This window comes from Pituophis catenifer, unplaced genomic scaffold (assembly GCF_029215685.1).
Source record: "Pituophis catenifer annectens isolate HBS135680 unplaced genomic scaffold, rPitCat1.0.hap2 SCAF_1, whole genome shotgun sequence".
In the NCBI taxonomy this organism is placed as follows: Eukaryota; Metazoa; Chordata; class Lepidosauria; order Squamata; family Colubridae; genus Pituophis; species Pituophis catenifer.
This window is the reverse complement of record NW_027256881.1, coordinates 225,370,340-225,442,428: the sequence shown is the minus strand read 5'-3', so window position 1 is coordinate 225,442,428 and position 72,089 is coordinate 225,370,340. Positions and strand designations below refer to the sequence as shown.

At 37.9% G+C, this 72,089-nt stretch overlaps 1 protein-coding gene across 1 annotated transcript; it reads right to left on the bottom strand.

Moving 5' to 3' along the window:
• Positions 1–20,717: 20,717 nt before the first annotated feature.
• Positions 20,718–60,715, bottom strand: TFCP2L1 (transcription factor CP2 like 1). Its single transcript, XM_070957096.1, has 15 exons — positions 60,654–60,715; positions 49,743–49,894; positions 37,293–37,369; positions 35,285–35,390; positions 34,647–34,753; positions 32,240–32,392; positions 30,182–30,292; positions 27,990–28,081; positions 26,831–26,879; positions 26,641–26,734; positions 26,262–26,352; positions 25,775–25,875; positions 23,798–23,940; positions 21,424–21,475; positions 20,718–20,755 (listed from the first exon to the last, which is right to left on the bottom strand). Exons 1-15 carry the CDS (start codon positions 60,713–60,715, stop codon positions 20,718–20,720), a joined length of 1,428 nt encoding a protein of 475 aa, XP_070813197.1.
• Between the last annotated feature and the right edge of the window lie 11,374 nt (positions 60,716–72,089).

The window sequence follows — 72,089 nt, the reverse complement described above, 5'->3', positions numbered from 1 at the left end:
TTTTGCAGTATCCTTCCCCTGGAGTGGGGTGGGAATGGAGATTTTGCAGTATCCTTTTCCTGCCATGCCCACCAAGCCACGCCATGCCCATCAAGCCACGCCCACAGAACCAGTAGTAAAAAAATTTAGATTTCACCACTGCCACAGATTATAGCTTCTTCTCCTTGCCTGATTTACCAAATAGTGTTAAAGTAGTTGGAACAACATACCACAAAAAGTCTAAGGTAAATTCCCATTAATCAGTTAGGGCTTTTCTCTTTTCTGACAGTATAATTTCATCTCGGCAAATATTTGGTGAAAAAAAGTATTTGGCATCTTACATGTTTCTTGTGAAACTTGTTTTGAAATACCATAACAGAAGTTCTACATACAGTCTAGAAAGAAACCCGTACCCTTGGTCATCAACATGCTCATACTTATGAATGAGAAATAACTTATGTGAATGTGACACATCTGTAATTTGTTGCTGGGCTGTAGGCTAACCAGAAAGATCACATCAGTCTTTACTGGTTTAATTCAGGTTATGCCTACTTACAAATGTCACTCGTTAAGAGAATAACAGAATAACAGAGCTGAAAGGGTCCTTTCAGTTCTTCTAGTCCAACCCACTGCTAAGGCAGCAAGCCTTATAGTACCATTTCAGACAAATGGTTGTCCAATCTCTTCTTAAAAACTTCCAGTATTGTGGCACCCACAAGTTCTGGAGGCAATCTATTCCAGAACTTGTTCTCCACAACTTCTGGAGAACAATCTGTTAATTGTTCTAACTATCAGAAAAATTCTCCTTAGTTCTAGGTTGCTTCTCTCCTTGATTAGTTTCCATCTATTGCTTCTTGTCCTGCCTTTGGCTGCTTTGGAATATAGGTTGACTCCCTCTTCTTTACGGCAATCCCTTAGATATTGGAACACTGCTATCTTTGTATATTTCTCCCCTGTCCCTACCTTTCTCCTTGTCTCTTTTCCCTTCCCCCAGCCCAGTTTCTTCCAAGAACATACCATGTTTTCAAATTAGTCATTATATTTGTAAAGGAACAGGTTCCATCCAGCTGAAGCTGGTTAAAGAACAACTTTTCAATCAGAGCCATCAGCCTTCTGCAAGTTAAGTTGGAAGGAAATGATCCTTGAAAAAAATCATTCTAGGTAAGCTATGAAAATTATGTCGTGCTTTCCAGTTCTCTAACGAGTGACAATAAGTAGAAATTACTTCTAAATAACCTTGTTCTCCATCTTCAAATACTCCTACAGAGTGACTTGTTGGCTGTGTCTGGACCATGCCTATCTCCATATGCCCTTCCATAAAATGCCTGCCAATGTGTTAAAATCGAATAATTGCTAAGGTTCATTTACTTTTATGACAAGAGATAAAAATTAATTGCTGAGGCTTCCACAGAAGCTGATATTAAAGAGTGAGTGAAAAGATAGGATTTAACATGAAAAAACCACTGTGCACCATAGCTTGCTGTTCCCACTGATTTCAATTAGAATCTACAGGTGGTTGTAATTTACATGACAGGTAAGTTTTTAAAAAACCAAGATACCGTGAACTTTAATCCTTTCTTAGGCACAATGCCAGCTGGGTGACCTTGGGACAGTCACTTCCTCTCAGCCCCAGAAAAGAGGTAATGGCAAACCACTTCTGAAAAATCTTGCCAAGAAAAGTGCAGGGATTTGCCCAAGCAGTCTCGGAGAATTGGACACGAATGAACAGAAGAAAAAAAAAATCCACATAGAACCACTAGTGTCAGTGGGTTACTAACATTATGCGACTTTCAGATTCAGTTCCAAAATTGTGTTTTTCGTTCACAGAGGTACAAAGCTAACACTTGTCTGCAACTCTTTAAAAGAGACGCCTTTTTCCTGAATTCACACAACTGCTTAAAGAGTTGCAGACTAGTGGCAGCCTCATGCTCCCCAGTGGTGGGATTCAAAATTTTTTACTACCGGTTCTGTGGGTGTGGCTTGGTGAGCATGGCAGGGGAAGGATACTGTAAAATCTCCATTCCCTCCCCATTCCAGGGGAAGGATACTGCAAAATCCCCATTCCCTCCCCACTCCAGGGGCAGGTTACTGCAAAGTCCCCATTTCCTCCCAATCAGGTGGGACTCGGGAGGCAGAGAATAGATGGGGGCAGGACCAGTCAGAGGTGGTATTTACCCATTGTCTGAACTACTCAAAATTTCCACTACCGGTTCTCCAGAACTGGTCAGAACCTGCTGAATACTATCTCTGATGGTAGTATTTAGGGCGATAAAGGCCCTAAATGGCCTTTTTAGAATTATATACAAAGCCTTATGAAGCCCTTATACACAAAGGTAAGAGGGCTAAATATAAAGGAGAAATATCCTGCATCTTCAAATATTGAATAGAGTTATATAATGTTGCTCTATTAGGAATGAAGATAGGCTTTGTTTTTCTTTGAGGATGGTTGTGTCACAAGTCCATATATAAAGTAGTGAAGGAAATGCATCTATTTCGCCCTTGCAACATTACCTTGAGAAGCTGGTTGGTATTTGAGATAGCAACAGGCCAAAGTTGTGCAATGAGTTTCTATGGCTAGGTATCACTTAAGGCTCAGTTGCACTGAAAAAAGAAAAATTAGCAGCTCCAAGTTGTATTTCACATTTTGCCTGCTGACATTCCCTTCTTTAATATCATTTTACAAGGCACACAATTCCTTTGCGTCTGCCCACTGTGTATAAAAAGAAAAGGAATGAACCATTCCCTGCTCAAGTAACCTTTTCAAGAGGTGCATTTAATAATCCCTGTCATGGCTCCCACTTGGGATTTTTTAATTCAGCCCATGTGTGACGAAAAGTAACATGAACAAAATGGATAGATGGAGCACATCTAATTCCCCTGCTCAGTTCTAGCATTTCTTTTTTTATGCCGAGACACAATTTTTTATTTCTGTTTCTAATTGTTTACACACATGTATAAGGTTTTGTTATAAAGTCTGTGTTTGCATTCATTTTATTAAAAAGTATTAACTTTTGAAAATGCTACCAAATAGGTGCGGGAGGATGTGACTCAGGAGTGAAATCCAGCAGGTTCTGACAGGTTCTGGAGAACCAGTAGCAGAAATGTTGATCAGTTTGGAGAACTGGTAGCAGAAATTTTGAGTAAATCGGACAACCGGCAAATACTACCTGTCTGGCCCCAGAGTGGGGTGGGAATGGAGATTTTGCAATATCCTTCCCCTGGAGTGGGATGGGAATGGAGATTTTGCAGCATCCTTCCCCTGCCACGCCCACCAAGCCATGCCCACCAAGCCACACCACGCCCAAGCCACGCCCACAGAACCAGTAGTAAAAAAAAATTGGATTTCACCACTGATGTGACTACACTATAGTAAAAATGCTTCATCATTATCGCTGCCCCGAAATTGTGTCCAGGAATGTATTCTCCAGTCATTGTGGTAACCAGCCATTGTGGCTAAGAGGTTGATGCTAGGCTCCAGTTGGTAGTCTGCTTGTTCTGTCTCCTGAGTCTTCCTAATAGTTGTGCACTGCTCTTCCCAGGTAACTGAGGATTTCCCTGCAAATACTTGCATCATTTCTATTTGTGGAAAAAGGATGTAATGATGGGAGATAGGAGGAAGAGCCTAGATAACAGGATGGCAAACAAAATCTGACTCTGAAAGGGAAGGGGAGAAAGCATGCAATATTGGCAAATATCTGTAGCCCTCTGAGCCTGTGGGCCCTCTGAATGTTTTGCTACCAGGCTAGCTAACATCTTCAGTGGAGTTTAGGGAATGTCGGTGTTCAGAAGAACATTTTTTAAAAAAAATAAAATAAAAATTAAATTGTTAAACATGTTTATATGGGTTTCTTGTGGTCAGTAGATCTTGTGATGGGTATGGCTGTGTCAAGTGAGAAAGCATCTCAGAAGGGACCCTCCCAAGTTTTCAGGAGAGTAAAAGTAAGGGATGGGAGGTGTACTTCCAGACTTGCAAGATTCTTCCACTGCAATCTTACAATAAAGTTGGTACTTGTGGTTGTGCCTCTTATCTGCGGGACCTTGGAGGGCTAATAGTAATACAAACAGAAGAGAATCTACAAACATGCTTCAGATAAGGAGACTTAAATGCAGCAACTATATGGGGAAGTATATAAAAATGTGAATCCCAAGAAGAAGAATTTAAGACTAAGGTAAAAAATATACTAGGAAAATAAGTGTTAGAGAGGGAGCGGTACAAAGGAAAAAATATACCACCAACAGTAGACAGGTACAAAGGGAAACTGTGACGTGCAAAATGTAAAAGTATTACTTTTCTCAAGCATAGCATAGCAAGAACTAAAGTCAACCTTAACAAAAAATCACCCTCTACTAACCAAGGTATGTCAAAGACCTAGGAAACAAGATAGAAAGTAGCAGCAGTGAGATGTTTCAGTGTCATGCTGAAATACTATAAACCCAAGCCTGAATTCCTGGCCAAACATTTCCTTAGCAAGAGTTCTGTAAACCTGTCCCTGACCAAGAAACCACACATTGCCCCCATTCATTCATTTCTCTCACAAAATCTTTGTGGCTCATAATCTGAAGGCTCAGAGCATCCTTCCTACCAAGAATGAAGTCTGGATCTCTGCCTGTCTGTCTATCTGTCTTTATGAAGTTTAGAACTGAGGACCAAATTGCATCCCTAACACATGGAGCTCAACCACTTTAGGATTCATACATGCCTTCTCTTTGACAATAAACAGATGATCACCAGGATTGCAAAGAAATTGAACTACTATATACTTGGCAGTATAGTTTAGGGGGAGGTGGGCAGTTAAGCTTCAGATTTGCCATTTGGGTTTTGGAGAAAAACTGCTCACTTTTTCTAGAGACTGTCAAGTCTCTTTATCTGACCCATAAGCTTGCCTCCATCACATGCCTAACATTGGCATGTAGCTCATAGAAGATTAGTGATGCAAGGAATGCAAGCCTAAAGGCTGAAAAAGGATCCCACCCCTTCCCTCATAACCTTCGCAAGCCAGGAGTTCAAAGGCTTTCTTTACAGTCCCCGTGCCACATTGTTGCTAGAAAAACGTGGCTTCTTGTGCACTTTCCAACAATTGACCAACAATTCACCTCAGGCTCAACCCTCTTGTCTACCCTTCCCAGCTCATAGAGCAAGAGTCATCCTACTAGCACTGCGCTACCATCTTAAGCAATGGTGAAGTCCAATTTTTTTACTACCAATTCTGTGGGCGTGGCTTGGTGGGCGTGGCTTGGTGGGCTTCACAAGGGAAGGATACTGCAAAATCCCCATTCCCACCCCACTCCTGGGGGAAGGATATTGCAAAATTTCCATTCCCTCCCCACTCCGGGGCCAGCCAGAGGTTGTATTTGCCGGTTCTCCGAACTGCTCAAAATTTCCACTACCAGTTCTCCAGAACCTGTCAGAACCTGCTGGATTTCACCCCTGATCTTAAGTATCTACAGCACCTGGACATCTCTCACTGTGTTGTTGAAATAAGAGTCATCTGCCAATCTAAATGGCTTCTGTCTATTACATTGTGGGGAGTCCTTCATCTCAGTTCCCAAAATATGTTGAGTCTCTCCAGCTTATCCTTTTGATGTGTACTATGGCAGCTGCATATCGTGCCCACTAATTCCAGGTAAATTGCTTTTCCATTATCTTGTCCTGGCTTCAGTATCTCAGTATCTGGCTGGCCTTGACTAATTAGAATCCTTGACTACACCAAGCAGGGTAGAATCTGGCTAGTATTTGGGGAGGGGGAGGACTTAGCTGTCAGCCAGAGTGGGAAGTTAAAAAAAAAAAATATCCCAGAAAGTGGCCATGGTAAATCACTTTGTAACTCTGCCAAGAAATTGGCATCAGTAGTCAACAAGACTTGGGCACAACTTGTGGGTCCCTTTTATCTTTTTAGAACTTGTCCTGAAGGAGTACGGCATATTAAGATTCCAATAATAAAGCTATGTAGCAATTCTCCACGTGTTGACCTTCCTAAACGAATGTTCTTGCTAAACCCATTGTCAGTGAGAATGAAGGAAGTCTGGCAATAAATGATTGCTCTGGCCCCAGCTGGCAGCTGGCACTTTCTTGTAGGCGGGCGTGCTTGCTTTTTGGACATTCTTCAGCATCTGATAAATTAACATTGCAAGTTGCCAAAATATAGTAAAGGGAACACACTTGGAGCCTGGCATCTAGACAAACAACTCGTTTCAGAACCAGGAAAATCTTTTAGTTGTCTAAGAAAGATAAAACTCTTCCTTCTGACTAGCTTGCCTTTCTTGGTTTAGCTGGGAGCTGATTTTCTTTATTCAACCAGTGGGAAGATTTATCAGGTGCCAGGGGGGAAAAAACAATTTATCAATGAAACCTTTCAGCCAGGTTAGAATTTTCATATATTAGGAACCCACTTTTGCTTTCTTTTTTTCCCCCAAATGCATTACTTTCTGCATGGAATGAATATAAATATATACTGAAACCAACTATAAAGAAAATCAATTTAGATGAACAACAATAATGCCAGGCTTCCAGGGGTGGGCTCCTGGGGGTTCGCAGGAGTTCGGGGGAACCTCTAGCTAAGATTCTGTGCATTTCAGAGAACCCCCAAATCCCACTCCTGGCTGGCCCCGAACTACCCCGCCCCTCCTAGCAGTCCCCATGCGGCCAGTTTTGGATGCAGGTAAGTGCAGGGCATGTGTGGAGGCTCGGGGAGGGCAAAAAACAGGCCTACCGGAAGTTTGGGCCTACCAAGTTTGGGCCTACCGAGGGTTTTCACCTTGAGGAAAGCCTCCAGAGCCCGAGGAAGACAAAAACATCATGATGCAGCTGGCTGACTAGGCCACGCCCACCATGGCCATGCCCACCCAGCAACTGGGCAGAGAGCCCCTTGCTAAAAAATTTTGAAGCCCACCCCTGCAGGCTTCATATCAGAGATTTAAAAGTATCAATAACTCTTATCTCTCTAAAAAGTTGAATTATAAATATCCACAAACAATTTCCAATCTAATGTAAACATTCTATTAATCAAACTTCCTTCCTCCTTGTCATTATCTTCCTTCCTCCCGCCCTCTCTCCCTCTCTCCCCAGAAATCCCGCTGGCTTCCCCATTTACTTTCCTTCTGGGAAACTTTCAGGGAAAAAGTCAATGGGGAAGCCAACAGGAAGCTGAAAACCAAGGCCAGCAGGCAGGTAAGTAGCTGCTGTTGGATAGGGAAGGAGGGATGTACAGAGGTGGGTGTCAGAAGGGTATGTGGAGATGTGTGAGAGATGCAGCAGAGGTGAGGAAGCAGAGGTGTGTGGGTGTGCAGAAGAGATGCCCTGTTGATCGGGGAGAGCATGTGGGTGGGTGTTATGGGTTGGGAAGGGTACATGAAGTGCGTGAGAGGTGATGTATAGTTTGGGTAGGGCACACAGGGTGTGAGGCAGTGATGAAATCCAATTTTTTTTTACTACCGGTTCTGTGGGCATGGCTTGGTGGACGTGGCTTGGTGACTGTGGCAGGGGAGGGATACTGCAAAATCTCCATTCCCTCCCCATTCCTGGGAGAAGAATACTGCAAAATCTCCATTCCCACCCCACTCTGGGGCCAGCCAGAGGTGGTATTTGCCGGTTCTCTGAACTACTCAAAATTTCTGCTACCGGTTCTCCAGAACCTGTCAGAACCTGCTGGATTTCACCCCTGTTGTGAGGGTCAGTGGGGTCATGAGGTGCCACATAGGGTGTCACATGGGTCAGGGTACCACATGGGCCAGGGAGAATGAGCAGGGAGTGGCATGGGTTGGGACGAGTGCCTGGGTGGGCTTCGGAGTATGTGACAGGCCAGCAATTCCATTCCCTTGAGAGTCATGGATCCTGGATTTTAGATTGCACTCTGTAAATTAGCCCATTTGAGGTACCTTGGTTCAAAATTTGTTGCCCTACGATGCACCAGTTCATCCAATTAAAGGTCATGACAATAAGAGTTTTAGTAATATATAGATTAAGAAGGATTACAAAACATAATATTTTCTAAACCCAAGCATAGTATATCCATGTAGCAGAAAGCCACTCTCCTGGTTACGTATGTCAACCCAAGGTATGCTTTTGGTATTTTGTTGGTTAGTTTGAGGACCAAATAGGGGAGTTCCACGCTGGAAATGGCCGCTGGATTGATCGCAGACTCCACCTCCCTCCCCTCCCTCTTTGTTCTCTGCTCTCCACCCATCCATCTTTTACGTTATCATATTGATGCATTCTCATTGTGTTCTTTTTCTTTTGTTTATTTATTGTTCTATCATTTTATTTCTGTCCTGCGTACTCCCTTTTCATTTCTTGCCTTCTTATAAGCCAACCAGAGTAGCCCCATGACCAGGTAAGTGGCAAATAAATGTAGTAAATAAACACATCTTTTGAGCACACTTTGAGATGTGACTGAAAGGTTTACATATTTAATTCACCAACTGTATCTTTTAACAAGGCTGGCTATTCAAGTGCCCCTATATGCTAAAAAGCAGATTTAGTTTTTACATAACTAGCACCTATAACATGACTGTTAGTTTATTTTCCACACTGACAATATATTCCAATTTTTGATGAAGTTAGTATTTGGCTTAATTCAATAAAAAATTTGAATATGTGTTTTGACGGTTTTATTTTTTGTATCTTTCAACATTTTGATTGGATTTAAAACAATCTAAAGATTAAAAAAGAATTGAATTGAAGATAACAAATCACTTGTGAATACACAGCTCCAAACGTTATATGCAAATATAAGGCTGCTTCCCCTAAAACACAGTGCAAGGAAGAAAACCTTCCACAAAGATTGCTTTTCTACCCTACCCCCCATCTGGCTCTCAAGAAATTTGAATTTCATGTGACTAAGCATATGACTAGCTTGCAACAGAAGCTAGATAATAAAGTTTCCATTAACAGACTTACCTGATCTAATCATGATTTATCATAGACTAACTCTGAAATCAGGTCACTTCCTTTCTCATTTACACAAGACTTGTTCACCTTGCACAATTTACTTTATTTTTTTTAATACTGTGATGATAGGATTTTGCCACCTTCTTCATCTGAGTGGGGGAAGACAATCCAGCTATGTTTTCCAATGTTAGCCATCTCTAAATCTTGACATGCTTAAACAAGAGTCTGAGCCTAAAAAAAGAATTCCAAGAAAAAGCTAGAAGAGTTTGGATATTATTTCATTTATGAATTATATTTATAACTTAGCACGTATGTCACTGTCTCTACCTGTTTTTTTTCCCCAACAAAGACTGAGAGAGTAGCTGGCTCAAAATCACCCAGTGCATTTCCATGGTTGACAATGGACTAGAACCTGGATATCCCTGGTGCCAGTCCAACATCTTAACTTGTATATGTTTTTTTTCTACATAGATAGAGATACACATAGAATCATCTCTGAATCACTATGTACTAACAACATATTGCATTAGTAGTTGCAAAATCCATCATACTTGATATCATTTCCTTCCCATCGTTTTCATTCAGTACTGTAGCTTTTTTTTTTTAATGTCATTTTTAACTTCCATTCAATCGTGTCCAATTCTCAAAGACTTCTGGACAAGTCCCTGTAGTCTTCTTGGCAGGATTTTTCAGAAGTGGTTTGCTATTGCCTTCTTCCTAGAGCTGACCCAAAGTGACTGGCCCAAGTTGACCTAGCTGGTTCCCTGCCCAAGGCAGGACAGGAACCAGGGCCGGATTTAGATGAAAAGATGCCCTAGGCTATTCCACTTATGAGGCCCTTTCACCTATAATGAAAGTGTAATTTTAATTTTGCTAACAATTTGAATGTAGGCCCCTCTTGATCTTGAGGCCCTAGGCTGAAGCCTAGTTAGCCTATAGGAAAATCTGGCCCTGACAGGAACTCTTAATTTTTTAACTCGATGCCTTAACCATGACACCAAACTGGCTCTTCTAGCTGTATTAAATTTAGCTCTTTGCCAGTGCAGCATTATTAAATGGTTCTGAGGCTGGTCAGATTGACAACAGGACATGTATGTTCAAGCCTTAATTCACCAATGGCTAAATTCATCCAACCATAGAGTTTGTTTTGCTCTACCTTCTGGTGTGGGAGGGCTCTATGATGACTTCACCCCAGAGGTCATTTACTCTTTGTAAATGACTCCAGAGGTCATTTACTCTCTGTAAATGACCCCAGAGGTCATTTACTCTCTTCAGTCATTTCAGGTTTCTTTCTTCTCCTTCCCAAAGAATGCCACACTTCCACTCTTGCCTTCCTTCAGATCTGAGAAGTAGAATGGTGTGGAAAACTAAGAATAATGGAAGGAAATGGGAGCCAGTGTTTCTGACCTCCTTTAAAATTCCATGATTGAGCATGACTGCTGTACAAGAAAGCACTTATCTGTTCTTTTTCTTTAATGGCATTTCTGATCGAATAATTAGACAATTACAGTTTTCCTTATGTGGGATAAATAATGGTTAATCCATCACCTTCTGAATTTAGGCAAGTCAAGCTATTATCAAAACTACAATTGTAGAGTCAGTAGAAATGCTGTTCCCTCACTTTATAAAGTCATGGATTAGATTTTTTTTTAAAAAAAAATGTATGTAACATCATATGTTTCTCAACAAAGAGGCTAGCAAGCAAATGGAAATAATTTCATGAACACCAATGATGCTTCCTACAAAGGGCTATGCAAAACTTCCTAAAGTCAGCACAAATTATGTGGTGGGATTGCTAAATTTCAGGACTCCCTAGGGGTTTATGTCACCAAAAAATGTCTTCATTGCCATGTCCAAAAATATCCCTTTTCAAACATGAGCTTGTAAAACTAGTAAACAGGGTATGCCAGGCACTTGCCAGGTCAAGACACGAGGTCAGCTGCGTTTAAGGAAGACAGAGAGACAACTAACATTTTGAGAGCTGTGGGAACGAAATGTACAGGTGAAATAACTCAGTAAGCCAAAAAAAATGTACCTTAGGCAACTTGTGTTCTGTCCTGCTCCACTATCTCAGGTGAGCAGTGAATTAAATCAGGCTTGCTTGCCAAGAAAACAAATGTGTAGTACTGTAATTTCCCACTAAGGATCAGGGCAGAAAGAAGAATGGGAAATTCATTATATTTAAAGTGGAAACAGTTAAACAGGAAACTTGGATAAAGGAAACTCTTTCAGTGGTCTTTCAAATTAAAAGCTACAGATTTGTTTAGAAACTAGTTTTTGGGAAACATCGAGGATATGACTTAGAATAAGGTTATTCGTTATTTTACAATTAAGGCACTATGGCCCCTATGCAGTGATGAGAAGTCTTCCATCTGTCACAATCTGTAATAATTGATACAAATCATTTGTAGAATTTTACTCTTCCCTATCTCTTTCATTCTTTTGGGAATGGAGACAGGATAAAGATATATGTGGATTTGGAAAAAAACCAAAACCACAAGGAAAATGCAAGTGAGGATATATCTCAAAACTGTGATCCCAAGCACATTTAACAAGATAGAAAATTATTGGACTATTTGACCTTAAGAAATGTTATTACACTTTTCAATTACAGCCCATTTGAAACCACTAATTCATATGATTCTGAATGTAGTTTCTAGCAGTAATTCATTTAGGGCAGAGACAAATTGTGGCTTTGTAGATATAAGTAGTCCTCGATTTATGACCACAATTGAGCCCAAAATTTCTCTTGCTAAGTGAGACATTGGTTAAGTGATTTTTGCCCCACTTTATGACCTTTCTTGCCACAGTTGTTAAGAGAATCACTGCAGTTGTTAAGTTAGTAACAGGGTTATTAACTGAATCTGATTCCCCATTGACTTGGCTTGACAAAAGATAATTACATGGCATCAGGACATTGCAACTGTCATAAATACGAACCGGTTGTCAAGTGTCTGAATTTTGATCATGTGACCATGAGGATGTTGCAATGGTCATAAGAGTGAAAATGGTCATAAGTCACTTTTTTCAGTGCCATTGTAACCTTGAATTAAATGGTCACTAAATGAACTGCTATAAGTCGAAGACTATCTGTATTGATGAATTACCATTCCCATCATCCTTGAAGTATGGCCTGTGGTGTGGCAGGCTGAGAATGTAGTCCAGAAACAACGAAGATGTACACATTAGCCTATTTCTGACCTAATGACTACAGATGGCAGAAAAAACAGGCATTCTGTATTCAAGGTAAACCATGTAAGTGAAAAATGCCTTCTCAACAGTCAGATTAGCATTTTTCAACTTTGAAAACTTCCAAATGTGTAGACTGGAACTCCCATAATTCTTAATTATGGCCATACCGAGCATAGAATTCCAGAACTTGAATTTGCCAAGATTGCCAATTGCCAAGTTAGAAAATTTGGACTTAGAAAAATGAATTCACCAAATTCTACAATGGCATTTTTTTCCAATTATTGTTGCAGTATCACTTTCTTGTTAAGCTATAAAAGGTATATTATAAGGGGACTGAAAGTTCACCAATGACATATTTTCTGCAAGATCAAGCGGTTGCAACATATATGCTTTCAGCCCAGATGTTTTATTTTGCTAAACGTTTTGTGCTACTTGGTCAATGGTTTCTTGCAAATAAGGACAGGAACATTTTTCTAGAAGGCCACAATTACTAATAGTAACTTTAAATTTCCTTTCTTTTTCCAATCTAATGCATTTATTGTTCATTACATTCTTCTTTAAAAGTCCACAGAGAATTCATCAAACAAAAGCAAATATTTTTGGTATAATTTCTAAGCATGTTTCCTAGACAGCAACATCTTGAAGATAGTTTACTTCAAAAATATTTATAATTCAAGATCTTGTTTAGTTCATTTTATAGCATCCCAGTTCTTTAAAGACCTTCCAATGGTGTCTTCTTCTTGTCTTTATTGAACTTCATCTTAACTCAGGATGAACCATCACAGCCTCAAGCCACACCGTTCATTGCACTGACATGCAGAAGTTCAGCAGCTGAACTCTATCAAATGTAATTTTGTCAAGAAAAGTTTTGCCAAATTTATGTTTGTCAGGTTGTTTTGAAAGCACAGGGTTTAATAAATTATGAACATGATAGATTGAGACTTCTTTTTGTTCCACTTTTTAGTTTTCTAATCTATAAACATAATCCACAAATCCATGAGATCAAATTTGATGTTTTTAATATCATGTCCCATCAATTTACATGAAAACTGAATGTGGGTACAATGTGTACATCAGAAGAATAAAATCCAACCACCCCAAAGTAGGGCATTCTCATTGTGCTCGTATATATTTGTCCTCAGGCCTCCTGCTTTCTCAGACTCTAGCCATTGCTTAATATTTATCTGGAATTTCTTCAGCCTGACCTGAATTTGACTCTTGTGTGAAACTGAAGAGAGCCAGAAAAAGTGTGCAGTGTTGTGCAAAATCCATCAGACAATCCACTTCAGGATATTTCATCAGCCTTATTTATTTATTTCCAAAGCATAATTTAAGAGGTTCTGCCATCTATACCTTCTTGTTTTGCATCAGAACTTATTTTTAGCTAATTGTTTTTCTTAAATGGAGGTTTATGAACTTTTGCCCTTGGTATTGTGAATTGTCCTGATGTTGTTTGGGTAATACTGATGAGAAGACAATTCCTCACCTCCACCCTTAGTTGTGAAGAGGAAAGTGGAAGGGAGTAGGTTAGAAAACAAATAGAAGGTGAAACTTAAGATCGATATTTATTCATTCATTCATTTATAAAATTTATTGACCACCTCAATCTTGAGGGACCATGTGAGGTAGTCAGGGGAGACAAAAGCTGCTTGCCTGCTGAATTTTAACCTGTTTCGTAATGCCTAAGGAAGGTAATCCTTCTTTTCTTTTTCTTAGCCTTCCTTCTTTCTTTCTTTCCTTCCTTCCTTCCTTTCCGCTTGAAGGAAGAGGGGAAAGGGGAAGGTATGAATTAGTATCTTTTTATAAGAGAGTAGTTTGTGTGAGAAAGCCAGTTTGGTGATTTTAAGGCATCAGACTAGAAACTGTGAGACTATGACTTTTTCTCACTCCTCGGAAAGAGGCATTAACAAACCATTTCTGAAAAACCTGGCCAAGAAAACAACAGGGACTTTTATAGGCAGCCTCCAAGAATTGAACACAATAAAAAAAAAAAGTTTTACATGTGGGAATATGTCTAATAGCAATTTAGAAGTGGAGTCTAATACCATTTACAGTTATTTTAGTGTATGAACTGTGATGGTGGAGTGGTTAGAATGCAGTACTGCAGGCTACTTCTGCTGACTGACTGCTGCCAGCAGTTTGGCAGTTCGATCCTGACCGGCTCAAGGTTGACTCAGCCTCCCATCCTTCCGAGGTCAGTAAAATGAGGACCCAGATTGTTAGGGGACAATATGCTGACTCTAAACCTCTTAGAGGGCAGTAAAGCACTGTGAAGCAGTATAAGTCTAAGTGCTCTTGCTATTAATTAATAATTACTAAATATCATTCAAGATTACTTTTTTTTACTACTACTTTACTACTTTACTACATTTGAATTGAATGGTTGTTGACAAGACCTCAAAAACATGAAATATTTTATTAGCGACAAGGTTAAAAGAGCAGTAGTGGTAGATAAGCTATCTTTGCTATCAAGTTTTTCCCCCATTCCCAAATTTCTGATACAATATTTTCAGAAGCATTTTTATAAACAAAACATGATGTTTTGAGAGGCAGTATAAAAGCATTTAGGTTGTTATGCTGCAAAGGGCAGGAAGAGGACAAGGTATGGAAAGCAGAGTTGTGATTAAACACTTTTCATTGTGGTTCAGCTGGTAATTCTCTCTCCATATTGAACTCCAAAAAATCAGTTACGCATGTCTATAGAAAAACCCAGCTGTGATTTCCCTCTCTTCCCCCAAATAAGCCCCATTGAATTTAACAGGAATTCCTAGGTAAACCAGCAGTAGGTGACTTGGGTAACAGCATGCATATGGGGAGAACAAATGTATTGTAAAATGTCAAAATGGAAATTGCTGGACTTGCCTAGACAGCAGAAGTGGGAAATGGATGATCTTAAATGCAATGAGTTCAGCCACTGATACAAAACAATGACTGCAAACATTAAGTGGTCCACAAGCCAACATAATATAAACCTTCTTGATAAGATACATTGAAATTTTATATGCTAAAATGATGTAGTATTGAAATATCTTTGTTCAAGTGTTGAAAAACAACAAATTCTCCATTTCTTTGGAAAGTTGCTCTTTTGTATCCTCTGATTAGCCCCATTATAGCATGCCAGCAATTACTTTTTGCTTTTTTAAAATGTTGCATTGTTCATTCTATGTTAAAACCTTTGTTGTTTTATGAAGAAGCAGAAAATCAGTTTTCTTTTAAGACATTTTATTTCCTGCAAAGCTTAAAAGCTGATTAACAGAAAATGTTGACCAAATCGTTATAATTAATTGTATAAATATATATATATTTTTAAAGGAGGAAGAGAAGTACTACTACCGTGTTTCCCCCAAAATAAGACATTCCGTGATAATAAGCCCAATCAGGCTTTTGAGCACATGCGCTAAAATAAGCCCCCCCCAAAAAAATAAGCCCTCCCTGAAAATAAGCCCTCCCTGAAAATATTTAAACGCATGCACAGCTGGTCCCCGCCATTTCCTCTGGTTAGGGTTAGGGAGACAGAGCTAGAAATCAGGTAAGACAGCTCCACGCGCCCCAAAATAATAAGACCTCCCCGAAAATAAGGCCAAGTGCTTATTTCGGGGTTCAACAAAATATAAGACAGGGTCTTATTTTCGGGGAAATACGGTATTAGTAGTAATCCCAACAGCTAGTGGTAATTCAGTCCATTTCTGGCTTCTGGTAGTTCAGCAATCTACAAACATGGACATCAAACTTACCTGTTACATCTTACTAAAACTAGAAGGAGGAAAAGTATTAATTTTTCAGCAAAACACTGGGTTTCAGAACCTACAGTGTTTCCCTGAAAATAAGGCCCTGTCTTATATTTTTTTGAACCCCGAAATAAGCACTTGGCCTTACTGCCATGTGCTCAAAAGCCCGATTGGGCTTATTATCAGGGGATGTCTTATTTTGGGGGGAACAGGATATTAGAACTATTTCTACCCAGAACTCAATAAACAGTGAGCCTATTTACAATTAGGGCATAGTCTTTTTTTATTAGAGCAAGAAAATACATTATACATATACTTTTCTTACTGCAATTCTTTGTCTCAAGAGTTGGTTCTCTCCCTTTATTTTTCTTAGAGTGCTCAGATAACAGACCACATCACAGCCCATCCAAACATTGCTCAATATTGGACCTTGACATTCAACAATTAAACTTTCTCATGCATCTTCATATCACATACACACTATTCTTAGCAACTACCCATTTCCCCGAAAATAAGACCGGGTCTTATTTTTTTTTTTGCCACCAAAAAAAGGCACCATCTTATTTTCGGGGGGAGGGATGTCATCCACTGACTCACCTCACTTGCACTCATCACCCCTGCCCTTTTTTCGCTGTCAGAGGCCTTCAGGAACTTCTGCTGCTGCCAACAAGGTCAGCAAGGCTTTCCTGAAGGCCTCTGTAGCCGATAACCAAGCTCTGGATTGATGTGGAGTTCTGTTATCGGCTGCAGAGGCCTTCAGGAAAGCCTTGCAGGCAGAAGAAATGAGCCGGCAAGGCAGGTGTCGGGGTGTGCAAGGCCTGTTCGAAGGTAAGTTGTAAGGCAGCTCCAACCCCCCCCCATCCCCCCCATAGCTTAATTTTTACCCATGCACCCTGGAGTGGCCTGGGTCTTAATTAGGCTTTATTTTGGGGATAGGGCTTATATTGGGTGCATGTGTAAAAAAATCAAGCTAGGACTTACTTTCAGGGTAGGTCGTATTTTCGGGAAAACACTGTAGCTTCATGAGAATCATGTCCAGGGCTACCACTGAAAACAGGTTCCTAATTATAGAAGAAGAATTTCAGAAATGGAGCAATTCACAATTTGTAAATGACAAAACAATTCAAAGGGGGAGACTCAAGGCATCTCAATTCACTGGTAGTTGCTGGATCACAATTTGAAGGGACGTAGGGAAGGAACATGTTCCTAATATCTCATAAAACTTAGAGCATTGCCCTTGCTTCTTGGAAAAATATTAAGGTAGGCATATAATCATTGACAGCCAGTTTGTTGTGTAATGATTAAGATATCAGGCTAGAAACCAGGAGACCGTGAATTTTAGTCCTGCCTTAGGAACGGAGTGAGCTGGGTGACCTTGGGCTAGTTACTTTCTCTCAGCCCTAGGAAAGAGGCAATGGCAAACCACTTCTGAAAACTCTTGCCAAGAAAACTGCATGGTGTCGGAATAATTTCAGATCCACACTCCAATTTCCTCAGTTTAGTTACTCTCCCTGTAAGACTAGGTCAAGTACAATTTGATTGCACTTACACTGGATATCAAAGTCTTCAGTTCACAATAGATTGTATTATCAATTTTACTAATAACCATGAGTGCCATTTAGTTGCTCCACTGTTTTTCAATTCATGATCATATAAAATAATTTCAGTTTGCTTTGTTGTTTTTATATTTTATTTCCATTGTTCCACAGTAGCAGAATCTGGGAAGACAACAAATTAAGCCACCCAGCAGAATTAATCAGTAGAAATCTACTTGTAATTCTTTTCTCTGGAGTCTTGAGTGTGAAAGTAATATTTAAGTGGCAAAAAGTCAATCTCAAGACACTGAATGAAATGAAATTAAGCAGAAGGAATTAAAATGATAAAAAAAACACCTGAAATAGAAAATACATATACTTCAAAACCAGAATTGTTTTTTACAAACAAGTTTATTTATAGTTTCAACAGAGCACAAAGTTGAATGACAGCAAACCTTTTTTTCTGTACAACAGTAGAATGGCCAGTGCAAAATATGTATTTTTTTAAAATCGATAAACAAACGTTCTGACACTTTCACTCAGAAGTCTTATTCTGGGCCTCCATTCTCCCTTCATTTAAATCACAATTAAAATTGTCCTTGTGTTACACAGTAAAAACAAGAAAACTCCCATACCCCTTCTGAAAGACACAAATACCCTCATCCAATCATTTGAGGATATCAAACTTTTAGCGAAATTAAGATCAACCAGGCTTCACAATAAGACAAAAAATAGGGATAAAGCAAAAGGCATAAGCGCAAACATTCAGCATACATTTTTAAAAGTCAGACATTGATTTAAAGCTGCTTTTCCTGAGAGACTAGCACTATTAAAAGGTATTGTGACATCTAATATCCTTTTCGTCACCAAACATTTCATTACCCAAAAATTTTCTCTCAGATGTCAGGGTCAGTACTATGAGACAAGTAAGGTCTCATAGCTGTAGATACAGCAAGATAATACAATTTTCTGGCAGTAATTTCTCAAAATCCTATTCCTTGGTCCCTGCCATCCCAAAATTTGTTTACCGATTTAAATTTTAAATGGAAAGTTGGCATGCTGCTTAACCATTTCCAGAAGTTTCTTTATTTCCACAATAAAGTGCATCCAGACCACACAGAACTGGGCATACTGATCACAAGAGGTATTTATTTATGAATGGGAGCTCCAGCATGTTCATTTGGTGAAGGGCTCTCAGTCTTCCAAATATGTCCTCAGCTCAGAAAGACTCTTAGCCCGTCTTAGTCTAGAGGTATTTTGAAGCAGTCAAGGATCAGCGCTATTTTATAAACCTCGATCAGCTTCCTTATTGGATTACAAGAATTAACATGCAGCACTTAAGGCAGAAAAACATGTTGCTACTGTCTCAAATGGTTTGCACTTTGTAATCTGAAATAACAAGCTTTCTCCATTCTTTTGGGGGGGGGGGAATAGCAATAACCTGCTATGAAGCTTGTTGATTTCAGGAAGTAAAAAAAGACAATTATGAAGAGCTCAGAATTTATACTTCTGTGAAATGCAACACACAGTTAGGAATGTGCTAAAGGCAATTTTGAACCAATATTGTATTGTGCCATGATACGTTTCCATCAGAACTGTTTATTAAGCAAAATATTTTGCTTAATTTCAAGAGCTTGATGAAGGCAAAAAATATATAAATCAAGATTCTAGTCTAAGAAGTTATCTCTACACATATGAGGATTCTGACCATGAGCACTTACTCAATATATGTCAATCAAATGTTGCATGATGCAGCTGCATATAATCTACCACCTCAACCAGTGTTGTCTACCTTTGTGTGCGCAATCCCAATCCAGGGCCTATCATACAATCATATGGGAGATCGATGTACATTAGCTTTCTTTATGTATGTTTCTAATCCAACAGGAAATTTTGCACAGAAGCTACTTCTGCACACCTACCCTATTCAATTGATCAGGGTGCAAGGGAATGTCTTAAATGCATATAAAACATACAATATTAGACATCTGTCTATCCAGTTTAATGTGATTTCTGTGCAACTCTATGCAATATCTAAGAGAAGTGGGGGCAATGTAAGATCTGCTTCTCCCCACTCTAAAGATTAGAGATGTGAAAGTCCATGCTACTTGTGGAAGGAACATTAACATACAAAGCATGTACATTCCTGTAGGTTACACTTCCAGATTAGAAAGCATGAAAAAAAAAACAGACATGGCAAATCCAACAGCAATCTCTTTAAAGCTTTGAGATGAAGGAATCACCACCAGAGCTATGGAATAACCGCAGAAATAAGAGTTTTTTCACACATGTTATAAATCCAAGGCACAAAAGCCAGATATTCCTGATTATACTTATAGTTTTTTACTTATGCAGTGAATTAAGCTATTTTACTTTATTTCCAAAAAAAATATGCATTATTCTTGAACATATCACTGGCTTAAAAGTAAAGCTTAATGTGCAGCCTTGAGTGCAGCTAGGTTTTTGTTTAACAATAGGCTATGTACACATGCAGCCATTTTTCAAAATCAAATCTCACCCAGTTCCATGAGGGTTTTGTAGTTCTCTTAGCTATAATGGTGGGAAACTTGCAATCTCCCATTTTCCCACTCAAGAGTCAGCCCCTTTCTTTCTATGCAATAAACCCGAAGGAAAGTCAAGTTGTATGATGTAATATAAGCTAGCTACAACGAGGGGCATCATTCAGTTGCAAGTAAGATCTGACCCTATTTATCCTGGTTTTAGTTTAAAGTCTGAAGCCCACACAAAAGAAATGAATTAAAAGTTTAAAAATGGAAACTGGAGGTATAAAAGATCAGGAAAAAAGGAAAAAGAAAACCCCTGTTAATATGAACAGAGTGCAGAAACTTTTTTTTCACAATGAGTTTAGAAGATAGTTTCTTTGCTCTGAAGTAGTGTTTGTGAACTTTGGCAATTTGATGGTATGGGGAATTCTGACAGCTGAAGTCCACATATCTTCAGGTTGCCAAAGCAGTATTAAAAATACTGCTTTAAGGGGAAAAGTAGTTCATACCAGTTATAAAAACCTGCAATTAACTTCCTCTAACTCTCTGGAAAGAGAGGAGACAATAGAATAAACCCAGTTAATTTCAAATTCACATCTAAGATGAATTCCAAAACCTGGTGGTTTATTGTATCAGCTTATTTCATCTGCTCATTTCAATACTTTCTGAAAAAGGCACTTGAATCAAAATATCACTAGATCAGGAACAAAGTAAAGGCATTATGCGGTCCTCGAGTCTCCCAAATATACACTTTAATGTTCTTGTTAGGGCTTTTGGTGAATAAAAGTGTTTTATCCAATGAATTTTCTATCTTTACAGGCTGAGTTGCAGGAAGGAGAATGAGACGTTGTGCTGTGCAGCTGATCCAAGTCCAAATATACAGAGAAGTGGGTCATTTCAGAATAATATGGTAACCATCATTACTTTCAGCTGTAAGATAAGGGTGAAAAAAACCCATCAGGAATTCATTGAAATATTTGTGTTTTTAGTCCTATAAATATCTACAATTCTATGGTCTGTACTTTGCTCGGATTCTGGTTGTACAATAGGAGACTGTAAAAATGCCATTCAGCAAAATCATTTTGAATGTATTGGGAAGGCATATCAGTGTTAAATTATAGGATATTTTTTGCAAGAAAATATAAACTATTTCAGTGGGAGGCAAGCTACATACAAGTAGGTAGAAGTTGACTTATCCTTTCTCTCACTCTGAGTATCAGTCATAAAAAAATAAAAGATGAGTCTAATTCCAAAGCAGACTTCTGCAGTTTCCCTCTCAGAACACCTATCCAATAGTAAGCAGCCTTTTTACTGATTTGGCTCCTGGGGCTGCGTTTTGTCAAATTCCCATTCAAAATGTTCTAACAATTACCAGAAGGACCTCTTGACCTACTTGGAGAAGCAACCGGAATAACATAATTATTGCTTTTAGAAGAGGGCTCCCTGGGTGCCATCTGGCTATATCTTCATATTTATAGTTGAATGTTAACCAAAGAACTTATGAAAAATGCTTATAGGTTGTTTCTTGCTTCTTGCATCTCTCAGTGTGAGACCTGGAAAAACTACTACATTACGGCAGGAAATGTATGCAAAAATACCTTTCAATGTAGAGATGAGGAAACAAGATTCATCTTGAAAGTTTTGTACCATCTGGATGAAAAGAAAAATGGAAGATGTTTTTATTTCTTTCATGATACATTTTTCTATTAATCTTATTCAACAGGAAAACACTGAACAGGCATGAGCTACAAACTCCCAATGATCTCTGGATGGCAAAAAGGAGTATACTTTTTATACTTCCCAATGTTTTTCCAGAGGTCAGTGGCTCTAAATAAGGTGCTGTTATTTTAAAAGAAAGTCATGTAGATAGTGTCTATTAGTATTAGCAAACACAACTATTAAGGAAGGAAGATTCCCATTTGAATTTGAGAAAAAAGGGGGCTAATTCGAATATATTTGCCAACAGGTTTCAGAAAGAATGGACTTGTGCATTATTTCTGGGGCAAAACCTGAACTTTAAATTTTAATCTGTAGCAATGTATTTAAATGGAGGAGCTTTATTCTAGGTGATATATACATGAAATCTTGCCATTAACATTGTAGGAATTTTTGGGCTCTAAAAACTACATAACATTACTACTACTACTATTACTACCACTATACAAACTATACACACTATACATACATACATACATACATACATACATACATACATACATACATACATACATAAACACACACAAACAAAAGGAAGCATTTCCGTTTTAGATCTTGAAAATGAAAAAGTTTTCCAATTCAATATGCTAACTTTGTTGAATGACTGGTGCTCAACTATCAAAATGCACCAGTTGATTGTAAATGTTTATAGACATCAGTACATTTAGCACTTAACCTCTCTAGACATTTGTTCAGATTGCAAGGTGCTATAATGCTCATGAGTGACTCTTAAGATCCATCTCCCTCTAATAGTTCTTACAAGCATTTAAGGTTTCTTCTCTCACACTCACTGTCCAAATGTAGAAATATTCACCACAATTAAAGTCACAGCTACTAACATACATGCATAAATCAAGCATGAGGTACAACCAGCTTCTGCCTTTCCTTTACATCCCTGCTGCTGCCCTACCATTAGAACACAAAAATAAGGCAATAGCAATTGTTAATCAGTAACCTAAATAATTAATGAAAGTCTTTTCGCACCAAAGTTAGTCAAGGCCATTCCACTTTCCAAATGCTGCCTTAAAGCATTTCATGACTATTCAAACGTTACAAGTTTCTGAATCATCGGGGTGAAACAGTAGAGCAACTTTCAGAGCAAACATTACAAGCTTGATCCATAACCGCATGGGAATTTTGCGCTTAGCTATAACTCCTGTCCAGAGGTCAAACACAATGAAACTTCTTAAGTGATTCTGAAGCATGCAAAAGGCTACTCAGAAAAAAGCTGTAATATTTGACAGGTAAATACAGGGTGTAATTAAGTGAGATATATTTAGAAGTAGTTAGAAGAAAGAAGGTAAATGTCCTCCCCATTTGCCCCAAAGCAAGACACTTCATAGTTATTAGGGCTGATATCAGTTACTTTTACTTTTAAAAATATCTCTCATTTTTATATATTTCAGTCTTCATATACTAATGCTATCTAGGAATGTCTGTGTCTTTTTCCTTACCATCTGCCTATAAGATTAATCAAAATGAAACAAAGCCATAGATTTTGCAGTTGAAATCACTTTCTAAAATGTAAATTGAGCTTGTCTGACTTCCCTTATTTTTACTCAAAATTAACTATATTTAAGCCTGTTTATGCAATCCACTCCGGTTTATCTGAAACTTTCATCGGTTAACTGGAGATGGGAGGGGGATGACCTTCTGCTATTACTCTTCAACAATTGAAAGTCAAAATGTCTTACTAGATAACTACAAATCATCCCAACTGTTGCCATGTTTCTCCATCCATGCATTAATTATCTTTCAATATTAGCCTTTTGTAGGCAAGAGAAAAATTAGCCGATGTTTCAGAATATTGTTTTGTCTGCCTATTTATTTGCAGGGCTTATAGCCTGCTCTGATCTACCTGAGTAGTGTACTCTTCCCCAAGTCTGTAATCAGGGTTGAACACAGGTAATACGATAAAAAAAACCAGATTGGGAAATAAAAACTAAAATATTAAATAAAGCCAATTAGGAAATTAGAACGAAAAAGCTAACTGAACTTTCATCTGTTGATTCTACTCACTTTAGCACCATATAAATTCTACTAGAAATTTCTAGATTTTAAATATTTCAAAGATCAAGGCATCTTAAATTGATGAACTTTTTAAAAAAGCAGTAAAGAGTGATTAAGACATTTTAATGTTTTGAAGCTAAGTCGTTTGAAGGGAACTTAATTCAGAATGAAGAAATTAGTTAATGTTATGCCTTGGACATAAAAATCTAGTATCAGGTGCAAAACTCTTCTAGTTAAAACTCTTACCTCATTGCTCACTAATACATGGATCCCTGTAGGTCCCTGCCGATAGATCCGGTTTATCTGCTGTGGGGAAATACTGTACAAGTTTGCAATCTTCTCCATCAACTCCAGTGTAGTTAACTCTTCTAAGAAGATAGCATGGTATACTGCAACAGTATTGGAGAAAGAACAACTTTCAGAAGTGAACATACTGGCAAGTTGCAGGTGACATGATTATGCGGGACCCTCTTTTGTGTTAGTCACTCTCTTTCAACCCAACCCACCTCACAAGGTTGTTGTGGTTGTAGGGAAACTAAGAGAAGTATTAGGTATGTTCCCCACCTCGAGTGATTTATAAAAATAATAAAGATAGGATATAAATAAATAAATAAATAATCCTAGCTAATGCAGTAAACTGCTACAGGTCAACACATTACTTGCACAAGATCAGCCTATAAATATTGAATTGTGTCTTGAGGGACATGCTATTTACATTATATTTCATTCATCCAAAACTTGATGAAGAGTGTTGAAAATCAGACATCATGCTGGTTGACACACATCTTATCAAAGGTTTTGCAGGAGGCAGGCAAGAAATCTTTTGATGTTGTTATGTCTTCCAGTGAAAGCCAAAATCCTCTTTTAAAAGTAAGTTTTCCAAGACCACTGTCTGATTCAAAAGTAACTGCAGGGTTACAAACCCATGTCTAGCCCTTGGAAAGAGATCCCGTAGATATGGTCAATTATTGACTCAATAATCAATCTTGCACCTAAACCATTATATGCAGTAACTGCTTGCCCTTTGGACTGAATGTTTAAAACAGGGGTGTCAAACTCACATCATCATGGCGGCATGACGTGACGTATGGGGACTTTTTTCCCCTTCGCTAAACTGGGAGTGGGCATGGTTGGCATGTGACGCATCCAGTCCATGGGCTGCGAGTTTGACAGCCCTGGTTTAAACCTTAAAACCAACTCATCTATTTGGCAAGGAGACTGGGACATGAGAAGAATCCTTCTGTTATCAGGAGAAGGAGAGGACATTGTGGAGACTTATTGTAGTTAGGTATGAATAGGGGTAAAATCATGAATATACCTCAACCACAATACTTAATTCAGATCTAATTTTGATAATTTACCATATGTTGGTGCAGGAGGCTTTACAGGCCCAAAATGGGGTGCAGGGGGACACGCGCAAACTCCCAAATTGCAATGTGAGCACCCCCCCGCGCATGTGCCCTGTGCAGGTGCATGCATCCCTGCATGCATCCCTCCCCTGTGCATGCGCGGCAGAGACCCGAAGACCAGCTGGCTGGTGGGAACTGCACATGCATGTGCAGTGGAGCTGGGCTGGGGTGACGGCTGGCATGCCAGGCAATATGGCTCCGCATGCCACTTCGGGCACGCGTGCCATAGGTTCACCATCACGGTACTAGAGGAACAATGGATCAATGATGAAAAAAAATTCCTTTCATTTTTTTTCTTTACAAAATTTGGTCATGGAAAATGCAATAGGACAGAAGGAAGATAATAAATGTGAAGCAAATAATGGCAAGGACAGAAATACTGAATAGTGAATAAAAAATATTTTATTATATTGTTTTAATATCCTTCTATGTTAAACACTTTAATTGGAAAATTCTGATAAAACTATTCACTATGTTAGAACCTAAAGCTGTCACTTAAAAATTACAATTCCCATCATTCCATCTTGGAATTTTCATTATTCAAGAGCTTCTAGGTTATAATTTTTATAAAAAGACTATCTGTGCTATGAAATCACTATACAAGATTTCAGGATAGCTCCAGTTCTACACACAATCCATTCTGGAGAAACTCCAGACATGCCCTGAATCTTCCAGAATGCATCCAACAGGATTTTTCTGAATCTAATTGAAATGTTAGATTTATATGTCTGATAAAACCATTTTTATAATTTCTTCTGTGAAATGAATCATAAAAGCTCTCAAACAGCTCAGATTCTGCCCAAATGACACTTACTACAAAGAGTACCATCTCCATTCTCTCGTTTTTGATGATGATGAGTCCGATTTTGCTCAGGTTCTTGACAGACATAAATGGTCATCTTAGGCCTTACATTCCTAAAGGCAAAACAAAGTTTTCTGTTCAGTTTTGGCATCGTAGGCAAAAGTACAGTTCTCTAATCTTAATCAACAGCTTTAACATGACTGCCCCAAGAATACAATCAGTATGACTTCTGCTTAAGCAAGGGGTTGGACTAGAAGATCTCCAAGGTCCCTTCCAACTCTGTTATTCTATATTCTGTATCAATAAATCTGTTTCTGTATTCTGTAATTGAACAGTAAGGTGCAAGCAGAATGGGGGAGGACATCTGTGATTTTTACAAGCAGGAGTAATGATCACTGATGATGCAAAGTTACAGTATTAAATTTGGGCCCTATGTTCCACAGTATTCACATATTCACAACCTACAATAACTGGTATAAGAAGAAGAACTATAACAAACCTTCCTTTAATGGCATTAAAAAGTCGAATGCCATCAGCTGGGCCACAAATTTGAACAAAGTCTTCTTTGGACATCTTCAGTAAGTCAGCACCTATACATTTCAAGCACAGGTGATTTTCTTTTTCCTTCCAAAAACATATATCCAAGAATACAGACCCACCTTTTACAGATGTTTTATGACAGATGCTGGCTGACCATACATGCTAATTAGAAAATGGGGGGCGGGGGGACAGAAAAGGAGGAGTTTTGCAAGTAGTCATCAGAAAGCCGATGTATACAAATATGCATAGTTAAACTACAGTATTCCGCAGAAATGTAAACACATGACCTATGCAAAGTAGAGGTGTACCCCTTTTAAGCATACATTTAATACACATACCTGAGAAACTTGAAAATAGTCTACAGAACTGAGAAAACCTATTTCGATGAAGCCACTGCTGAGCATCTTGAATAGAAGCAGAGGGAAGGAGATGCTACATTGCAAAAAGAATAAGAAGGTCTTGAAATGAACTGTTCATCAGTGTCCTAAAAAAGAAAAGCACCACATTAACATGATCCCAGATACTTACATCAGTGCTGGAAGGCAGGAGCTCCACCTGATGAGTTGGAGAACTGTTGCTAAAAAAACATACAGAGTTGAGAAAAAAAGAAAGCATTTTTAAAACTCTCATTTAATCATGTTGGCCATTCCCCACCACCCACTCCACCATACATCTTAGGCGATACAGTAAAACAACTAAAATGAATTTTCTTTATTATTATTATTTTTCTAAATTTGAACCAATGCAAAGACCAGGTTTGAACAAGAGCTGCTTAAGTCTTATCAAGCACCTATGGTGGTTAATGACCACAATGCAGTTTTAAAACAAAATATCAAGCATCTAAACGGTATCTTGATTTTTAAAATCAAATTGGCATTACTTGGAGCTAAATCTCATTCAAGTGACAGAAAAAGCTTTGGCATGAACTAGGTCTCTTCCCTCAAAGATTGGCATCTAGCAGGTCCTATGAAGTATTCCTTTTTAATTGAAATGCCCCTACCCTGTGGAACACCTTTCCCATGGGATTTGGCAGACCCTCACCCTTTTTTGATTTCCAGAAAGTTCTAAATAGCTGGCTTTTTCCACAAGCATGGGGATAGAAGGAGGTTGGAACCCAGAGCCCTTATTTTGGTGCTATATTGGAGAATATCAGGTTCTATTACTGTTTCTGGAGCTTTAGTATTGTTGAGAACTATGGCTCATAAGATTAAATCAGACTGAGGAAAATCATATCCAGATCTTCATTTAGCCTTAAAGCTTGCTACAGAACTAAGCAAACCACCATCCCCTCAGCCCAACACATCTTTTTGTTACAAAGCTAAAATGGAGGGAATAGGTTGCATATTATATCTTAAGGTCCTTGAAGAAGGAATAGACATATATATCTAAAATAAATTAAAACATTACCTTTTCCCCTAGCTAACAGTGGAGGGGGGGAAATCATCTAAAAGCTCTCTCGCATGTATTCTCTTATGTAAATAGCTTTCAAATAAGGCAAAGTTGTGCAAGAGTTCAGCTGCACAGGAATAGATCTTACAATCTCAGTCCCTCAACATTAAACTGGGCCTGAAAGCCAGGTTAAGCTTCCTAATCTTTTATATTCGGAAGTGTTTAGAACACACAACCATAAAATCTCAGAACTGGGTTGCCTCTGTCAGCAGAAAAGACAAAAATATTCATCACGTACCCTTCTCCAAGGCTGAAACTGTTTGGAGAGCTGTTGTAATTTGGAGATGGAGCGTTGTTCACTTGATAAGGCACATCTGGCCATGGGGAACACTGTGCAAACAAAACCAAGGTGTTGAGAAAGAAAATCCAAAAATGCAACCTCATTCTGTTTTAAATCTAGCTTTTGTTGGATCATCAATAGCAAAAATACATTTGTTATCACCTACATGCACACTCCAACTCTGAAATTATCTGATTTCCAACAGTGATTGTATATGCACTAGAATTCAAACAGCTACTCAAATGTTAAGCATAAGCAGGGAAATAACCTACAATCAGTTTCCTAGCACTATACATTTGTACATGGTGAAACAAATAAAAAGCCCTACTTCAATTGTATATTCAATGGGAAAAAGGGCTGCTAATCTATAAATATAGAATATAATATATTTCAAGCCCTCCTTATTATATATAACCATATTATACTTAATATATGCAGAGTGGGTTTACAAGAAAGCTAACATAAGTCTACCCGCTCACTTTTTACACAGAAATAATTTTAAACCTATGCTTAAATTATTATATATTATTGTGTAACTAAATTCTTAGCAGAATCTAATGTTGTAAGAGTAGATGTTTGTGCAGCTGGAGGTTTCCTGCTTCTCCTCCAACCCCACTTCCCTACAGCTGAAATATGCTTAAGAAATTCCTATATTATCCATTATCCAGACTGTGGATTTGCTAGTGGCTGTAAGGGGTGCCACAACTGGGACAGCTGAAAGGATTTCGCCATTCATTTTCAGTGATGTAACAGGCAACCTGTGCATTAACTTAAGATTTCTCTTCACAGTAAATACAAACATTAGTAAATATTTAACTTTTTTGGAACAAGAACTATATGACTTCCTGCTTTACAGTGCTAAAGGTCATTCTCATCAACAGCAGAACACCTCAATCTAGTAGTTCTTTAAAACTGGGTCACTTTCCAGGCAGAGGACTCACTGCCCTCAACCATTAGGATCCATAATGTGCTGGTTAAATGACACAGACAGATATAAAAGGTTCTATGAATGAAACAGCAAATTTGTTTCAGCTCTTCTTTAAACATTTAACTTTATCCTACTTTCTCAATGTTTGTTTAATCTGGGTCTTGCAGCAATGTGAACCTTAAGACTAAAATGTCAAAATCCAATTAAGTCTCAAAAGAGGAATGAGACCAAAACTTCCCTGCAGACAGAGAAAATATCTGCCTATTGATCTGTTTTTACTTTTGTTTGTTTAGATTGCCCAATAATGAAATGAAATGAACTGCACACACAAAAAAAACCACAAAATCTAAAATGAATTAGAAGAATTGAAGGGGAAAAATACCTTGAAGATAGAAGCAAGCAGGAGATAACACAATAAGATCAAATAATTATTTTTAAAGATTTAGAAGACCTTCACTGTGTGCTGAAAGAATATGCAGTATACCTCAGTAAACCTCTCTAGGGAAATCAGTCTATAATCTGGACACCCCATTGTTAAGGCTCTGTTTCAACTAGCAATCCCTCTCCTTCAGTGGAGGTACTCATCAAGAGGATTGAGGTTCCTTCTCACATGTTATTTCCCCAGCACAACAGCACAACCATTCTCCTTCTGTACACCCAGCCTGGCACATTGTGAGTATCATTTTGGGGAGGTCTGCAGAATTATACATTTTGAGATTACAATATAATTGTACATGCAGCCTGAGGTACAAAAAATGATTATTATTTATTATTCCAGTGGCAGGTTGGAAGGGGAATGGGTGGGAGCTTTACCTCAATTCATTGCCAAAAGTGGCTTCTTCACTGCATCTAAAGATAGGGCCAAGCCTGTGGATTTTAGAAAATTACTTTAGTATCCAAGTGGGGACACTTTAAGTAACTGGTTCCAATTGGCTTAGAAAGTTATTGTGGATAACCTGAATTTCAGAATCCAGCAGAACATTATTTTCAGCTCTTTGGAACTTTAGGAAGCATCAATTTTAGGCTATATTAGTTTTAAATAAAGGCCAAGCAGGTCATACTGAGCACCATCAAATCTAAAAATGCAACAGTGTCCTGTTTTAGACTTTACCCATTTTGCTTCAAAATTGAACACTCCACAATATTGCCTTCTATACATATAAAATATGCAGTCTTTTGCAAGTAATAACCATATAACACTGCGACTCTAGGACAGTGGTACCTCAGTGAGAATGGTTGTATCATAGGAAGGCTGATATTTCTCCCTTTCTTGAGTGGTTTTCTTCTCCATTTTTTCTCTGTCTGTTTTCTGTTTCCTATCTGCTCCTTTAGGCTATAAAAGCACATATACATTTAGTTTGTCTTAAGCAAAGGATTGTTAAACAGAAAGTGCAAACGTTTTTATTGATATTAAACGTGACATTGAGGCATGATTTAATGGACATTCTTCCCTTGTGTATATGTGCCATGGGATATAGGATAGAAAATTATTTTTGTAAAACTGGCATGGGCAATCTGATCCAGGTGTTGTTGAACTCTAAAGCTTGCCCAAAATATGGCTCTGGTGAGAAATGCCAGTAGTTCAACAATATGTAGAGGGTGCTGAAGTTTCTTCACTCTTTCTGAAGGATACTTTTCATTAGCAATGGTATCAGTGGATACAACCATGGTTGAGCAGGACAATTCCTGCTTTTCTTCTGCAAACCTTGGAGTTTAGCTAGTCAACAAACTTAGAAAGCTCACAGATACTGGAATTATTAAATTATTCATCAAGTGAATTTCATGGCAGAGAGGATTTTTATTGGAGAACTGCCTTTTATAATTTTAACTTTATTGCATATAAAACAATATCCCAATAAAGTATTTATATCACACTGTCCATTCCAAACGTCAAAAATACATAAATATGTACAATGCCCGGCTTCATTCAGATGGATATAATCTATTATGTTGATCATCATTGGCTAATATTCCAATTTGTTCAGTAATAGTTAGAATTCAATTTTGTTTCTAATTTTTATTTATTTATTAGATTTTAGCATGTGTTATCCTGGGAATTGATCGGAAGTGGGATTTAGGACATGGAATCACACAGTAATGAATGCATATATGCAGGAAGAAATAGGCCAAGTCACATGAGTCAAGAATCTTTATATAAATGCACAAATTATAGGGAACAAACAGAAAGAACTAGGAGTTTAAATGCAAATATGATATAGTCAACATTACAAAATCTGGTAGGATGAAACTCATGAGTGAACTATAGGGACTGAATGATATAACTAACTCAAAAGTAATATGCCAGACAAAAGGGGAGGAAGAGTAGCTCCATACATGGGAACTGCACACATGTGTTGATAGACCAGAATTTTAGTGTGTGAGTCTATTTGGAAGCACTTTGTAAGAATACAAGGAAGGGAAAATCATGAAAATGATGTTGTGCTATAGATTACCAAGCCGGACAGAAATGGATAATCATTCTTAAATATTTTAAAGAACTTGCAGAGAGAAGAAACATGGTAATAATAGAAGAATTCAACCATCTGGAACACAGTTGGAAACAAACAAAGTCAACACTGCAAGATCTTCAGAGTTGGGCTGCTGACTTCCAGTTTCCAGACAAGAAAAATAAGAGACAGGCTTTCCTAGATCTGATCTTAAACATTTGAGAGTGATTACCAAAAAAGTAAAAGCAATGAGAAAGTGGCCATGCTCAAGTTATATAAAAATAGAAACTGAAGCAGTCATTCATTCACCCTTCAGGAGAACAAATTTTCCCAGAATTTGAGAAGTACTAGATAGGAACCCATGAATAGAGAGATCCTTACATCAAATGAAGTGCAGGTTGGGAATAAGATATTGTAAGTACAATTGTATCCCATTCTAATGAGAAAAAAATGAAAAGAGATTAGGAATCAGTTCTGGATGCACAGGGAGCTTTTCAAATGAACTAAGAGGTGAAGGGGCCATATAGAGGAAATTGAATAACTGACAAAAAGCAGGGAATGATCACCAAGAGGAAGTAAAGAGATGTCAAAAATTATCCAAAAATCCAAATTTTAATATGTGATTATCTGTAATTTTCACAGAACAATCTTTCCCCACTCTCAATTGTGCTAATTTAAACTCCATACACCCTTCTTTTCTGAGAGCCTACAGATCCCCTCATATCTGTCCAACCATCCTCTTTTCAAGAATAATGAAGTAAAGGGGGAGGAAGAAATGTCATTTGTAGCATCTCCTTATGGCACAAAATTAATAGAAGAAATTAGCCACATACCTTAAATACTTTGATCTGGCAGCTTGCAGAATGCAAGTGTTCTGTATACTCCCCGTTTTCATTCTGTTTAAACGTATCCATTTGTATTCGGAATGGTACCCCTTTCTCCCCTCCATGTTTCCTTGGAGTAAATTCCGTACTAATACAGTGCACCTAACCAAAAGAGATGTGCTTAGTGCTCAAGTCCCAAATCACGCTGTTTGAGATTTGGGTTTCGGGCTGTTGTTTTTTTAATAGAAGTATTTGACAAGTCTTATGTGGGGAAGCTGAACTAATTATGTAACCTACTGCTTAGCTATGGGAAAGGAATCAGTATTACCCAAATTGAGGTACCCACTGAATCCTCAGGGCACAATGGTTAGAATGCAGTATTGCAGGCAAACTCTGCCGACAGCCTGGAGTTCGATCCTGATGGGGCTCAAAGTTGATTCAGCCTTACATCCTTCTGAAGTCGGTAAAATGAGGACCCAGAGAGGAGCAATATGCAAATAATGCTTTGATATTGTAAACTACCCAGAGAGTGCTGGAAAGCTCTGTGGGGCAGTATATAGGTACTATTGCTACTACCCAAATTACATTCTCCTTTTCATCAGCTCTTCTGTAAAGCAGCTATTTCCTTCTACCAAACATTAAATAATGGAATTTGTCCTATCATTATCTGTCTAGTGGCCGGATAATGCCAAAAGAATTAATGACTAAAACTTCACTGATAGTTTGGACCATACTTCAATATTGTTACTATTGTTATGCTCAGATGGTAAGGCCTCTTTTAATACTGAAAAAGTATAAATATTCAGAGATATCTTTAACCCTCAATGTTTTTTTTTTAAGTATTTTACTCCTCTCCTTAGAGAAAAATGAAAATTATGTAATCTTCAATAATTGGAATATAAAGTGCATAATATTGCCTATTTGTATCTTCCATTAGTTGAACTGATTTTTTTATAAAGTTAGTATTATACTTTTATATAAACTATGATTGAATGGTGAGATATATTGTTCCAGGCTGTTCTCTTATAATTTTGTTCATTTCTTGCTTTACAAAACATTAAAAGTGAAAACAAAATTCAGTTGACTTAATTATGGCATATATGTAGCACATGCTCCTGATGTTAGAAAGACAGAACAGGTAGTCCTCAACTTATAACTTACAACTTACAGTTCATGTAGTGACAGTTCAAAGTTACAGCGGCACTGATAAAAGTGACTTATGACTATTTTTCACACTTACAACCATTGCAATATCCTCATGGTCATGGGATCAAAATTCAGACACTTGGCAACTGGCATGTATTTATGATGGTTGCAGTGTCCCGGGGTCATGTGATCACCTTTTGCAACCTTCTGACAAGCAAAGTCAATGGGGAAGCCAGATCCACTTAACAATATTGTTACTAACTTAACAAATGCAGTGATTCACTTAATGACTATGGCAAGAAAGGTCATAAAATGGGACAAAACCCACTTAACAATAGTGTTACCTAGCAACATAAATGTTGGGCTCAATTGTGGTAATAAGTTGAGGACTACCTGTACCTGCTCACACATCTTTGTATATCAAGCAATTTCCCTTCAGTGCAAGTGGATAAATCTGATGGAAATGGTGAAGTAAGGCAAGAAGGGGACTCTGTGTACTTTGGCAGCATATCTGCTGTCAAGAGGGTAATGAGCAGTCATGTCTAGCCATCAGCCAGCCTGCAACTCTCTCATCATCATGCCCCTCTATTATGCAGACTGGAGAAGTGCCTGAGCTGTAGGTAGCCCATAAATTCTCCCATCTTGGCAGCATCATCACTTCTTCTATCCTGGCAGGGTCAACCAAGTCCAAGGTCCCACCCTCTGGATGCTCAGCTGATAAATATAATTTATAGTCCCAAAACGGGATTCATGCTCAGCAATTTGGAGCCCTAATTTTTAAAAAATACACTTTCTGTAAAGAAAAGAAGCAGATTTGAAAAGAATTGATTTTCAAACATAAGTTAAGGGTGTTCTGTCCTGCCCATTTAGTAAACATACATGTCCTTAGAAGTGTTATTTTATGAACAATCTCATTTTTATAGCAGCCATTCTTCAAATTCCAAAATGTGCATACAAGACCCTAGAGGTTGAATGTCACTGTTAAATGCACTGTATAATCCTATTTTTACTGTCTTCTCACAATTTATCATCAACATAAAGATTCCAACTTCATTTAAATTATATGGAATTGTTTCTTTTGCTTTGGTCTGATTTCTGGGCAATACAGAAAGGAATACCAATTAAAGTTAAAGGGAAGTTGAAATAAAATTCTCAGATTCTCAATCCCATTTAGTCTCAATCAAATGTATCCCAAAGAACATGAAAGAATGATGCCCTCTAATGGCTTGAGATAAAACATATTCCACTTAGGGGTATTTTCTTTCCTTACCTGAACAAATGCAGATGCTCTCTTAGATGGATCCCACAGAAATTCAACTGTATTCAGCTGGGTGGGACTTGCTCTGGGATCTAAGATACCAACTGACAGTGGGATATCTGTAGAAGAAAACCCCTAAAATATTAAAAAAATTAAAAATTGAAGAGCAGAAACATTACAATATAAACACCAGATGTATTTGAAAGACCAGCCTGACACAACTACCTGCAGAGTAAGAAATCTGGTCTGAGCCTTTCCATCTGAAACGGATTCCTGGAGTTGTATTTCACAATCCTGGGAAACTAAAGTTATCCTACCCTATTTAGACCTCTTCTGGCTTTCATAGCACAGTTAAAGAGTTTGTCTATAGTACTATCAGCAAAAATGGATGTGGTTATATAAAACCCACTTTTCTAACAGCTTTTACCTAAAAGGTGAGAAATAAATACATTAATGCAAAAAAAAAAATACATTTCATTGATATTGGAATGAAATCTAACAAAAGCAAAACCTTGTTGGTTATTTCAAGACACCAAGTATTTTCCAATTCATAAATATTACAACAGGTATAAAGGACAAAGTGTATGACAGGCAAGTCATACTGTACATTCAAGAAAGAAGCAATGGATATCATAATGAAAAGTTCTCACCTATGTCAAGGATGCGGTCTCCAGGCCGACTCCATCTCCAGCCTTCTAGCTGTTGGTGCTCAGTATACTGCAAACGCCGATCATGAAAAACTACCCGAATAATGCTCTGTGGGGAGAAAAGTGGATGAAATAATAAAAGAAGCTAGATGCAAGTATTTTAAAGAAATTATACTTTCCACTTCCAGGACAAAGCTGATAGAAGACTTGCAATGTGTATTTTATTTAAGTGGATGTGCGGAAATCACCCATCACCATAAAGAAGAATATTTTAATTAAAATAAAATAAAATTTATATTCAGAATATACTGACAACAATCTGCAATCTGGAAAACAGTATTGTTCAGTGCTATGGTATCGTGTCATGTGATATCCATTGCAAATAGCAAGATACATCCCACTTTGTAAATCATATCTTACTGTCACTACTTGTTTTTAACAAATCCTTGAAAGAACTAAACATCAAGAAAGTGAAATATTTGGAGAAAGATTGAGTAATTGAATGGAGATTAATACTCTGAAATCTCCAGGAACTGTCAAAAGATAAAAGTGAGTAGCTTTTATAATATAGGATATTAATCATTTGCCTTTATTTAATCAGACCATTTATTAAGGGAGAAGATCTTAGAAGTTTTATATCCAAATGAAGAGTCCGATAGAGATCCAAAACAATCTGTGTTTTAGGTACTGATTTCCATATAATGAACTATAGGCTTGCATTTTGAACTAGATCACGGGTGTCAAACTCAAGGCTCGCGGGGCCACCCTGGAAAAAGTGACAGACCGGCCAGCAGTGCCTCTGCCAAGCTCCATTTTCACTGGTAGAGGGTTGAAGGATGCTGTCACAGCTGAAAACAGAACTCGGGAGCCCGTTTTCGCTGGCAAAGCACTCTAGCCACCACAGGCGCCCCCGACACAAGTGACATCAAGCTGACTACGTGCACCCTGGCCACGCCCACCCTGGCCCCCAAGGTCAAACACACCCCTGATAATTTATAGTCAATGAAATCAAGTTTGACACCCCTGAACTAGATGCACTGAGGATCCAATGGCATTTTGTAGGTTGTGCCTCTGATTGTAAAGTGGCCTGTTAAAATTCCAGTGCAATTCATGAAGTTTATGTATCTTTCTTTAGACAGAATAGAAATATGTAGTCATTTTATTACATGATATTATTTTGATTTTTGATTCCAAAACACAATATATAAACAAACACTGAATTCTTAAGTGGTAGTAAAACTCCAACTTATAGTAATAAATTCTCAAGTCATAAATTTACAAGTCTGTTGTGCTGACCAAATAGTCAACAAATTTATGTTATCATACAGTGGGACAAATGTGGCAAACGCTGGATGTTGTCAAAAAGTACAAAGGCAGGTCTTACCTAGTTGCGGTTTGTATATACCTGCAATAAAAAAATTAGTACCCCTTGATTTGATCTTTAATAGATGTTGCACTGTTGCAAATAAGGATGCAGTCAAGAAATGTAAATGCTATTTCAGTCCAAAATATGTCTAACTTTGTGACCAGAAGACCAAAGGTGTAGATCAGTAGTTCTCAAACAGTATTTATTCTTTGAGATTCCTCAAACTTTGGGGATTCCTGAAAAAGGACCATGGGTATTCAAGTTTCCTTAAAAAAGATTTATACATCATGAATAATAATGTAAAATATGAAAGAATCCTGGATTTATTCAGGTTCTACACTTGGCAGACAATGTACAATGTACAAAAACTGCATCTAGAATTGACTGTGGAACATTCCAACATGCAAAGCGTATCTGACAGAATGGCAAAGATTAAATACAAATAATTTATAAAGAAATTGTTCATGGTTGTCAGGGAATTTAGAAAATCTTTAATGTACCCAAAACCCTGGAATTCCCATTATTTCTAAGTAAATCAGGAAACAGAGCAACCACTATAGCTCATATACCCTTAAAGTATTTTCCAGCAGCATAACCTATATCCAGTAGCTCTTATGTGTGGCAGCAGGAAGAAAATATCCTTACCTTTATATATTTTGTGTTTAAATCTTGAAACTCTCCCAATTTCCTATTCTCAAGTAGACGGATTTCATATGACTGACCTAGGAGTTCAAGGAAACATTTCCAAGTTGTTTAAGCATGTTGCAGCAAGAATAGCAAGAGACAGTTGCAACGGCATCAATCATGTTTGAGAGAGATGCTTTGGGGCTGTTGTTGTTTTTGACAATTTTCTCCTAATAAAAGGTCAGACATTATTGCAACTTTTGCTTAATTTAAATATTGTAATTTTTTTTATTTATTTTTTTGGTTATATCAATGATGTGGATATTCCAAGAATTTAGAACCTTCTAATTCCTTCCAAGACAACTTGAAGCATATTACATGGTCTATTTGTCATGTAATCATCTGGAAGAAGTCTTCTTATACAGCTACATTTTTCAAACCAGCTGCAGTTCCAAGAACACACAAGTATTCTTGAATATTTTCTATAATCGTTTCAGCAATATGTGTTTTTTATTGTGTTGTACCATCAGAGTGAGATATTCTACCATTTAAATCCATAGAATTTGACTAATGGATCTTTATTTCAGGAACTATCAGGAGACGTTACTGCTATAGCCCCTGAGTCTAATCCTAAAATAAGAGAATAAGCCCCACTGGGCACTTTTGAATAATCAGGCATAAATTTGTACTTTTGCTGTTTTCCAAAAGCTAACTACACATAGATGAATGATAAATACTAAGCACTCCAGAGAATTCAAGTAATGACCTAAAACTGGTCTTCATACCATTATGTTAATTAAAGAGCAGGTATAATGATGGTCTGTTTCAGGGGCGGGTTTCAAAACCCTTCGCTACGCGCAACACTTCTGCGCATGTGCAGAAGTATCCGGGGAGGTGGGCGGAGCATCCCACCACCACTGCTACCGGTTTGCCTGATCTGGGGCGAACCAGTAGCAACCCATCACTGGTCTGTTTCTTCTCTTTTTGGGCTATTTACTAGCTTTCTGAGGAGCACATGGATAACCACCTAAGGACAAGATCAAATCTTTAAAGGGCTCCTAATAATATAACTGTGTATCAGAAAAACCCTTAGCATGAAATGAGCAGGTGTGTTTTTAGTAAATGCAATGACTTTTCATTTATTTTAGAAATAGCTTTGAACATTTGTTTTGTTATTAAGCTTGTCACATGTTGCTATTAGAAACATAGTTGAACCTGGCCAATCGTCTTTCAAAAACTATACAATTAACTATAAGAGTTTGGTGCAATGCAAGACCTCCCAGGAATTAAATCTGCTCTTCTATTATCAAGGGAAGAATTTGGCATGTATTTCCATGTACATAAGCCTAATTAGAAATATAAACGTATTTATTTTGGATATAATACTGTTTGTTTGGTAACCAAATGTTGGGAACAAGAACAAAATTATAAATACAATAAAACAAGAAGCAGACACAGAGAAACTGGCTTTTCAAGTTCTTCTTCTAATCACTTCCCCTCCTTGTACAAGAATGCAGTTCAGTGTATAACAATCTAAAATGATAATCAGTATGACCAGTGAAGTTGATCTTTTTTAAAAAAAAAAAAATCTTTTCCTTATGCAGAGAAAAGAAAAAATGTTACATTTCTGGAATTTTGTCCAGAAATAATAGTGGTTTTCTTTTTGTTACCCAAATACTTTAAGTGCTTTACACCAATCTTCTAGTGATATGGACCCTGAGAATTATGGAATTAGCTATGGCTGAATAAGAGTTCAAGAATAACACAAAACTCTCTGAAAAAAGAAAAAAAATATATACTATAGCTCTTCTGGAAATAAAGGAAACAAATATAGAGCAAAAGAAAAGAAAAAGAAATTAAACCCCAGCTCTTCCACATAAAGTTGTGTTTAGAATAACTCCATACACTTTATTAAGATTATCATTAAAAACAAGAGATTCCCTCCAGAACGCTTTAGCCACGGTCACTGAAGACTTGGCTTGATCCCATAGAGCTGGGATAGGATGATCTGACTGCATGTTGGAAGTTTGACTTGGTACCACTTCTTTTTTGTTATCGTTGTTTCTAATGTTTTAGTGTGGCTTTAATACAGGTAGTCCTCAACATATGACCACAATTGAGCCCCAAATTTACATAGCTAAGTGAGACATTCATTAAGTGAATTTTGCCCCATTTTATGACCTTTCTTGCCATAGTTGTTAAATGAATCACTGAAGTTGTGACATTAGGAACACGGTTGTTAAGTAAATCTGGCTTCTCAGTTGATTTTGCTTCACAAAAAGTGATCATCTGACTCCCCAGGCCACTGCAACCGTCATAAATATGAGTCACTTGCCAAGTGTCTGAATTTTGATCGTGTGACCCTAGGGATGCTGCAATGGTTGTAAGTGTGAAAAATGGTCATGAATGACTTTTTTCAGTGCAGTTGTAACTTTGAACAATCATTAAACGAACTGTTGTAAGTCGAGGACTACCTATAGTTTTTTTTATGTTGCCTTAATTCTTGATTGGGAGCCGCCCAGATTTTGGTAGAAGACGGATGGCTATAAAAATGTTTTAAACAAACAAACAAAATAAATAAATAAATAAATCATCATTAAATGAGGCAGTCGCTAAACAAAGACTACCTGTGTTTATAGTCCATCTTTTCTTGCTGTGGTTTCCCACAAGCTGAGCCAATCAAAAGTAAAACCGCCTGCTATTAGGCCATTTCCAAAACAAAGTACAAATGGATATTGTATCACCAGTTCACAAGGGAATTGCTTTATGTAGAATGGCTGGGAAAAAGGCACAAGGAACTGAATATTGACTGTAGTATAAATAGAACTTACACTGCAATCACTAGATGTCTTTTGTAATGGGTCAAAGGCTTGCCACAATAAATCGGCTTTATCTGTGCCTTTGTGCCCTGGAAAATATATTCTTGCAATATTTTAACTTGTCAGCTGAGAAAGGCCTGATAGCAGTTCAAGACAAATCATAGCCAAAGAGGTTTGTTTATAGGGTTCTACTAAGCAGACAATAATACATATATATCTGGTGTGGTTCCACAATAATAAAAAGAAGTAGTAAAATCGGCTAGGTTCACAATGTTCCTGAATTGTGTTATATGCAGAAATTCCACCTGTCTTTAAAAGAATTTTTATGAGCTCTCTGCATCAAGTTACACCATTTTTGCCTGCAATTAAAAACCTCATAAATAAAACAGCAGTACATTTGGGCACTTAGAGCAAAAGAGCTGCCTATCAAATAAAAATAAACCGTTTGAAGGTGATATATACTGAAAGCAACAACAACAAAAAAACACGGGATTTTTTCTTTCTAGTTTGGCAAATTCACAGCCAAGTATGACAGAATTTTAAATTCCCTCATAAACTTGGGGAAAAAATGGCTTAATGAATGAGCGTCCAATCTTCCCTTATTCTGATTTCCAAGGCTCAGAGGAAAGTTAATGTCTGTTTTGCTAATGAGATGTAGAAAGACAGAAAAGGATATTTATTATTTTTTGCCCCTTCAGGATAAAATTCCCTCCCCCCAAAAAACTCCTTTAAAATAATATGAATTAGAAATAAAAGCACTGAGACATAGATTTGTCTGAATTATAATATGCTGAACTAACCAGAAACAAGGCAAAAAAAGAAAAAGACATGTTTTTTCCATTCATGATTTGTTTGTTGACTTTTTTTAACCACTTTGACCTTACAGTAAGTAGACTACTTGGAGGCTTAGACAGGGCCTAAAATGCTAGAAAAACCACAAGCCCTGTATATTTATATAGGGTCGGTCCTCTCACCTCTCCTGTTCAACATTTATGTGAAGCCGCTGGGCGAGATCATCCGTGGTTTTGGGGTGGAGTACCATCAGTACGCTGATGACACCCAGCTGTACATCTCCACCCCGGATCACCCCAACGATGCCCTTGAAGTGATGTCCCGGTGCCTGGAGGCCGTACGGATCTGGATGGGGAGGAACAGGCTCAGGCTCAACCCATCCAAGACCGAGTGGCTGTGGTTTCCGACGTCCCGATATAGCCAGTTGATGCCATCACTGACTATTGGGGGCGAATCATTGGCCCCCACGGAGAGGGCTCGCAACTTGGGCGTCCTCCTGGATTCACGGCTGTCTTTAGAAGAGCACTTGACGGCCGTGACCGGGAGGATTTTTTATCAGGTCCGCCTGATTCGCCAGTTGCGTCCCTTTCTGGATCGGGACTCGTTACGCACGGTCACTCATGCCCTCGTCACCTCCCGCCTGGACTATTGTAATGCTCTCTACATGGGGCTCCCCTTGAGGAGCACCCGGAGGCTCCAACTGGCGCAGAGTGCGGCCGCGCGGGTGGTAATGGGAGCGACATGGCGCTCCCATGTAACACCTCTCCTGCGTGAGCTGCACTGGCTCCCGGTGGTCTTCCGGGTGCGCTTCAAGGTTTTGGTTACCACCTTTAAAGCGCTCCATGGCTTAGGGCCTGGTTATTTACAGGACCGCCTACTACCACAAATAGCCTCCCACCGGCCAGTACGGTCTCATAGAGAGGGACTCCTCCGGGTGCCGTCAGCCAAACAGTGTCGACTGGCGGCCCCTAGGGGGAGAGCCTTCTCTGTGGGGGCACCTACCATCTGGAATGAGCTCCCCCCGGAGATACGGAGGATCCCGGATCTGCGCTCCTTCCGCCGTGCTGTGAAGACCTTTTTATTCCATCAAGCGGGCTTGGCCTGATCTCTTCCCTTTTTAAATATGTAAATTTTAATCTGTTTTTAAATTATTGGGGGTATTTTAATTTGTCTGGGCCAAAAAGTTTAATTTGATTTTATCGGGTTTTTAAATTTTGTGTATTTATGTATTTTATTGTTGGCTGTTCACCGCCCTGAGTCCTTCGGGAGTAGGGCGGTATACAAATCAAATAAATAAATAAATAAATAAATAAATAAATAAATAAATAAATAAATAAATAAATAAATAAATATCAACATCATATTGGGCCACAGTTGCAATCAACGAGCAAGTAACCAATTATGGTTTAAAATAAGGATGACCCGATCAGCTAAACAAATTAGCTGAGTCTTTCGGGAGTAGGGCGGTATATAACTCTAATAAAACAAACAAACAAACAAACAAACAAACAAACAAACAAACAAACATAAAACAAATTGCATCAAGTCTTAATGCAAAGTGTAAACCAAATGGTATGGTATGACTTCAATAGTCAATAAATTATCAGTGGGTGTCAGATTGCGTTTATGCTTTCTTGTATTCTACAACAACACTGTTTATGTCTTATGGAATTAGGAGTGCTCATTCTGTGCGACTGCTCTTGACAATTAGCATACATATGCCAAGATTTTTAAGAAGATGTTGGATAACCATTTGTCTGAAGTGGTGTAGGGTTTCCTGCCTGGGCAGGGGGTTGGACTAGAAGACCTCCAAGGTTCCTTCCAACTCTGTTATTCTATTTCTATTTCTATTGCTCCAGTGGCATCTTTCTCCTGGAGTGGTTTGTATGTCTTGCATGCCTACAAGACAAAAGCCAACCAATGTAGAAATGTGTGCATGTTGACTTATACTTTAGTATACTTTAGTATAAGTCTTATAATGCAACTATACTTGGAGAATCTCCTTGCCTTCAAAATGTCTGAAAGCAGAAATTGCAGTGGAGAAATGTTAGTGAGGGGATGGGGCTAGTTTCAAATTTGTAACAGATGAACAGGGCTAAAGCCTTCCAGACAGGGAGTATTTTTAAATTCTTATATCACAAATGCATTGTTGCTTAAAGGGCCTGATTGGTTAACTTTGATAACAATTTGTGTAAATCTTTGGTTATTTCATAATAGGAAACTAATCAGAATATTTGATGTGATGATTGAAAGTTAAAAATTGGTTAATCATCCCACTTCTTTTCCAGTTGAAACTCTGAATACTTCCATGAACAGAACAATTTCCCATCCTGGTGGTCTCCAGGTCTATTGGATGTCATTTCCCTTGACCAGTCTTCAGACTGGCTGAAAATTTTGGAAGCAATCTGTACTGTTTTAGCATAATCTCACATTCTGCACTGGCATATTATGCTTCAGTTGCAGCTTATGTTCTTCAATCAGAATTTCTATCAGCAGGTTGTGTAATGATAGCACAAGCAAAATAACAGAATAATGGAATTGGAAAAGACCTTAGAGGTCTTCTAGTCCAACCTTCTTCTCAAGCAGGAGATCTTCTACCATTTCAGGCAAATGGTTCTCCGATCTCTTTTTAAAAACCTCCAGTGATGGAAAACCCAGAACTTCTGAAGGAAAGCCATTCCACTGATTAATTGTTCTAACTCTCAGGAAATTTCTCCTTATTTCCAGGTTAATTCTCACCTTGATTACTTTCTTCTAATCTTCTTCTTCTCCTGCCTTCTTCTAATCTTCTTCTCCTGCTCTGGAGAATAGGTTGCTATACAGACCCCTCTTCTTTGTGGTAGCCCCTTAGATATTGGAACACTGCTATAATGTCACCCTTAGTCCGTTTCATTAAACTAGACATACCCAATAAATCTGTTGAGATCATTTTGTATCTTGAACCTATATTCTGGAGTATTGGCTATTCCCACCAGTTTAGTGTCATCTACAAATTTGTGATCTGATTCTGCAAATTATGTGACATATGTCATCATGGTCTTCAAATCCAAAATTCTTAGATCCCAGTTATTCCTGGCAGGTGTTAATCTATAGTTTTATTTTACACATAATTTTAATTAAATTATGGTTCATTTTACTTACTATACATTCTTAAGTAGTGTCAGTAAAGACTATATTCATAACAAACAGAAAAAAACACTTAAGCTTTTTGTACTTGAACTCATCTAAGTTAAGTCATTTTAAAATGTTAAAAAGCCTCCTTTTTAAACATCTTTTTTCATATATATATTTCCCATACCTTTTTTAAAAATATGAATTTCATTTTTCCTTCTCAAAATTTGAGTTGTGTGTGGGGTTGTTGTGTTTTTTTGGGGGGGAGGGAAATCTTTCATTTGGTTCACACTGGTTCTCCTTATATAGCCTATAGAAGAGAAATTTTCCAAAAATCTACAAATATCTGGAATCAGCAGAACTGTTCATCTTTACAGAAGCAAAGTAAAGAAAAACCAGTTCCAGGAGACTGAGTTGACATACCTAAGGCATATCTATTTAATAAGGCCAAGTTAATAATCACCTGGATTCTGATATAACACTAAGAAAAATGCATATTTCTCAGATCATGAAAGTTCAGTCCCTACATTCCACCCATGTCAAAGAACAAAACACACTCCAGCATGAAACATAATCCAATGGAAATCTTGTTCAACTGCAGTCAAAATATATTGTGTTACTGATACCCAGCTGACTAACAAACTAAGAACACCCAATTTTTTAAGGTTCTTTTTCACCGAACTTCTCTGAGTAACACATAGTAAGAATACCATTAGAGGGAAATTAAAAACTCTTTACTTTTTCTGAAAATCTCACTGATGTTTCATCCTTGGTATTCAGTGTAAAATGGAAGCAATAGTTACAGATTGTATAAACCTTTTTACTTTTTAGAAATAGATTGATTACTTTACAGTCAGAAGATACTTGGTTGTAACGATAGCCTCCATTTTTCTGCATAAACATTGGGAAAAGCTTAAATGTATTAAGAAACTTTTTCCTTGTAGAACTCTCTTTTTATTTAAGGAGCTCCCCTAACTTTGTATGAAATGTTATATTATTTAATGATAATAATTTTCCTGCAATTTCTTTGAAAAGCCCACTTCAAGACAGTCTGTTTCTTTTGGAAAATGTCTAAATTATGCTCTATGAACTAACCATGTCAAAGAAATAACTGTTTGAGAGTTCCGAGAACAAATGATCCTTTGAACTGAATGAGAAGGTCTTCGGCTTTAAAGAGCACATGTGTTGGTTGACATATCTAGTACAATATAGCAAAGCCTTCCTTCTGTAAGGGTGATTTGTGATTGTAACATCTGCCTACTTGTGATCACAATGCAAGAGTTCATACAGACAGTACATTCAACAGTACAAAGTTATTATGAAACCTATAATTTTCTTGGAACTGTATAGATGCTACAAAGACAAATTGCTGTCCAGAGGCTCAGTTAAATTGGCATGTTACAGAAAGGGAAGGTGGAGAAAGGGAAAAAAACCAAGAACTGCGGCAGCAGTAGTTTTGCCAGTGATCTATATAATATTAATTTGGCTTTTTATTTGCCATGATGATTTTCATGGGAGGTAAAGGATCCAGTTTTCCAAAGGATTCCTGCCCTGCAAGTCAACAACAATTGGAGATGTGGGTTCTTTCTGGTAGGAGAAGAAAGTGGCTTCAATCCTGAGTGATAGAAGAGGGCCAGGCTATGCCTTTTCTTATTATGGCTGCCCTATTCCCTTTATTGGGATTAATTTTTACCCTTCTGGCACTCAGAGTTCAAAGGTCTATGGAGATTCTCAATCATCCAGGTCATGGTTATCCCAAAGGTACTTTTTCCAAAAGGCAATTGGGCTTTCTTGGGTTTTTTTTTCTTTGAAAATGTTTCGCTTCTCATCCAGGAAGTTTCTTCCGTTCTGACCTGATGAGAAGCAAAATGTTTTCAAAGAAAAAAACCCAAGAAAATCCATTTGGCTTTTGGAAAAAGCACCTTTGGGACTCAGAGTTCAAACTTCCCACTTTTTCCTTTCCTTGAATTCAGAAAGAATATTTCAGAAACAAAAAAAAAAAGTCTAAGATATGGTAAATAAAATGATAATGGTATATTAATCTCTGGCTAAATATAACTGAAAATAGATGCTGGTATGGATAAGTACAAAGTTACCAGTATTAATGCTACGGAGAGAGAATAGATAATTTATTCTCCATTTTTATGTTAAGTTTTAAAATAGGCAGTGACATCTGGTCAGCACTAAGTTTAGGGAAAATGAAAATAATAAACGCGATTTTACTACTACCAAATGCATCTAGTATGATTCTTTAGCTTTTATGTCTTTAAAAAAGTGTTTAAAAAGATAATACTTTATATAATAGTTCTACAGGACTGGGAGTTATGAGGTGGACTTTTTTCTCTGGGGTTAATTTCCAGTAATATTGGGGGGAAATGAGGAAACAGAACGAAGGATTGCATTGGCCTTAATCCAGTAAAACAATTCAAGGTTTTGGTTGTCACCTTTAAAGCCCTTCATGTCTTGGGACCAGGTTATTTGAGGGACCGTCTCTTGCAGGTAACATCTATCCGACCCATTAGAGTGGGAAGGCAGGGAATGCTGCGGGTTCCATCCTCGAGGGAGATACACCTGGTGGGACCCAGAAGAAGGGCCTTCTCCGTGGTGGCTCCCTCTCTCTGGAACATCATTCCCCCAGAGATTAGAACAGCTCCCATCCTAATTCTGTTCCAGAAGGCGCTGAAGACCTTGTTCTGCCAGTGGGCCTGGCCTGGGGAACCCAGAGCGGGATGGAGCCCATTAAGTGGCTTGTGTGATCCGCTGTCGCTGGGGTGGGAGGTGGGGGTCAGGGGTGATTTTATTACATTAATTTATTTGATCTTTTTATGAGTTTTACTGTTTTTTAAATGTGTTTTTTTATTTTCTGTTAGCCACCTTGAGTCGCCATGGGCAAATAGGCAGCAATATAAATCTAATAAATAAATAAACAAACAAACAAACAAACAAACAAACAAACAAATAAATAAATAAAAGATTATTTTTTTTAATTTTTAATTTTTTAATTTTAATTTTTAATTTTTCATAATGCTTACTTATCCTTATATCCAAAGTATTATTCTAGCACTACTAATATTTTTGTTGGTAAATCCTTATAGTACTGTTAGTTACTACAGTGCATGCCTATGTTGCTGTCAGTTTTCATTACACAAGAGCTTTGTAAACATGTAATAATGTAATAATGGGATTATATATTATATACTAGTTATATATTTCCAAAAACAATTCCAACTGCTGTTGTTAAATAACTGATTCCTGTTAAATAGAATATATTTCATCCATACTAAATAGTAATTATAGAATTGACCCATAGGTAACTAATCTGAGTGCTTGTCCCCAGTATCAGATCAAAAAGAGTGCAGAACTGATTTTGGCATTTGTAGATTGCTAGAGAGAGCTAGGATAAAAACGCTATTTGAAAGGTTATAGCCCTTAACTGGATGTAAGGCCTACTGAATCCAATAGAGTTAATTTTGAAAAGCCAAGTAGAGCATTAAACTCTAGGTGTCTTGAATCACTGAGGTTCTGTTTGGATATTACTACTAAAATTAATTTATTTTCAGGAATAAAAAAATGAATGTATTTCAATATCCAAATGAAGTTGGATTCTACAGTTGACATGATTTTATACCAAATTCATATTAACAAGACCAAAGAGCAAATATAAATAATATACAATATTTTTAAAGTAATAACAGAACATCTTGAAAACAGAATATTTTTATTTACAAATAATTTTTTGCCCCCAAACAAGCTTATGGAAGCATTGTCATCAATATTAATAAAAGAGAACTGAAAATAATATTTTTATTCTATTAATTAATAAAACTGTTCCTTTTCACAGGAAATTTTGTAATTTCAGGCAAAATAAATGTGAATAAATGCAATTTTTTTAAAAAAAATATTTTTGCTATTTGTAGTAGAAGAAGGAAGGGGGAAATATATTTCTATGTTTACTACAGAGAATATTATTGGTATTGATGTTAGAAATAGTAATAGCATTTAGACTTATATGCCAATGGCATATGTACTATGCCATTTCATAGTGCTTTACAGCACTCTCTAAGCGGTTTACAGAGTCAGCATATTGTCCACAACAATCTGGGTCCTCATTTTACCGACCTTGGAAGGTTGGGAGATTGAGTCAACCTTGAGCCAGTCAGGCTCAAACTCCTAGTAATGGGTAGAGTCAACGAGCAATACTGCATTCTAACCATTGCACCATCGTGGCTTACTACAAAATGGAGTATCTTATTTTAAATTTTGTCAACCTTAGTTTTTGTGAAGTGTTGCTTCTAGCAAAGATAGAATGCAGATACACATACACAAATATGTGAGAAATATGTTTTATTATTATATATATATTATTTATAATATATTTATTAACGAAAGAGAAACCTCCAAAAATAGTTTAAAGCACAACTGACTGAGTTTATGCAAGAAGCTATCAATAGCATGCAAGTTCAACCTAACAACTGTGGGCTGTACAAAAATGCATTTTTGCACTATAAGACACTCTGGACTATAAGACACACCTAGCTTTTGGGGAGGAAAACAAGAAAACAAAAAAATCTGCCTCTGCCTCCCAGCCCCAGCACATGGCTCGTCAGGGCTCTGCTCTGTTGTGCTCACCACCAGTCAGCTGAGTGACTGCTGGATCCCAGCCTCCCATAGCCCCACCAATTAGCAGGCTGGCTGACCAGAAACGGGGCTATCGGTGGTTGGATCGACCTCCAGCAATACCGCCGATCAGCTGTTCCAAGCAGCGGGCATCATCACGGCCTATCACTGGCGAATTGCGGTGGCAGCAGCAGCGATAGGCAGCAGCGATCCCCGCCACCTGGAACAGCTGATCAATGGTATTCAGGGAGGCCGATCCAACTGCCAATAGGTGGTGGCGGCAAATGGCGGCAGCAATGGTAGGCGGTGGTGGTGAGCAGCAGCAGCAGCAGCAACAGGCGGCAGCTGCGATAGGCAATATTCACTCCATAAGACGCACAGACATGTCCACCCACTTATGGGGGGGAAGTGCATCTTATAGTGCAAAAAATACAGTACTTTTTCCACAAATCAGTTCAAACCTCAATATTCATTGATGTGTTGCATTTTTTATCTAAGAAACCCAGAATCATACACAACATTCCCCAACTCATACAATGCACACACCCAGCATAAATGTCTTCCAGATATGTTGGCTGACAACTCTCAGAATTTCTGGCCAAATGGTGGCTATGCTGGATGGGAATTCTAAATTTTAAACATCTAGAGGGAACTAGCTGGGAAAGACTGGTATATACTGTCCAGTATTTTGTATCAGAATCTCCATACTACATGGTGTACATTTTGCATTTTTCTATTGCACCTTGATTCCTAGATTTGGTAACCAGATAATATTGTCTTAAGCAGAAACAAAGCAAAATCTACAATCTCTCACCATTCAGGAAAGTGCTGTTTTTCTACCTTAATAGAAGAATTAAGGTTAAATGAGTACAACATTGCAACTGGCAATCACAATATTTTTCATAAGTCAAATATACCCCTAACACAGAAGCAGTGAAAATATAAACTTCCTAAATATGCATAATTCTACTCCACCGTGGCACATTTCAGATACAGTAACTTAAATGATGTTGGTCCCCCAGACATGCACAAGCAACCTTCAGACCAAATTAGGGTCTGCTATGTTTAGTCTTCAAACCACCAAAGATCAATTCAAACAATCAGAATCAATTCAATTTTGTTTTGGTCCTACCTTGGTTGAGATAAGTCAGAGTCTCTTCATGAAGCTTTATGGCAGGAGATGTCGCTGCACAGAGCACATATTGAAACGGAGGGAGTTTTGCATCATTCTCAGGGGAAAGTTGAGGCTCTTCTTGTTTAAAGAATGGCAGTGCAAGCACATCACTGAAAATATAAAATGAAAACTTAGTTAGCAATGGGTTGCCTTTTTTTTTTTTTTTTACTATACAACTACAATGGAGTTAAAGGCAGAATCCTCTGAACCCATATTCCATGAGTATTTTTTCTGAGAACACATTCATTTAATAAGTTAACCTGTTAAAAAAACAAATGATATCAATTTCAATCCATTTCAATATGACCACATTTATATGATGAAAACTGGCACAATAAACTCAATGATACACAAAGAAAAGGATTTAGAAATATATGCTGTAATGATACTGTTTTTCAAGTAATCTTATTGAATGCAGTATCATATATTCTGTCACATTCATACATAGATGCAGACTGAATTATTTTTTAAAGAAAGAGTCATGTTAGTCTCTAGGAGCAGGAGCACCAGGGAGCTATGGAGCATATTAAAGTTTAAGAAGTTTGCTATTCCACAGGCTTTTATGGACTCTAATCCACTTCATTGGATATATGGAATCTAGTGCTCAAAAAAGGATGGGGTAAAACAGAAAGATAAGGTATGTACACATACTCCTACTATTGATGTGGAGAAAGGGTCCCAAAGGTGTTTTTTTCAAAAGGCAACTGGACTTTGTTTTTCCTTGAAGATGTTTTACTTCTCATCCAAGAAGTTTCTTCAGCTTTTCTTCAGATGAAGAAGCTTCTTGGATAAAAAGCAAAACATCTTCAAGGAAAAACAAAGTCCAATTGCCTTTTGAAAAAAGCACTTTTGTGACAACCCTGACCTGGATGACTGAGAATCTCCGTAGATAAAAGGGGAGGTAACAATACGAAAGAAAATATGAAATACATAATTGCTTTTTTTGCCATCAACATATTCTACGAGGAAGAAGAGAATTAAAGGATTCAAGCCAGACTTTACTTTAAAGTTATCTGTATGATAAAGATATGCAGTTCATATTAGAAAATAGTTCTTTTAGATGAAGAAGAAGAAGAAGAAGAAGAAGAAGAAGAAGAAGAAGAAGAAGAAGAAGAAGAAGAAGAAGAAGAAGAAGAAGAAGAAGAAGAAGAAGAAGAAGAAGAAGAAGAAGAAGAAGAAGAAGAAGAAAAAAACTTGGTAAATAGGAGACAGATTTCCCCAAATATATTTCAATCTATGCAATTGTTCTTGATAAGACAAGACACTCCAATATACTCCAATACTTCAGCACTGCAACCTCCTCATACCTAACCTCTCCCACCAAGAACAAGGAAACATCTTCTCTCAGTCTATCCTCCCAGAAACTACCATTCCTAGAAACTATTCCCAGTCTCAAAAGTGATTCAGTCTCACACACACACGTTATAAAAAAACAAACTAGGTACAAAGACATGTGTGCATGTTTAATAGATCCAGGCATGAATCTCATACTCAGTTAATGGTACCTGATAATACCTATATGCATGATCTATAGCTTGGTAACTGCAGGATAAATCTATTATCTGTTCACATTCTGGTGTACTCCAGAAAAGTTAGAACTAAAGTCTTGTTCAACTTCTGGTGACTTCCCTGACTATTCATGTATTTTTTTCAATAGTAGAATGGAAATAGTTGCCACTGCTTTCTTCCAAGCAGTTTTTTTCATTCTATATTTAGCTACAGATATTTCCCAGTGTCTGCCACCCAAATACAAATCATATTTGCCCAGACTTAGCTTTTCTAAGATAAAGTAAGGTTTTAGCAAGGCCTGCCAAGACTTAGGGCTAACACTCAGCCTGAAAAAGACACAAGTCATGGGTCAGGATGTGGATTTATCTCCCTGTATTACAATCTCTGCACAAGAACTGCAGGTTGTCCATGACTTTGTGTATCTCAGTTCAACTATCTCCAAAACTCTCTCTTTAGATACCGAGCTGAATAAACGTATTGGTAAAGCGGCCACTACGTATTCCAGACTTACAAAGAGAGTATGGTTCAATAAGAAGCTGATGGGACATACAAAGATCCAGGTCTATAGAGCCTGTGTCATGAGCACACTCTTGTACTGTAGTGAGTCTTGGACCCTTTACGCACGGCAGGAGAGAAAGTTGAACACCTTTCATATGTGCTGTCTCCAACGTATCCTTGGCATTATCTGGCATGACAAAGTTCCAAATAGCGCAGTCTTGGAACATGCTGGAATTTCTAGCATATATACACTATTGAAACAGCGACATCTACGCTAGCTTGGGCATGTCATGAGAATGGCTGATGGTTGGATTCCGAAAGATCTCCTGTATGGAGAATTAGTGCAGGGAAGGCGCCTTAGAGGGAGACCACAGCTGCAATATAAGGATATCTGCAAGAGGGATCTAAAGGCCTTGGGAATGGACATTAATGACTGGGAAACCTTGACCTCCGATCATTCAGCTTGGAGGCTAAAGACGCAGCATGGCCTTCTCCAATTCGAAGAGACACTTGTTCGGCAGGTTGAGGCAAAGAGGCAGTCCCAGAACCAGCGAAATCTGGGGGCTGGGCAGGGGACAGAATGTATCTGCCCTCAGTGAGGAAGGGATTGCCACTCTCGAATTGGCCTTTTTAGTCACACCAGATGCTGTTTCAGGACCTCTTTCCAAAGCATGATACCATAGTCTTTTGAGACTGAAGGTTCCCAATGCAATCTCCAAATTTCCAGTCATGTGGCTTTTAAAGACCACTCTTCTTGATTATAGATAAGTTTATGTTTAGTATTTCCAAACAAGTTGGGCCACATTCTAAAACTGTTTAACTAGTCATAAGATTAGGAACATATATGCCAAAAGTTAAAAAGACTGAGTGTATATAATGTATAACATTTTACAGCATTCCAAGTCCAGTTGGAAACCATGAGGTTTCAGGAAACTAATATTTTATAGTATTAAAATTACGGTAATTATGCTGCATTCATAGATCATTGTAGTCTATAAAATGAAGGAACAAAGCATACATTGTGTCTTTTTCTAAGCAGAAGCCATCAGAATACTTACTTATTTTCTAATGAATCAAATTCATTTAACTTAATGGGCTTATTTTTTGCTTTTGATTCTAAATATTCAAGAGATGCAACATTAGGTCAACTGTCTTCCATAAATATTTGTGTGCATATGAAAAAAACTACATTTTCTAGATTCCACCACATCTACAATTATTAATAAACATCAACTGAAAATTAGGGCAAGAAGGTGTTTCTCTTGTGCCTACACAGATTAATAATTCACTTTTTCACCAGCAGGAAGATAAAAAAATTAGCTGAATCCATTAATCATATCTGTTTTATAATAAACATGATAAAGGTTCTTAACTGAAAGAGAATATGATTTCATTTTATGGGGAACTAAAGTTAAAAAGTATGTGAACTGCAAAGTTAAACATGAAAACTTTGACAGCTTTGCTGGTAACTGACAATATCTTGACAATATTATTTCTTTATTTTATAGTTTGCTGAAATAATTATTTCAAAGACAGCAAAATAATACATTTTAAATGCAATATAGAATTTATGTTAGCAAGAATCTAAACCAGTAAAATATACTGTGTTCTTTTCATCTTCAGGTCTACTATATAAAAGTCTTTACACCGTCTCAACATAAACAGCTACCATAATGATAACTGGAAATGTATAAAAGGACTGTATATGATAAACTTGTAAAAAAGAGTGGTTGTTATGAGCACACAATCTCCTTCTTTTGCTAAATCAAAAAAAAATAGAGTGAAGTAGTAGCTAAATGAGTATTCAGCAATCTGGTGCCCACCAGATATATTTGGTCCTGTGATCTGGATGTTGTTTGTTTTAATAGAATTTACATATTCTAAAAGAACAATAAAACATAAGATTTATAGCCTATGTACAGATAGACCTTGACTTACAAACATTTATTTAGAGACTGTTCAAAGTTACAACAGCACTGAAAAAAGTACCTTATGACCAGTTTTCATACTTATGACCATTACCGTATCCCCATGGTCATGTGATCAAAATTCAGGTGTCTGGCAACTAGCATGTATTTATGTCCCAGGGTCATGTGATTCCCATTTGTAACCTTCCCAGCTGGCTTCTGACAAGCAAAGTCAATGGGAAAAGCTAGATTCACTTAATAACTGAATGATTCACTTAACAAGTGCAATGGTTCACTTAACAACTGTGGCAAAAGAGGTCATAAAATGGGGGCACAATTCACTTAACAAGTGTCTTGCTTAACCTTAATTGGGCTCAATTATGGTCATAAATTGAGGACTAACTGTAGACATTGTTACAAGAAAATCTGCACTCAGTTCAGAACAGATTGAAGAATGGATTGGAGATATGCTTAAATTAGAAAAATGTCATATTTTGGCATTCCATGTTGCCCAAAATCATATTCTCTCCTTTGAAAAAAATAAACAAGGGTTAATTTTTGAATTCTCAAAAAACAAAATTTTAAGGAAAGTAGTAGAGGGTATTTCTCTATTATCTGCTCATCACTATGCCTTTAATAGGTTCCACACTGAAACACCCATTGTAATATACCTCAGAGCTAAATTGAGATTGCTGTTCCAGGGCTGGAAAACTTTCCAGATGGTGTGACCTCTCTCTTCTCCACCCCCAACCATTTTATATAGCATATTTGCATTTCTTTTATGAAAAATCCCTTACAGTAAACTATATCCATTGTTGTTGGTTTTTTTTGAAAGATTTAGATTTATAAGCTTGACCCATCCCAAGGGCTGGGCTGGTAGCAAAATTGCACAAGATGAAATCACAGAGTTCTCCCTCCCAGAAGACTTGCTGTTTGCAGTATTACAAAACCAGATGAAAAAAGGAAGACAAGAAAAGACAAAAGAACACAAGACGTACCCCTTGCCAGAATCATCCCACACTCAAATTCTTACACTTCAGTTCCGCCCAGAAGCCTAAATCTAGATATGGGTCTCCACAGATTCATGTTATCTCCCTCATACTCCAATTCCCATGCCTCCATCTATTTTACCTGATTCTCATGAGAATATGCTTAGTTCAATTCCAGTGGGAAAATGCTAATTTTAAAACATCCAGTGAAGTTAAGGAAGTAGACGAACAATGGGATAATAAATCTCCCTCATTTAACTTGTATGTTCAGTTTCACATTCAAGATTATGCTGTCCTCTTGATCAGAAAAGTTAATATCCAAGGAAGGAAAATTATAATTATATTGCTGGCAATATTATTTAGGTGGTAGAAATACAAGAAATAAATGTCATAATGCTGCATTTAATTTTAGTCTGCTACTGATTTGAACAAGGACTAGAGAGTATTAGCCTTAAACTGAGCTATAGAACTTTTCTTTGAAAAAACAAAATAACATGTGCTATATGTACATTGGTAACCAAATGAAGAATGCTTACTCTTCAGGTTCACTGCTTCTATAACTAGCACATAAGGTAATCCTTGACTTACGTCCACAATTGAGCCCACAATTTCTGTTGCTAATTGAGACATTTGTTTAATGAATTTTGCTCCATTTTATGACTTTTCTTAAAACAGGTTAACAAAGGTTATTAAGTGAACCACTGCAGTTGTTAAGTTATTAACAGTTGTTAAGTGAATCTGGCTTCCCCATTGACTTTGCTTGTCTCAAGGTCGCAAAAGGGGATCACCCTCCATCTGATCACCCTCCCCCATTTCTTCTGGTTTCTTTTCAGAGTCAACATTGGAAAAACTTGGGAATTTTCTCTCCCTACTTTCCTTCTCTTTTCCCCCAGAATGTTAACATTAGGGATTAAGAATGTAATTCTGTGTACAGTTAATAGTACAATCAGAAATAAGCATGTGGGGCTGAGTTCACACATTCTGGAAAGCCATTAGGTAACCTGGTTTGATTCAGTGGTGCGTAAACTCAGCCACTGTGGCTTATGCAAGCAACAAAGCAGGGTTGTGAAGTTACCTAAAGACACTTATTCTGTACTAGGATTTTCTGTAACCCAAGGAAGCATAAGACTCCTGTGAATTTAAACTCCAAATTAAACGAAACTATATTGTCTTTTTCAAGGAACTTTATCTTGGTCAGAAATAATGCAGGTAAACATCATTAAAAAGAGCGACTCAGCATTAGCCTCAAAGGATTCCGTCCTTCACACAAAGAGATTTAAAAACAACGTAAGCAGTACCTGGGAAATCACATGTGGATGGAACTTGACTGTACAATGAACATCAGCTTCCACAAGCCTGCTATGAATTCGCCTTTTACACAACTTGCTCATCCATGGTTAAATGAATGAATTTACTTCAATTTCTGGATTTGCACAATATACTACATCATAAACATCAAGTGGCCTGGCTCCATGCAACATGCTGGCTAAACATGATTAGCCTGAGTGTCCTGTAGCATAATTTTATTATATTAACTGAAACATAAAATTGAAACAATGATAGTTTCTACTCCAGCCCAGCAGAGGTGTTTCAGATGATTCCTGTGCCTTTCAGAATTGCCCAGAACAGAAAAATGTACTAAGTGTGTCTAACAAAGATCAGCAGTGATGAGAGAAGCTAAAGACAGCCGTATCCTCCCAACGCATGGAAGTAACAACTTTACCAAGGCAGGCCCAGCAAGCTCATAAAATGACAATGATCACAGCAGGGTTCCTTATCTTACAATTATATGACTTCAGCAAATTCAGAAGTACTTGTGTTTGCCTCTGGGAAATTAAGCTTCCCAAAGTGGCATTATTCACATTTGTGTGTCAATTATTTTACTTACCCCTTTCAGATCTATTGAAAAGTAGGTAGGTAAGTAAGGATGACAACTCCCAGACTTTTTTAACCAGCAGGATGTGCTGCTGGCTGGGGAAATCTGTAAATTGAAATGTGCTTCATTGGAAAGACAAGTGGGGAAAAGGTGTACTAGTTGATAAGGTTTAAGAAGCTTGGCTCCTGACCTAAGCAAATTCTCACATGCTTTAACTATATTAGAGTTGGCAAAGTGTTACGCAACAGGTCTCAGGCTTCACTTAAGAGCAGCATAAATTATATTGTAATATAATATATTATTATAATTATTATATTATATTATTATATCAGATTTATATTGATATTGTTTCCTGATTGCTTATTTGTACCCTATGACTATCATTAAGTGTTGTACCTTATGATTCTTGATGAATGTAACTTTTCTTTTATGTACACTGAGAGCATATGCACCAAGACAAATTCCTTGTGTGTCCAGTCACACTTGGCCGATAAAAAATTCTATTCTATTCTATTTTTGAGACACACTCTAATCCTTAAGAGGGGAAGTGGTGGCTCAGTGGTTATGATGCTGAGCTTGTTGATTGAAAGGTCAGCAGCTCAGCGGTCCGAATCCCTAGTGCCGCGTAACAGGGTGAGCTCCTGTTATTTGTCCCAGCTTCTGCCAACCTAGCAGTTCAAAAGCACTTAAAAAATGCAAGTAGAAAAATAGGGACCACCTTTGGTGGGAAGGTAACAGAGTTCCGTGCACCTTTGGCATTTAGTCATGCTGGCCACATGACCACTGAGATGTCTTTGGACAGCGGTGGCTCTTCAGCTTAGAAATGGAGATGACCACCGCCCCCTAGAGTTGGGAACGACTAGCACATATGTGTGAGGGGAACCTTTACCTAATCCTTAGATAATGACATTAAAACTTCTAAGCAAGACTTTAGTGGGTGGCTTCTCAGGCACAATGACTAAATTAACACAGAAACAAAGGCAAGCCAAACAAACAATATGATTTGTGAATCTGATTTTACTCAACCAATTCTGCTTTCCTTACCCTCATTCCTATCCAATCTAATTAAGACTTCTGTGAAGTCTGAAAAATTATTTACTTATTATGGCATTTTAGTTAGCTTAAAAAAGATATTGCCAAACAATGTATTTTTAAGCAGCATAAACAATTATACATTTTTAAAAATCATTCCCTAACTACATACATAAAATAATATTAAAACAAACGGGTCCTCCACTTATGGCTTGCTGCTTAGGGGGCTCAAATGAAGACCTTCCATTTGTTCTTTTACTGTTCACTGCCCTTTTTGCTTAAAGATACTTAAGTAGAACATGACTAACATAGAAATAAAGCAGGAAAAAACTGGATTCATCAAGTCCAGTAAGTAAAATGAATTAAAGGAACTACTCATCATGCATAGATGAGTGGGGGGGTAGAGGGGGCAGGGTTGAGGCCACAGATTTAAAGAACCATTAGAGAGTCTTTGAAATCTACAAGTGTTTGGCACTTCTGAAAGAACACTTTGTGTCTTCCAAATGCGTTCATTAAATGGATTTACTTCAGGCAACCTCATTTGAGCATCTTTATTCAATGTAGCCAATAGGTTATTTTCTTTTTAAAATCATCTACATCTAGTTAAGAAGGACTGACCTGTGGATTATGTTTGTTTTTTTCTGCAACAAACTAAGCATCTTTTATTATATGAAAGTTTTGTTGATCACAGTCTACTTAACAGTCTACTTAAGAGTTTCCACATATCTGATGGAGTGGACCATATCCCCCAAACTCTTATTCTATAATAAATTGGACAGTTTTTAGTCTTTAAAATTGGTTATTTTTCTTCGCTTTGAAATGTCATAAGATCTTTTGTTTCTTAGATAGCAGTGTTTCTATAGATACTCCAGAGAGATGGTTGAAGCAAGGATGACTTGCAGGGATAGAATGATTTAATGAATAGTTTTGTGGAATGTTGATTCAGTTACATTTCCTTTTTTTTTTTTTCCTTATCTCCTGCTTTCATTTTCTTTTACTTCTTGTGGGTTTTTCCCCCTGTGCTTTGCATTAGAGCTGCATAGTCTGACATGGATTTGCATAAGGAATTGCAGCAAAAACAAAGGTTTTGAACCTTAGAAACTAAGTCAAACAGAGACACACTATAACCACTATAACTCTTGCTTTATTTTCAAATGTTTCTGATTCTATCCCCCACTTTTTGGTACTACATCTTTCTTTTTGCTACTATATCTTTCAAATTGAAAGTTCCTTTGGGTTCATTGATTATTGGATTCTAATAAAGATATGATGGACTAAAATCCATACATTTGTAGGTGAATATATAAAGTTACAGAGATTTATATGGAGAGCTAGTTTGGTGTATTGCTTAGGGCATCATACTAGAAAAAGGGAGATGGCAAATTTTAGCCCTACCTTAGGCAGGACATCACTTGGGTGATCTTGGGCCAATCATTATCTCAGTCCTATAAAAAAGGCAATGGCAAATCACTTCCAAAAATCATTGCCAGGAAAATTGCAGGGACTTGTCCAGGTAATTGTCAGGAGTCAAACACTGACTATAAGCCAAGGCATATACACACAAAAAAGAGACTCATAGGTTACTAAAAAGATATGTCTGCCAAATTAGAATAGCATTTAGCACAACAGGCAGTGAGGGGAAAAAAGAATGAGATAGGCAACTGCTGACAATTTTAAAAACCATAATTGACAAGACACAAATGGGGGAACCACACAATGCCAGTCTGCTGGTTATTTAGTCCCAATTATATGATGCACCATCTTCCCATCATCAGACTACACCATAAATCAGTTTCCCTAAGTCACACATTTTTAATTAATCTGATTAGTCTGATCTGAAATAGTTAACCCACACACTGGTTCCTACCAGTGGAGCTGTAATCGGCAGAGGTTTTCTGTAATGTTCACTTCTTTAAATATGTCTCAGATATCCACTATGGGGGATGGTCATTAGGTACCCCAATATATTCCACTACACAGAGAACAGGCAGCAGTTCATAGTGTGTAACAGCCTAGATACATCCCTCTCTCCCAGTTCATACAGTAACCGCAATGCAAACAGGCTCCCAGGATGGAATCAACGACTTCAGACATTCTAACATCCAGGAAGTCATCCCCAAATAAAGACGCTCAAGCAGTGTTCCTGTATAACTTGGATGTCTCAAAGGTGCTTTTTCAAGAGGCAACTGTGCTTTCCGGTTTTTCTTTGAAGACCTCTCCCTTCTCATCCAAGAAGCTTCTTCAGCTCTTCTTCAGAAAAAGTACCTTTGGGACAACCATGACCTGGATGACTGAGAATCTCCATAGATGTATAACTTGGCTCTTATACTCCTATTGATCTGGGGAAAAGGGCGCGATCCTTGTTAGCAAACCTTTTTATTCAAAAAACCAGTCCTTCGGTTGTATTTTTCCTCTTTCGGTTCTTTTGTTGTTTCCCCCACCTTTCATCGTATGATGTCAACTCTTTTAGAAAGGAGAGGCGTTTACGCCCTCAGTGCAACCAATGCCCCCAAAAAACGCCCTCCTGGACCGAGAGTGCGATTACATACAGTATAAACCCACCCAAACTCCGGGCGCAGGTTGGTTCTTCCTTATAAAGCTGCGTTTCCCCGCTCCTCCCGCCCGCAGGACAGCCGGCAGCTTCCCCACCAACGCCTCTCACCAAAAGCTCAGGATCCCTCCTGAAGAGGGCCCGTTGAATAACACGGGCTGGTTCGCCCTTGTTAAGATGCCCTCGGGTCACCCCCGTGCCCCTCGCTTCAGGAACCTTCCCCAATTCAGCCCCCCTCCCCGCCCGTCCCCACCCCAAATTCAGACCGAAGCGACCCCCCCCCCCCAAATGCAACGCAGCCTTGCCAAAAGAGCGGGCTATGGTTTCTCCTCAGCGGCCACTTTGGCTTCTCCTGACCAGTTGACCTGCCACGCGCGTTTTTTCGTTTTTTCTTTTCTTTTCTTTTCTTTTTTTCTTTTCCCTCCCCCCTCCTTCCCCTTGGTTCGTGGGCATCCCGCGTCCTTTTCTCTGACCCGCCCGCGGCTACTCGCCTTTCGCCTGACTCACCGCAAGTAGCTGCCCGTCGAGTGCTGGTTGTAATGCTCCGGCTGCGTGTGCCAAAACAGCATCTTTGCCCCACCGTTCGCCGGCCAAGCCGACCCCCGAGTCAAATCCTTTTTCGGCCGGGTCGGGCTGCCCACCTCGAGGCGCTCAGGTCGGTCAAAAAGTCGGGAGCGGCGAGGCAGAAGCGACGGCGGCTAAGCCCTCGAACGGCCGGAGCCGCGGTTTCGGCTGCGCTTTTATTGGTCAAGCCGCGTGAGCCGCTGGGCGGCCGCTCCCCAGCGCTGAGGTCAGCCGCGAGTGCCTTCGGCTTTCCCGGGTGTGTGTGTGTGTATAGTGTGGTGTTTTTTTTTCCCCTCTTTCCTTTCCTTCCTCCCCTCCGCCCCGCCGCGACTGGGCGCCGGTTCCTTGGCTTGTGGTCGCCCGCGGCATAGGTGGAAAAGCTGAGGAGGAGCCACCGAAGCTGAAGGGAGAGAGGGGAGACGAGGGAGGCGCAGCAACAGAGCGAGAGGCGGGCGCCTCTTCCCCGGAATACCAACCCCTCGGTTGGCGACCCCCCCCCCCCCGGTTGCGGGGCTTGACATTCGGTCGCCTGAGGGGGGCGGGGGTGGGGGGGGAGCGCTTCGTCTCTCTTAGGGGGCACTTTGCAGCCGCTCCCGAAGTTCAGCCGGGGGAGGGGGGGGCTTCTTCTCTGTGGGTTCTGGAAAGGGTGGTGGGGATTAGCTGTAACCCCTGTGGGAGAGGGTCTCCGTGAGGAAGACCCTCAAATGTTTGAGGCAGTTGACCCTGCCGTGAAAAAAAAAAAAACGCGCTCTGGGGGTTTTAATTACTCTGGGGAAAGGACCTCTTTTTAGTCAGACGGGGGTTAAATTTGATGTCCTGTGAATTGGGATTTGAGGGGATTTGTTAAAAAAAATAAATACGGAGCTGTGCCTCGGTTTACCCGGTTGACTCGATTGGAGGAGCTGCATATGACACATACACACACACACACACCTTGGGAATACCTCTAATGGCCTGCTTAGCTTTCCTGAAGTGGATATGGTAGTCCTCGATTTACAGCACTTCATTTAGTGACCGTCCAAAAGTTACATCACTGGAAAAAAGTGACTTCTGTGTTTGTCACACTTAACAACCATTGTGGTATCTGCATGTGGTTCCGTGATCAAAATTCAGATGCTTGGCAATAGACTCATATTTATGACGGTTGCATTGTCCCCGGAGTCATGGGATCCACCTTTGGCAAACATCGGACAAGCAAAGTCAATGGGGAAGCTAGATTCACTTAACAGCAGTGCTACTAACTTAACAACAGCAGTGATTCCCTTAACAACGGTAGCAAGAAAGGTCCTTCAATGGGGCAAAGGTCAGTTAACAAACGTCTCACTCAGCAACCTAAATATTGAGCTCAATTGGGATCATAAATCGAGGACTACCTGTACAGCTTAAAAATGATCAAAGGGGCAGCTTTCTTTGCACATTGCATGGTTCTGCAGGGCATTGAAAACTGATTTCTGGGATTGGGTTTTTGTGGTTAATTTTTAAGAGCCTCAATCTGCCCTCAGGTCTCCCAAACAGGAATCCAAAGATAAGATAACCCAGTCCTATGCAACTCCCCAAAGACAACTGCTCAAAAGGCAGACATTACATGATCTACTGAACCCGTAAACTAGCCAGCCACATTTTAATCTATTATGTTGTGCGAAACCACGCTATGTGACTGTTATGTGGTTCAAAGTGTTTTGAAACAGCCTGGGTGAATTGGAAAAACCATGGTTAAGGTAATCCGGTTAGGAGAGTCAAACAGTCTAAATTAGGAGGGAAGTGAGAAATCCCGAGGAAAAATAGAATGTCTTACAACATATACCATTTAGAGATCATTTGAATAAGTGATTTAGAATGAGTTAAGCATAAATAAATTTGGGCAGAATGATTTGAACTAGAACTGGGGGTGGGGGGGAGTTATCTAATTCTTTCCTGTTCTTTGTGTTCTTTTTCCATAGCAATGGAAGATTGCCATGAATTAATTGATACTTTTGAGTTAAAACAATTACTTTGTATTATTTGGTCTTCAAAGGATGTTTAGTGGCTAAAAATTCAACTGACATTGGATTCTCAATCTGTTACCATTCCAATACTAAGAGTTAATATGTGTTATCACAATATAAAGTTCCCTTAAAATATTTTTAGCATCAGCATTAAAATTGCATTACATTAACCAACATCTTTCTAGTCTACATTGTAATTAGTACTTTGGGTGACTTAATTGTCCATTTTCCATAAGAAGTATGGTACTTTTTTATTGTTGATTGCCAAACCTACTAGAGGAAAACACTGCAAAAAATGAAATTCCTTTTTGTGAGATCAACATTTTTAAAAGGGGAGAAATAAGCATTGACTGAAAAATATAATACAGCAGCAAAGAATTTGAAGTATCTTCTAGTTATACTTATCCTATAGTTTTATTCACATTTAATCTCCATTTTCTTCTCAAATTAACAAAATTATCTTTCTACCAATATCTATATAATCTACATTGGAATATGGCCTCCCATTGTAGATTCTGTGGGGCACAGTGAAGAATGAAAATGAACCGAGCAACACAGCTTCAGTAGGAGTACCAGAGCTTGCTTACACTGCATAAGTCCATCCCTGCTTACTAATTCAGTTGACTGATTATATTTCATAGTGGACAGAACAATAATTATTCAGGATAGTATAAATTAATAAATAATTGTATAATATAGTCCTGTATAATAAGACAATAATTTCATAGGGACCCATTTCCTTGTCTTATGAAAAAGAATAGTAGTTTTTCATACATTCCTTTTGGCTTTGTCAACACTGTTATATCTTAAATGAACTTTTTATGATTGATCATTTGTTCTGGACTGAGAGAGCACCTCAGGTTTTCTCTGCTTTGCTCATCTAAATCAAAGGTAAAAGGAGGGGGGGAAGTAAAATACTGTAGAAGGAGCAAGTTGTGTTCCAATTAGCACTTTCTTGAATAGGACAATGAAGCAGCAACAGATGTTCTCTACACTCTATCAAGAGTAGAGATATTAAGAAAAGGGGCTACTTGTGTTTCACATCACATGTTCAGTTCTTGTTCATATGGCATTATAATTGTGGACCTCAAATATTACAGTATGCTTTCTCTTCAAAACCATATTTTGAAAAAGAAAAGTTTTTTTAAAAAAATTTTGGAGAGCCATTAAGACAGTCTTTCATAGAAGATATGTACTGTAGATGGTAACTTTCATTTGTTGCAGGCAAACAAGCTATTGATTTCCAATATAAATGCCATATAATGTTTGTGTTTACAGTGCCTAGCCAGTAGTTGGCAGAACTTGCAGGATAAAAGATCGTTACCATGTTTTTTTCTGAAGAATTCTCTAGTCATGGCTAAAATAAATGTAGAACAGACATGGAAAATTGTAATTAGTATATCACCTACATGAAGGTCAGAATAGTTGCTAAGATGCTTTTTTTTAATGTGTATTGTTAATTCTTTTTATACCTATTTAGAATAGGTGAAGATAATATCTACAGTATTATCAGACCAAAAGTCCAATCCAGGAGGGCTTGATCAAAAGAAATACTGACTGAAATGATAGTGAAGTTATATTTAGGAGGGTTTTTTTTCCTTCAAAATATATAGAACAGTATAATAATATACAATGATATAGAACAAAACTTATAGCCAGACATTTGTAAGTAATAGACATTATAAATTGATATAATGACTTCTTTTTTAAAAAAATAATCTTTATTTACATTTATTAATAAAAAAGAAGACAACACACCATATAAATGACAAACAGAAAAATAAGACAAATAACATATATGCCTATAAGTAGTACCTTAATAACTTAATATTCGGTAGAGTATATCTATAATACAGACTTCTTTATAGCAAATTGGGGTGGTTGAGATTTAACAGCCTTTTCCTGCCTTCCAATTTGGTACCATTTCTTTTATTTATTGTGTCATTTGTTGAGGAGCTCCAGGAAATGAAACAAGTGAAGAGATATCTGGATTAATGTTTGTAGAAAACCAGAATGCAACCAGACAGAAATAAAATCCCACATCTCAATGTATTAAGATGTGAAACATAATTACTTTTCCACTCGTACTGCATGTGGCTCCCCGTTTTACAATTTGTGAGTCTGGGTGTGTACAAAAAGAAATCAAGAAAGAAGCAGTATAATATGAAAATGAAAAAACCCAACAAAAACAACATCCATATACATAATTGAGAATGGTGAAAAGAAAAATGTGCATCATACAATGGGTTCATCTGCCATCCTGCAGCAGTACATGGTAGAGAAGCCAGGTCTTTATACCTCTATGGAAGACCAATAGCGTGGTACCGTTTGAACCTCTGGGAACTTTGGAATCCTTTGTTTCAAATAATAGTCAGTGTTACAAAGAAGGCATCCTCCTAAGTCTCATTAGATGCATTGTTTTGTAGGAAGAAATATCCTTCTGGGTTCAGCTCCAAGTGGGGAAAAAGACACTGGAAACATGGAGACTGCTTGGAAAGATGGTTTAATGGTGGACAGGATCACATGGTTTGAGTTCCTGAACAGAAAAGGGGCAAGACGCAGTGAGTCCCTGGGTTTTATGCCCTCTCTGGCTTTGAACTTCCTGGGGCCCAGAAAGAGTATCCTGATTGGTTGTCAGACTCCCAGGGGGTGGGGGGTCTTAGCTAGCCTTGCTGGCTGATGTAATCTTCCCAGGTGCCGTGTGGTGAGTGTCTGTTGCTAGATGGGTCCTATTGTGTTAGTTTCTGTTGCTAGATGGGTCCTATTGTGTTGCAGATGATGGTCCATTGACAAAGATTGAGTTTCTGCCTGTGGCCCATTGACAAAGGGTGGGGGCAGGAAGATGGGAGCTACTTTGTCTTTAAAACATGCTTCTCCATTTCTCATCCAGGGAAACATAATATTCTGCCTTTTTAATATTTCCCAAAATATTTCATTCTTCTAGGAAAGGGGTGGGTGCTAACTTCCTACAGTTTCATAGAGGAAACCTATAGCATGACCACCCTGTGCAACCTTGTGGGACAGGCAGAGATAAAGAGGGCCCTATTATATATTTCACAAATAAAGCAACAAGAACAGAACAAATACTGTTCTATTATTTGAATTAAACAATTCAAAGCAAAACCTGCTAATGTTTTGTCATGGAGCCTTATTTGAATAAGATCTGTTCAGACTAGAAGATCTCCAAGGTCCCCTTCCATCCCTGTTATTTTATGTTCTAACTTTCCAAACCATGTGTTTTTTCTTCATAGCATGTAGCAGCATGGATGACCCTATAAGATGAAAGGTGGGAAGTCTCAACGCTCATCAACCAGAGATTCTTGAGAATTTGGCACTTTACTTTAACCATGATTTCCTGTCTTGGTGTAGCTGCTTGGTAATTACTGCCACCATCAACAATATTCCATGGAGTGACTTTATCTAGCATCCTCCCCTTTAATATTGGCATGAGAGGCAAATAGGAATGTTCAGCCCATTTGAATAATTTGACAGTTGGTTTGGTTTTTTTTGTGGTTGCTGTGGTTGTTGTTGCTGTTGTTAAGTAGGTAAAAATTAAATTAATACTATGGCATGACCTCCTACACCTATAGTGTGAGATGTTTGTATAGGGAAATCTTCACTCTGTCTGTTGAAGATTATCAATGTTCAAGTGAAAGTGAACAAGATGAATACAATTACATATTTTAATTTTAAAAGTCATTACTATTACTTGGAGTAGTCAAGCCCCTAGCAGTCTCTTACAATCTAAAAGGCAAGATGATCACAGTCTTCCTCAACCAGATTTACTAAAAGAAAAAAAGGAATTAAATTACCAAAATTTTGCCAAAATCTTGGCAACTGGATATGTTTCATTTATTACAATATAATCAACGTATCTCTGGCTTTTTGGGTGGAAGTTTCTTGATCCTCTTGCTAACTACCAATTAATGCTCTGTGGAGGTAGCTACCCATTAACTTGGCAAAGCAAGAATGTGCAGATATTCTGTGCTTGTAGTATTGTGCAATCCTTCCTCTTTCCCAACATATTACAAAAGTAGTCCAGCAGTTCTATTTCCTTCAATCAAGCTAGGAGGAAATAAACTTACAGTGCTGCTACAATCACAAACATCATCTTATAATAAAGTGCACTAAAGGAGAAGATAGATTTAGGATGGAAATTGGAATGGATCTGTTTATAACATAGGAGACACTGCTGCGCAGAGATTCCAAGATGCAGCAAACATATAATAACTAAACTTACATAAACAAAGTAAACATCAACAACAATAAATATCTTCACCTGTATAAAAAAATGAGAATAACCTTAACACAGTACTAATAAATATATATCTATCGAATCTATGTAACAATTGTTTTCAGTCAGAAGTTCTTTTCTAATTTAATTTAATCTGACTTGCTTCTTGATTTTGTGGAAATGTCCAGCTTAAATCTGATGCCGAAGTAAGATAGACTTCAAGTCCCCTTCCCTCCATTCCAACATAGCTTCTTGACTGTCTCCCTTCATTTGAGATGTCTCTCAGATTCAAACCTTTTGTTTTGTTTTTACCTGAACAAGATGGAGTTGGACAAATCTCACCCTGATTTCATGAACTGAACTATGTCACACTCCCTGCTTTGGGACAGAGGTCATGTATTGGGATTCTGGGATAAGAGACTGAGAGAGGCTACACTTTGCAACATAACCATCTCTAGAAAACACTGGAATAACTTCCTTAGCAGTGGCATCATAACACCACAAAATAAATGCCTCCAGTGCTCTGACATTAGGAATTACTGGAGGGAGCAGAATATGGGCATGAAAAATTGCCTCTTTGAACTTGCTTTGGTATTTTTATCACGTACCCCATCCATATATATTTAATAAAAATCATGGCCATGGCAAATCGTTGATTCTTAGATCACCTAAGGGCTGTCAGGGCAGAAAACATTCTTGTTACATCTTCTCATTGCTTTTATATGCTAAGCCAAATATGAGGTTTTTCATTTATGCAAGCATGCATTTATACTCCTCTATTCTATTCTATTCTATTATACACCACACAGTTATACTAGTTCGCTTCATTAGATAAGTTTCGTAATCATAATATCAAAAGATATGCACGTGGTTTCCTATATCGGGTGTTGTGTATTCCATAGCACTATTTCCCTATTTATATTTGTTTTTGCTTTTAGGTTTTATATAAAAGCAAAGTGTAGATATGCTGCACAGTATTTAAATGACAACTGTTCAGTGAGTACAAATTACAGATTACATCTAGGAACATTTATTCACTTGCCTTCCACATTATGTATGTGTATTGCTATATAAACAACTACACACACACACACACAGAGAGAGAGAGAGAGAGAGAGAGAGAGAGAGAGAGAGAGAGAGAGAGAGAGAGAGAGAGAGAGACCAAAAATAAGAACAGAGGCTATAGTTTTATAAAAATGTTTTCTGGTGAAACCCATGTTCTGGTGCCTGTGTGCTGGTGCACAACAAATGATAACTAATACTACTGTGTGTGATTTAGCATTCCTGCATGTCTGATAAGAATTTAATCATAAGACTCCTTAATTTCTCAATTGAAAAGCATTTCATAATGTAGAGTATAAACTTTTAAGTTAATGTTTAGCATGGGGCAAATATGAAATAGCAAACTTACAACATTTTGGACTGATCTCGTCGTACAAAAACTTGACAAAAGTCTTTATTTCCTCTAAAGATTAAGAAAAAGTAATATTGTACATTAAAGTAATAAATTCTCCAATGTTCCTGATTGGCTCATGTTTTAAGGCAGACTCAAACAGAGAGGAAAAGCATCAACACAACATATTCACCTCCTTGTTTTTCCTCCCTTCTCCTATTCTGCCCATTCATTGAAGGAACCACTATGTCTTAATTTAATTTAAAGCTTTTGAATTACACACACACACACACACACACACACACACACACACTTTCATGTTTTCCTAACCAAGAAAAACATTGAATATGTAAAAACCCTGGAATTGGACCCATTTGCAATTGGGTATTCCTTGTTATCAATTGCCTCATTTAGCAACCCTTTGCAATTACAACAATGATGAAGTAACTTTATAATTAAGTCTCTCATTTACAACCTTTGCAGGTCTCTAAAACAAAGGTGAAGTAAGATCATAAGCGCAGTTGCAAGTTCACTTTTTAACCATTTCCTTTAATGACTGAGTTGTCGGTCCCAACTGTGGTCACTAAACAAGTACTGTCCATACCTACGCTGTCAGTGTCAACACTTCAACCTGCATTTACTCTAGTGCTGACATAAGAAGGAGAAGCGAAGGCATCTGGAAAGGGACGTTTGACTTTTCACCTACTTATTTTCCCTGGAGATAATATCCCCTAGGAGATGGGATGGGAGGGGGAAAATTCCTTTGAGCTGGAGTAGATTAGGGGTAGAATGACTTGGAAGATGGCCAATGAGTGCAGGGGAGTGGGGAAAGGAAAGGGAGGGTTTTGGGGCTGGACGTCAGTGTTGGCTTCGATTGGAGTCGGGTTGTGCTTAATAAATAGGAGTTTTTCTTCAAAGACTTTGTTTGAAATGCAATTTATTTGAGACAACCTCGAAACTTGACAGTCAGTTGCTATTCATAAGTATTTGTATGTTTTAGACAAAGGAAGCATAGAAATTATTTGAGCATTATTTATTTTTCTTCTTGTCATTCCATTTATGCAACATCCAATCAAGGAAATGCACAGTTAAAAAGATTGGCTGGAATTGATGTGGATGGTGGGAAAAACTTAAGGACAGCATCAGGACAGAAGGTAAAAAAGAAGAGGCATATTATGCGGCAAGACAGGTTATTGGAAATATTGATGATGAGAAGGAAATAATGGGATCTCTCTCTAGCAGCTCTAAGCATCTGGCCTAAATACTAGGAATAGATGCCATCCTTCTAATATATTTTCACTGTTAGGTTACAATTCTATGACTTGAAGAATAGCAATCAGACATCATAGAATAGTTAGAAGCTTCCTCTTTGTGTTTATCTATTTACCTATCTATCATCTATTAATCTAATTTTATGGATGTACCATATGCTATTGCTGCTATTACTAAATTGAAATGCTAATAGTTAATAGAATTTATGTCCATTAATAATCTGTTGTATATTGCAGTAATTTTAACATTTGTCACTACTGCTTACTGAATAATGTCCTTCCAAAATGCAGAATGTGGATTTTGGACCTCTAGTAAGGTTTTTTGACAAACTACTTTTGACCGATGCTGATTTATTCCCCCAAATTGTCCTGTATTGTAAATATTACAGATGGGAGCTTCTGTTTTCAAGTACAATTTATTTTGTGTTAAAGTTATTTCTGTTAAGAAAGAAACTGTCTAAGAACAAGCTTTGTAATAAACAGCTTAGAACCTGGGTAATAAATAAACATTATCTAATACTGTATCTCGTAGTTTTTTGGAAGATATATGTTCCATGACTCATGGATTTTCAGACTCTAAATTTTATTAATGATGAACTACAGCCAGGTAAATGATCCAGCCAAAAAAACTTGTTTCTCAAATTAAATGTAAATATGTCAAAAGAATCTGAAGTAGCTTTAGTTAACTTTATCCCCCAATAAAACTGGGCAACACAGAAAAAGTCTGTGTCAACATGATTCACTTCCTTTACTTCAATAATTCAGTAAATTCTCTTTCTCTCTTTGGCTTCCCAATCTACCCATCAGTCCTGAAATTTGCTGTGCTCCACCAGCCAAGTACAGGACTAAAAAGATCTGGCCTCATTAGCTTCTGAGATCAGCCAGAACTAGCTAGACGCAGCAATCTGCTAAGGCTGTATTTATTTACTCAGGCTTACTTACTAACTATACTTAGTGATATTTATTCAGAGGTAAAATGCCTATGATGTAATAAAGTATAACAATTACTATATATAATTTTGTTACCAATTTGTAGTCACCACACTTAGATTTGTGATATCTGTCAGCCTGGTTAGCCCTGCCAGATCACTGTACTGACTTGGACTATCATAACCTTCCATTTTGATGGAATGGGATTCAGCATGGTATAGTGGTGGAACTAGGGTGGGAAGATTGGACTCAGCTGGGCCTTCAGCCACGTAGTTGACTTGTACACCTTGTAAGAGAAGAATCATGTTAATCTATGGTAGCAAAAAATCTGAATTTCTTTTTCCAACCAACAACTTCCTTTTTATGACTCTGTAATCCCTTAACAGGGTGAATTCCTGTTACTTCTCCCAGCTTCTGCCAACCTAGCAATTTGAAAGCACGTAAAAAATGCAACTAGAAAAATAGGGACCACTTTGGTAGGAAGGTAACAGTGTTCCGTGCGCCTTTGGCATTTAGTCATGCTGGCCACATGACCATGGAGATATCTTTGGACAGTGCTGGCTCTTCAGTTTAGAAGCAGAGATGAGCACCACCCCCTAGAGTCAAGAACGACTAGCACATATGTGCAAGGGGAACCTTTACCTTTAATCTCTTAATTCATGGTAAATTTTATTAAAAGAAATAAACTTTCAAACTTCACTGGGAGGATTTGAACAAGTAAGCAAACCTAGATCTCAAACTGATGAAAAGTTCATTCAGTTTTTCAACAGAAGGATGATCGTTCTGTTTTGATAAACTTAGAGCCATGTCCTTTCTGAATCAAGCATAATATATATGGAGAGATCTGTGTTCGCCTAATTTTAGTTTTTGCCAAATTGAATTTCCTGGATTCTTTTTCTGTTGTTCCTGGGAAAGCTTATGTGATAATTTTCATCCTTACTTAAACATGCAAACCTTGGATTTTCATGGTAACACCCAGGGTTATCTTTCTAGCTTCTGTTTCTATTACAGTTGCCTTAAAAAAAAAAATCAAACAAATAGACCTAACAACTCAGTTACAAAAAAAAACCAACAAAACAACTTTCTGTAATTTAATTCTAAAGCCTACTGACAGGTTAAGAATTCTAAATTGTTCAGCTGAATGAGCCCCGGTAATCATTCTAAAAACTTAGGTCGTAGACAGTTCTGGGTTGCAGATGCCCCTTTGCAAGAAAGAGCAGGAAAAAACCGGCAGTGAGTGGAAATGACTGGCAAGGAGATTAGAAAGCTTGCCTCCTATTTTTAGAATAGCAACAAAATCATCAAGAGTATTAGCCCTTCGGGCATGTCAATGGTAGCTTAACTCTTTGAAGCTTCAGATGACTTAGAAAAGAAAGAAAAAAGACTGTGGTGAACAAACCTCTATTGAAAATACTTATACTGAAGTACTTTTCTCCACTGTTTTAATTCAGAAGATGGACATTTAGGACACAGACGTGTTAATATGTGCATAACCCTTTACATGTATAAAAATACTTTAAAATAAAAATGTAGGTTAAAGTGTTGTAAATGGCTTAATAATCACAA

Bases quoted from the DNA above. Each gene is read 5' to 3' on its own strand.
- TFCP2L1 (XM_070957096.1), bottom strand. From the start codon at position 60,715: ATGCTGTTTTGGCACACGCAGCCGGAGCATTACAACCAGCACTCGACG. The intron at 28,082-30,181 runs GTACCACTGTCC...TTGTTTGCACAG, and splicing joins ATACAACCATTCTCACTGAG to TGTTCCCCATGGCCAGATGT. The intron at 20,756-21,423 runs GTATTTTTGCAT...CTTATCTTACAG, and splicing joins CCTCATCTCTACATTGAAAG to CTGAAAGTAATGATGGTTAC.